Below are 71,623 nucleotides of genomic sequence, written 5' to 3'. Positions count from 1 at the left end.
ACTTTAATAACATCACTAGAGTAGCACACAGATAAATTGTGATACAAAACACATTGCAATCATAAAGAGATATAAATAAGCACTTCACTATGCCATTCATAACAGTGAATAATTATTCTGTGAAATATAGCCTAAGAGACCCACACGGTGCACACACTGTCACCTTTACACACGTGGGACAAGGAGTCTCCGGAGATCACATAAGTAAAATTCACTTGACTAGCATAATGACATCTAGATTACAAGCATCATCATATGAATCTCAATCATGTAAGGCAGCTCATGAGATTATTGTATTGAAGTACATAGGAGAGAGATGAACCACATAGCTACCGGTACAGCCCCGAGCCTCGATGGAGAACTACTCCCTCCTCATGGGAGACAGCAGCGTTGATGAAGATGGCGGTGGTGTCGATGCAGAAGCCTTCCGGGGGCACTTCCCCGTCCCGGCGGCGTGCCGGAACAGAGACTCCTGTCCCCCAGATCTTGGCTTCGCGATGGCGGTGGCTCTGGATGGTTTCTCGTACCGTGGCTTTTCCGTATCGAGGTTTTAGGTCCAGGGGCTTTATATAGGCGAAGAGGCGGCGTCAGGAGGTCGAAGGGGCGCCGACACTATAGGGGGGCGCGGGCCCCCCCTTGGCCGCGCCGGCCTAGGGTTTGGTGGGCCTGTGCCCCCTCTCTGGCGGTTCTCGGGTGTTCTGGATGCTTCCGGGCAAAATAGGAACCTGGGCGTTGATTTCGTCCGATTCCGATAATATTTCTTTAATAGGATTTCTGAAACCAAAAACAGAAAACAAAGAATCGGCACTTCGGCATCTTGTTAATAGGCTAGTTCCAGAAAATGCACGAATATGACATAAAGTGTGCATAAAACATGTAGATATCATCAATAATGTGGCATGGAACATAAGAAATTATCGATACGTCGGAGACGTATCAGAGCCACCCTAGGACGAGCCGCTGGTACCTGGAGCTTCGCCGTCGTCCACCACTTCGTCGAGCATACTGCCCACCGCCGCTGGAGCCACGGTGAGCTCTCCGACCCCCTAGGCTCGCCGCCAGACCCTCGGCCTCTCGCCGGCGACGATGATGAACGAGCGCCGTTGGATTAGATTCTAATCCAACGCCTCTGTTTAAAACGTACCGCTTCGGTGACGCTAAGTCACTGACGCGCGGACCCCACCCTGTCAGCGCGCCGCGCGTCTGTGGAACTTGGCTGGGCTGGACTGGGCTGGACTGGGCCGTTTTATTTGAATCTGGCCCAGTTTCATTTCCCGCCGGCCCTCTTAATTCAAATGACTTTTAAACATTTCCAAATAATTCCAATACTGCCCAAACTTTGAAAATCAATAGATTCAAATTGGCTTAACCAAATTCAATGAACCTTATATGGTTGGAAAGCTATGGAAAAGATCTACAGAATGCCACTGGTCCCATGCCAAGATTTGCTGTAGAATTAATCTGAGAAAAAGAAGAAGGCAGGGACTTTTCCATATTCATATAATTATTAAAAATCAACCAAAATAGATACTAAGTTAATTCCAACTCTAATAGCTCACATTTGACTTACACTAATTGTTTATGCAATAAAATGGTGTGGTCACTTTGCATGATCATTCCCTAGTTGAATTGATGGACAATATGGCTAGTTTACAAAGTTGATTTTGTCCAAAACTATTAAGTAAATCATATGAAGTATTATACTTCATTTAAATCTTGTCTCAAATAAATTCATGTGATGTTTGGACCCCTGGCCCAAACTCTCCTATATGAATTACTTGGAGATTTAAATCATGTGTTGTGTTATTAAATGATATGAGGTGATCTACCTCATTTAAATCATTTTCTCAAATGATGATCATGAAGGTTTGTAACATCCCAAATTTCAATAAAAGAAAGTTAGAAGAATTCCAGAGAGCAAAAATTTCAAACCAACAAAAACTTTTCAAATTGCATATAGTGCCATGCATAGGACTTGTGCATTTGAGTGATATGCCATGATGATTGTTATTATGTGTATAAGCTAAACCCTAAAACCCTAAAGTGATCATGAGAAGATCACAAACCAAATAAATCCAAAAGAGGAAGAAAATCAAATAAATGCAAAACCCTAAAAACCCTCACATATGCTCTATGGCATTTTTATAAATTTTGACCCTAGACCAATTTGGTCTTCACCATTAGTTGGATAATGTTACTAAACACTTATTACAACTTTTGGAATCAAAGAATCACAATTCAAATGAATTTCAAATACAAAACTTGCTCACATATGATAATGGTCAAAACTGCCAATTCTAGTCTGATCACTACTTTGAGCCATTGCAATTCAATTTTCTCAAACCAAACCTTGCTAACTCTTTGCACCACATCAAAGTCAACATCAAGGTGAACACTTTTTGTAAAGATCACCATGCCAAATTCTTTCTTGATCATGAGCTATGCTCAACCAAAGTTGCAACTTTTTAACATATGTAACAATCTCACACTTAGCCAATTTTGCAAAAACTTGAATTCAACAATGCCACCACCACACCTCATCACCTCTGGTCATTTCTAACTAAATGAAATTCTCACAATTCAAAACTTGCAACCATTTGAATTGGATCAAATTTGGATAAAATTCACACATAATCAATATGGCACTATTTGACACTATTGCAAATAGTGATCTACCTCATCAACTCTACCTAAACCCTAGCTCAAATGGTCCCCTGGTTCCCTCTAACCAATCAATGATCAATAGAAACCCTAGGGAGAGAGAGAGAGCAAGGCTAGGACATGGCCATGTCGGCCATGTCGCCAACCCGACGCCCTCCCCCTCTCTTCCTTCCTTCCCCAACCTGTCCAGCTCGCTAGCGCTCGCCACCACACTCTACTGGACATGCTAGAGCAAGCCCTGGTCGAGGAGGAGCTCGACAGCAGCCGGAGCACGCGCGCCCAACGGTGTCCACGCCATACCGAGGACGTCGCGCGTGGACACTCGCAGACGCGCCCTGGACACGCGCCGTCTGGCCACCTCGAGCACGCCCTAGACCACCTCGCCACGAGTTGAGCACCGCCGCACACGTGCGCATCTGCCAGACATGCCCTCGACCACGACCCGTGCCCGCCGTCGTCGGAGAAGGAAACCCCGATCCGCCGCAGACGCGACAGACATGGAAGCAATGCGACCAATTTAGCCACCGCCCGACCGTGTTGTCACCGCCAAACGACTCGCCAGGAACCGCAGAACAGCGCCATGCCCTCGCCTAGCTCGCTAGCTCGCCGGAGACGCCGCGCGCATGTCGACCACCTCACTGCCCCGCAGCACCCTCTCGCGCCTATAAATAGAGACCTCCCTGGACCGAACCAAGCACACCATCACGATCACCACTCACCACCACTTCGCCCAGCACCAGTAGCTACCTCAATCGCCGCCGGAGCAAGGCCAATCGGAAGATCACCGCCGCGGAAGCTCTGCAGCAATCGCCGACGATCCCGACCACCCCAGGCGACGCCACTGCTACCAGGAGACTCGCCGTCGTCCACAACCTCGTCACGCATACTGCCAACCCTTGCTGGAGCCGCCGTAAGCTCTCCCACCCCCTACCTGAGCCGCCGGCGAACTCCCTCTCTCGCCGGCGAGACGATGAACCTGAGCCGTTAGATCCTGATCTAATCCTACGCTCCACGTTGAAACATACCGCTTCGGCGTTTAAACGTCGCTGACGGGTGGAGCCCCCTTGTCAGGCAGCCCACGCGGGCACAGACGCGTGGTGGGCTGGCCTTGGGCCGTTTTAACTCGTTTAGGCCCAGTTAGCTTTCCCGCCGGCCCTTTTAATTCAAATTCGATTTAAACAATTCCAAATAATTTCAATACTGCCCAAACTTTGAAATTTAATAGATTTAAATTGGCTTAACCAAATTCAATGAATTTTATATTGTTGGAAAGCTAATGAAAATATCTACACAATGCCACTGGTCCCATGACCACATTCGTTGTAGAATGAATTTGATAAAAAGAATAAGGCAGGGACTTTTCCATATTCAAACAATTATTAAAAATCAACCAAAATAGATATTAAGTTAATTCCAACTCTAATAGCTCACATTTGACTTACACTAATTGATTATGCAATAAAATGGTGTGGTCACTTTGCATGATCATGCCCTAGTTTAATTAATGGACAATATGGCTAGTTTATGTAGTTGATATTGTCCAAAACTATTAAGTAAATTATATGAAGTCTTATACTTCCTTTAAACTTTGTCTCAAATGAATTCATGTGATGTTTGGACCCCTGGCCAAACTCACTTATATGAATTATTTGGAGATTTAAATCATAGGTAGCACTATTAAATAGTATGAGGTGGTCTACCTCATTTAAATCATTTTCTCAAATGATAATGATGAATGTTTGACTTGGGTCAATATAAGTTCATATAGGATTGTTTGAGAAATTAAATATTAAGAAGATTTCAATGAGAGGAAATTATTTCTCAAGAACCCTATGGAAACTATCATTTACATATGAAATAAAAAGAAGTAAATTCTCCTCAAGCAACACAACCCATGCACTCTAATCAGATTATTTGTGTGCATAGAATAGTTCGTGTGTTTATATGTGATACATGGAATAGCCATTGAATTAGTGCGTAATTATACTCGTATTCAAATTTAGACGCTAGCACCGGAGAGTACACCGAAGAAGAAGGTTGCTACCAAGAGGAGGAGGAGGAGAATTTTGAGAACTACCAAGGCAAGCTAATATTCTTGCAAAAGTGCAAAGCCCCTTGGGGCAAGGCACCATGAATCTTACCTTTTCTTACATAAGCCTATCCCAAGTTTATACATTACAAGTTTTTACTTGTTTTCTCAATAGGTTGCTTTTATAGTTAACTTTGGTCAAAGTAAAGAAGTTTACTAGAGTTGTAAAGTTAGATTTCATCAAGCAAAGCAAGATAGCACCCCTCATGATTTAGAGCTAGTGCTAATGAATAAAATTTGACTACTCTAGATGGGAACAATGTGAATTGAAATGAATTTGAAACCTTGGAATGATGAAGCATTCCACTGAATGATTTTTGAAGGTGAATATGACCAAGAGAAGATAGTGATTTTTGATAAACATGATGTTGGTTTGAATGTGATACCTTTTCAATTATTAAGTACCCCCACAATACCTGATTATGGGTAGGGCTTAACTGGAAGTTTATGCATCTTAGTATGGGTTCCCTCTGAACACACGTCATAGGGGTTATGCTTGAGGCTGCCTCCGTTGTTGAGAAATGATGTGAAATTGAGGTGAATTGTACGGCCAAGCCCTGTGGAGTTCCCAGGTTGACAGTTGGTCTTCACTGGGAGGCCAAGCTCATGGGGAGAGGTGCTCATACTAGGATTTGTAAGTGAAAGGTTATGGTTGATGATCCGCGTACTGTGTTACGATGACTCGGGGTAATCCCGACGGATGAAATCAAATGTTGTGGCACAAGTGTGCAACCTCTGCAGAGTGTAAACCTATTCGAATAGCCGCGTCCACGGTTACGGACGGTTGGAAAGGCCATACAGTTTCCGATGTCATATCTTTGAAAAAATGATGTTGAAAGAAGATGGTAAAATGACTTGTGGTGAATTGAATTGAAATCACCACTTGAATGGTGGGAATGACACTAATGTTCCCACTTGAGTTAGTTAGCAATTTAATAAGCTTTTCTCAAAAACTTAAAATTGGCTTTATGCAAATAAACTAGAGCTTAGCAAACCTTACTAGAATGTCTAGAACTTACATTAGTATTAGTTTGCGAGTACTTAAAGTACTCACGGCTTTGTCCCTAGCTATTCAAATGGCCAGAGTATGAAGATGAACAAGGAGATGACCCGCAGGACGCCTACGACAACTAGGAGTCTTCCGACGTCAAGCGTTGGCCTGTGGACTAGAGAGTCCTTGTATCTTACGCTTCCGCTATGAACTTGTGTTTGTTCGTTGATCAATAGATCAACTATTCGTGTAATATGGATCATGTGATTCCAGTGTGTAAGACCTTATGGTTTGTAATGAATGATGACTGTGATACTTAACTATTATGCCTCGCAACAACAATATTCCTGGGATTGCGATGTATGACATAATAGGCATTCGGGCTTAAAAATCCGGGTGTTGACATGTTGGTATCAGAGCCATTGTTTGACCTTAGAAGACCTTAGTTAGAATGGGCGTTCTGAAAAACTTAACTTTGAAAATCAAATGAAGAGAATATTTGTGAAAACTTACTTACACTCTTGTCTTTGAGACTTTGCCAAAATTTGATGAATCATGTCCTATCTTATTTGAATCTACTTAAAATTTTGCCACACTTTACACTCTCTAACTTACTCATCCAATTCTCTTTCAGATGGAGCCGAATGAACCCATCAACACCAAGTTTTACCAGCTTGGGAACGGAGGGAGCTTGATCTTTGAGCACGACCTCAACGCCGTCTCTGACTTCCTTGGGCGCCCACACCCCGAGTTTCACGGGGTTCAGTTGGACGACACGCCCGGAGGAGAGTTGCAGTGGGTGATCACTGCCGACTTGAGGGGCAAGATGGAGCCTCCCACCTCGGAGAGGATCCTCTTCTCCTTCCGCGAGAGCAACTGGCTCGACAGACTCGCACGTGGTCTTCAGGAGGCACTTGCGCGCCTCTGTGGACAGAACGTGGTGCGCATCCTCGCTTCACGCTACGCGCATCTCGTGAGGCGTGATGCCATGGGAGTGCCCATGGAGCTGCAGCCGCACCTGGAGTTGAGGCACCATGCTGAGCACCTGGACTTCATGCTCTATCAGACTCAGAAGGACCTCGACGCCACTCGCGCTTACGCGAACCAGACCCATGCTCACATCATCGAGCAGGGTGAGGCGATCAAGCTACTCAACAACGACCGCAAGAGCCTTCGCCAGCAGCGTGCCAAGAAGGACGCTACGATTGTGCGCCTTCGCGCCAAGATCGCGTCACTCGAGGCCACTGTCAAGGCCCAGGAGGATCAGATCAGAGAGCTGGAGGATGACGACGGAGGCATCGACCTTCAGGGAGGAGGAGCCTTCCTGAGCGACGACGACGACTTTGAGGGGGACGAGTTCACCGAGGAGGAGGACTACGGGTTCTTGGAGGCAGGACCTGACGACTACGTCCCGATCGACGTCGAGGATGAGGAGTAGTTGCACTAGTTTCACTTATGTAGGTGTGAGTTGTATCCCGTCCTTTGTATCGTAGCATGAGAATGGTTCTTAAAATCATTGGAGTATGTGTGTGCTAGTTTGTACTATGTGTTGAATGAATGAATGATAGGTTTGTCATGAAAAATTTACAAGTTTTCAAATGTTTTCAAACTTACCCAAAATCAACCATAGAAATGTTCCCTCTTATCTCATGATCTTCTATATCTTCAGATGGCCCCTCCCAATCGCACCAACGACGCGATGATGCAACTGCTGCAAACCCCGCTTTGGCTGTGGAGACAGAAAGAGCTGAACGCCAAGCCAACCTCAACGCTTTGCAGAACATCGCCAATCAAGGCCATGGAAATCATGACCACCCTGGATCCAAGCTCAAGAACTTCCAGAACACCAATCCCTCGGTGTTTAGCAAGACCGAGGAACCCCTCGACGCCGACGACTGGCTCCAGACTGTGGAGAACAACCTGGAAGTAGCCGGAGTGGAAGCCAACGAGAAAGTCTTGTTTGCCACTCACTATCTCGCTGGACCAGCCCGTGTTTGGTGGACAAGCACCCGTGCCATGAACGGAGGACAGTTCATGACTTGGGAGGATTTCAAGCTCAAGTTCAGCAAGTACCATGTACCCCCGGGTCTTATCAAAAAGATGAGGGATGAGTTCCGTGAACTGAAACAAGGTCGCATGACGGTGGTTGAATATCGCGACAAGTTTCTTACCCTGTCGAGGTACGCCCCTGATGAGACCGACACCGTTGAGAAGAGGAAGGAGAGATTCCTGAACGGACTGCATGATGAGATGCAGACTGTCCTCGTCAACATCCCCTTCGCCGACCTTGAAGCCCTTGTTGACTCCGCCATCCAGATGGAGGGCAAGCTGAATCAAGCCAATGAGAACCGCAAGCGCCGCATGGCGAATCAAAGTGGGTCTAGCCATACCTAGAAGTTTCGCCCCAGCTCAAGCGGAGGTTTCACTCCGAGAAACAACAAGCCACCGATGCAGAACTCGCGCCCCGGTTATCAGAACCGGAGTGGAGGAAACTCCAAGCCAGGAGGCTACAACAATAACTACAACAACAACAACTACTACAACCGCGCTCCGCCCAGAGCCCCCAACAACAACAACAACAACAACACCAACACCGCTCCCAGAACCGGAAGCAACACCGTCCCCGTTGCGAACAAGCAGGACAAGACCACCATCACTTGTTATGAGTGTGGTGTAGTGGGGCACTACTCCAACGAGTGTCCCAAGCGTCTCGCCAAGCTCACTGGCAACACCGCTGCACCTGCTCAGCAGCAACGCCGTGTCTCCACCGGCAAGAAGTTCGCCCCCAACAACCCCAATAACCGTAACGGCCGCCTCTACCACATGAACGCCGAAGAAGCCCAGGAAGCACCAGACGTTGTACTGGGTATGTTCTCTGTCAACCACATCCCTGCCAGAGTGTTGTTTGATTCCGGAGCATCTTATTCTTTTGTCACCGAAGACTTTGCATCAACAAGTAAAATTCAACCCCTTAGTTTGAAGCATGTTATGATAGTTCAAATCCTCGGATCAACCACCAAAGCCAGAAAATTTTGCAAAAATGTACCAATCAAAATCCATGATGTAGATTTCTATGCCAATCTAATCATTCTGGGAACCAAAGGTTTGGAAGTCGTACTAGGAATGGTCTGGATGTCCAAGCACAATGGATTGATAGACTGTGCCAAGAAAGCCATAACCATGACTAGCAGCACCGGTATCGTAGTAGAGCACGTCTCTGAAAAACTACCCAGAAAATTTACCTGCAACCAAAGTGTATCCAAGCCAACTCTGGATCAAATCAGGGTCGTTTGTCGCTACCCTGATGTGTTTCCGGATGATCTACCCGGTATGCCCCCGGATCGGGATATCGAGTTCATCATCGAGTTAATCCCCGGAACTGGACCCCTAGCCCAGAGAGCCTACAGCATGAACGCAACAGAGCTTGTGGAGTTGAAGAAACAAATAGATGATATGTTGGCCAAGGGTCTGACTAGACCTAGTGCATCCCCCTGGAGATCACCAGTTTTGTTTGTGGACAAGAAGGATGGTGCAAATCGTTTATGTACGGACTATCGTAAGCTTAACGATGTCACCATCAAAAACAAATACCCCTTACCCAAGATAGAGGACTTGTTTGATCAACTCACCGGAGCCAGAGTTTTCTCCAAGATAGATCTTAGAACTGGATATCATCAGCTGAAAATCCGAGCCACCGACATTCCAAAAACCGCCTTCACCACCAGATATGGGTTGTATGAGTACAACGTCATGTCGTTTGGACTGACCAATGCCCCCGCTTATTTCATGAATCTCATGAATAAGATCTTCATGAACTTTTTGGACAAGTTTGTCGTTGTCTTCATCGACGACATTCTCGTCTACTCCAAGTCCGAAGAGGAACATGAACAGCACTTGGAGACTGTCCTAGAAACCCTTAGACATCACAAGTTGTATGCCAAGTTTAGCAAGTGTGAGTTTTGGTTGGAAGAAGTTGGATTCCTGGGACACATCTTGTCTGCAGGAGGAATTGCCGTAGATCCCGCCAAAATCAAAACTGTTATGGAATGGCAAGCCCCAACCACCCAAACCGAGGTCCGCGCTTTTCTTGGATTAGCCGGATATTACCGCAGATTTGTAGAAGGCTTTTCGAGCATCGCTCGACCAATGACCCAATTGTTGAAGAAGGACAGAAAGTTCGAGTGGACCGATAAATGTGAAGAGAGCTTTCAACAGCTCAAGAGTAGATTGACCACCGCCCCAATCCTGATAATGACAGATATCGCAAAGCCCTTTGACGTATATTGCGACGCCTCCAAGACTGGTCTTGGATGTGTGCTTATGCAAGAAGGCAAGGTTGTATCCTACCTTTCAAGACAGTTAAAGCAACATGAACAGAATTACCCAACCCATGACCTCGAGCTTGCAGCCGTGGTCTTAGCCTTGAAAGTTTGGCGTCATTACCTCATGGGTAATCGATGCGAGATCTACTCCGACCACAAGAGCCTCAAATATATCTTCACCCAGAAGGAGCTGAACATGAGACAACGCCGATGGATCGAATTGATCAAGGATTACGACATGGAGATTCACTACCACCCCGGCAAGGCCAATGTGGTAGCGGATGCTTTGAGTCGACTGCCGTGTCAGTTGAATTCCATGCTCGCAACTGAACAGCCCAGCTTGCATCAAGAGTTTGAACAGTTCAGACTTGAACTTGTTAGCGAAGGATTCCTAGCCAGCATAGAACTGCAACCCACCTTGGTTAGCCAAATCAAGGAAGCCCAGAAGGACAACGCTAGCATCGACGGAATCAAGAAACAGATAGCCGCAGGAAAAGCCCCCGGATTCACCGTAGACGAAGCCGGAGTTCTTTGGTACAAAGAACGTCTCTGCGTACCATCGGACTCAGACTTGAAGCAAGTCATCCTGCAAGAAGCCCATGACACCCTTTATTCAATCCACCCCGGAGGTACCAAGATGTACCAAGACCTGAAGGAGCAATTTTGGTGGCACGGAATGAAGAGAGAAATCGGCAGCTACATCGCCAAGTGTGACATCTGTCAGAGAGTCAAGGCAGAACACCAACGACCCGCCGGACTGTTACAACCCCTCCAGATTCCAGAATGGAAATGGGACTCCGTAGGAATGGACTTTATCACCGGACTGCCCAAATCCAGCAAAGGCAATGATTCAATATGGGTAGTTGTCGATAGATTGACCAAAGTCGCCCATTTCATAGCTGTCAAGACCACTTACCAAGGCCCAAAGTTAGCTGAACTATACATTTCCAGAATAGTCGCCCTGCACGGAACCCTGAAATCGATAGTGTCAGATAGAGGATCACAGTTCACCTCAAGGTTCTGGCAGAAAGTGCATGAAGGGCTAGGCACCCGTCTGAATTTCAGCACCGCCTATCACCCTCAGACCGACGGACAGACTGAGAGAGTCAACCAGATACTGGAGGACATGCTGAGAGCATGTGTACTGGAATACGGATCCAAGTGGGAAGACTGCCTACCTTACGCAGAATTCTCTTACAACAACAGCTACCAAGCCAGCCTGCAGATGGCCCCCTTTGAAGCCTTGTACGGAAGGAAATGCCGTACCACCCTGAACTGGTCGAAAGTCGGAGAAAGCCAAGTTTTTGGCCCAGATGTTCTTCGTGAAGCCAAAGAGAAAGTACACAAGATCCGAGAGTACCTCAAGACGGCGCAATCAAGACAGAAGAGCTACGCCGACAAGAGACGTCGGGAGATGACCTTCGAGATCGGAGACTTCGTCTATCTCAAGGTATCCCCCTTGAAAGGAATGCAGAGATTCCAGCTGAAAGGAAAGCTCGCACCCCGATATGTCGGACCTTTCAAAGTCCTCAGCCACCGAGGTGAAGTATCTTATCAATTGGAGTTGCCCGAAGAAATGTCGGCTGTGCACGACGTGTTTCATATCTCACTCCTCCGGAAGTGCCTTGAAGTCCCCGAGAAGACCGAAGTGTTCAAGAACATCGATCACCGATCGGTGGATATCAACCAGGACTTGACTTACCACGAAGTGCCGATTCGCATCCTGGAAGAAGCTTACCGAACCACCCGCACCCGAAGCATCAAGTTTCTGAAGATACAGTGGAGCAATCATACCGAGGATGAAGCCACATGGGAACGCGAAGACTTCATGAAGAAGGAGTACCCAGATCTCTTTAGTACCTAACTTTCTTTTCGATCTCGGGACGAGATATTTTGTAAGGGGGAAGGGTTTGTAACATCCCAAATTTCAATAAAAGAAAGTTAGAAGAATTCCAGAGAGCAAAAATTTCAAACCAACAAAAACTTTTCAAATTGCATATAGTGCCATGCATAGGACTTGTGCATTTGAGTGATATGCCATGATGATTGTTATTATGTGTATAAGCTAAACCCTAAAACCCTAAAGTGATCATGAGAAGATCACAAACCAAATAAATCCAAAAGAGGAAGAAAATCAAATAAATGCAAAACCCTAAAAACCCTCACATATGCTCTATGGCATTTTTATAAATTTTGACCCTAGACCAATTTGGTCTTCACCATTAGTTGGATAATGTTACTAAACACTTATTACAACTTTTGGAATCAAAGAATCACAATTCAAATGAATTTCAAATACAAAACTTGCTCACATATGATAATGGTCAAAACTGCCAATTCTAGTCTGATCACTACTTTGAGCCATTGCAATTCAATTTTCTCAAACCAAACCTTGCTAACTCTTTGCACCACATCAAAGTCAACATCAAGGTGAACACTTTTTGTAAAGATCACCATGCAAAATTCTTTCTTGATCATGAGCTATGCTCAACCAAAGTTGCAACTTTTTAACATATGTAACAATCTCACACTTAGCCAATTTTGCAAAAACTTGAATTCAACAATGCCACCACCACACCTCATCACCTCTGGTCATTTCTAACTAAATGAAATGCTCACAATTCAAAACTTGCAACCATTTGAATAGGATCAAATTTGGATAAAATTCACACATAATCAATATGGCACTATTTGACACTATTGCAAATAGTGATCTACCTCATCAACTCTACCTAAACCCTAGCTCAAATGGTCCCCTGGTTCCCTCTAACCAATCAATGATCAATAGAAACCCTAGGGAGAGAGAGAGCAAGGCTAGGACATGGCCATGCCGGCCATGTCGCCAACCCGACGCCCTCCCCCTCTCTTCCTTCCTTCCCCAACTGTCCGCCTCGCGCCGCCGCCACCACACTCTACTGGACATGCTAGAGCAAGCCCTGGTCGAGGAGGAGCACGACAGCAGCCAGAGCACGCGCGCCCAACGGTGGCCACGCCATGCCGAGGACGTCGCGCGTGGACACTCGCAGACGCGCCCTGGACACGCGCCGTCTGGCCACCTCGAGCACGCCCTGGACCACCTCGCCACGAGTTGAGCACCGCCGCACACGTGCGCATCCGCCAGACATGCCCTCGACCGCGACCCGTGCCCGCCGTTGCCGGAGAAGGAAACCCCGATCCGCCGCAGACGCGACAGACATGGAAGCAATGCGACCAATTTAGCCACCGCCCGACCGTGCTGTCACCGCCAAACGACTCGCCAGGAACCGCAGAACAGCGCCACGCCCTCGCCTAGCTCTCTAGCTCGCCGGAGACGCCGTGCGCATGTCGACCACCTCACTGCCCCGCAGCACCGTCTCGCGCCTATAAATAGAGACCTCCTTGGACCGAACCAAGCACACCATCACGATCACCACTCACCACCGCTTCGCCCAGCACCAGTAGCTACCTCAATCGCCGCCGGAGCAAGGCCAATCGGAAGATCACCGCCGCGGAAGCTCTGGAGCAATCGCCAACGATCCCGACCACCCCAGGCGACGCCACTGCTACCAGGAGACTCGCCGTCGTCCACAACCTCGTCACGCATACTGCCAACCCTTGCTGGAGCCGCCGTAAGCTCTCCCACCCCCTACCTGAGCCGCCGGCGAACTCCCTCTCTCACCGGCGACACGATGAACCTGAGCCGTTAGATCCTGATCTAATCCTACGCTCCACGTTGAAACATACCGCTTCGGCGTTTAAACGTCGCTGACGGGTGGAGCCCCCTTGTCAGGCAGCCCACGCGGGCACAGACGCGTGGTGGGCTGGCCTTGGGCCGTTTTAACTCGTTTAGGCCCAGTTAGCTTTCCCGCCGGCCCTTTTAATTCAAATTCGATTTAAACAATTCCAAATAATTTCAATACTGCCCAAACTTTGAAATTTAATAGATTTAAATTGGCTTAACCAAATTCAATGAATTTTATATTGTTGGAAAGCTAATGAAAATATCTACACAATGCCACTGGTCCCATGACCAGATTCATTGTAGAATTAATTTGATAAAAAGAATAAGGCAGGGACTTTTCCATATTCAAACAATTATTAAAAATAAACCAAAATAGATATTAAGTTAACTCCAACTCTAATAGCTCACATTTGACTTACACTAATTGATTATGCAATAAAATGGTGTGGTCACTTTGCATGATCATGCCCTAGTTTAATTAATGGACAATGTGGCTAGTTTATGTAGTTGATATTGTCCAAAACTATTAAGTAAATTATATGAAGTCTTATACTTCCTTTAAACTTTGTCTCAAATGAATTCATGTGATGTTTGGACCCCTGGCCAAACTCACTTATATGAATTATTTGGAGATTTAAATCATAGGTAGCACTATTAAATAGTATGAGGTGGTCTACCTCATTTAAATCATTTTCTCAAATGATAATGATGAATGTTTGACTTGGGTCAATATAAGTTCATATAGGATTGTTTGAGAAATTAAATATTAAGAAGATTTCAATGAGAGGAAATTATTTCTCAAGAACCCTATGGAAACTATCATTTACATATGAAATAAAAAGAAGTAAATTCTCCTCAAGCAACACAACCCATGCACTCTAATCAGATTATTTGTATGCATAGAATAGTTTGTGTGTTTATATGTGATACATGGAATAGCCATTTAATTAGTGAGTAATTATACTCGTATTCAAATTTAGACGCTAGCACCGGAGAGTACACCGAAGAAGAAGGTTGCTACCAAGAGGAGGAGGAGGAGAATTTTGAGAACTACCAACGCAAGCTAATATTCTTGCAAAAGTGCAAAGCCCCTTGGGGCAAGGCACCATGAATCTTACCTTTTCTTACATAAGCCTATCCCAAGTTTATACATTACAAGTTTTTACTTGTTTTCTCAATAAGTTGCTTTTATAGTTAACTTTGGTCAAAGTAAGAAGTTTACTAGAGTAGTAAAGTTAGCTTTCATCAAGCAAAGCAAGATAGCACCCCTCATGATTTAGAGCTAGTGCTAATGAATAAAATTTGACTACTCTAGATGGGAACAATGTGAATTGAAATGAATTTGAAACCTTGGAATGATGAAGCATTCCACTGAATGATTTTTGAAGGTGAATATGACCAAGAGAAGATAGTGATTTTTGATAAACATGATGTTGGTTTGAATGCGATACCTTTCCAATTATTAAGTACCCCCACAATACCTGACTATGGGTAGGGCTTAACTGGAAGTTTATGCATCTTAGTATGGGTTCCCTCTGAACACACGTCATAGGGGTTATGCTTGAGGCTGCCTCCGTTGTTGAGAAATGATGTGAAATTGAGGCGAATTGTACGGCCAAGCCCTGTGCAGTTCCCAGGTTGACAGTTGGTCTTCACTGGGAGGCCAAACTCATGGGGAGAGGTGCTCATACTAGGATTTGTAAGTGAAAGGTTATGGTTGATGATCCGCGTACTGTGTTACGATGACTCGGGGTAATCCCGACGGATGAAATCAAATGTTGTGGCACAAGTGTGCAACCTCTGCAGAGTGTAAACCTATTCGAATAGCCGCGTCCACGGTTACGGACGGTTGGAAAGGCCATACAGTTTCCGATGTCATATCTTTGAAAAAATGATGTTGAAAGAAGATGGTAAAATGACTTGTGGTGAATTGAATTGAAATCACCACTTGAATGGTGGGAATGACACTAATGTTCCCACTTGAGTTAGTTAGCAATTGAATAAGCTTTTCTCAAAAACTTATGAACTAAAACTGGCTTTATGCAAATAAACTAGAGCTTAGCAAACCTTACTAGAATGTCTAGCACTTACATTAGTATTAGTTTGTGAGTACTTAAAGTACTCACGGCTTTGTCCCTGGCTATTCAAATGGCCAGAGTATGAAGATGAACAAGGAGATGACCAGCAGGACGCCTACGACAACTAGGAGTCTTCCAACGTCAAGCGTTGGCCTGTGGACTAGAGAGTCCTTGTATCTTACGCTTTCGCTATGAACTTGTGTTTGTTCGTTGATCAATAGATCAACTATTCGTGTAATATGGATCATGTGATTCCAATGTGTAAGACTTTATGGTTTGTAATGAATGATGACTGTGATACTTAACTATTATGCCTCGCAACAACAATATTCCTGGGATTGCGATGTATGACATAATAGGCATTCGGGCTTAAAAATCCAGGTGTTGACAAGGTTTGACTTAGGTCAATATAGGTTCATGTATGATTGTTGAGAAATTAAATCTTAGGAAGATTTCAATAAGAGGAAATTATTTCTCAAGAGCCCTATGGAAACTATCATTTACATATTAAATAAAAAGAAGTAAAATCTCCTCAAGCAACACAACCCATGCTCCCTAATTAGATTATTTGTGTGCATAGAATAGTTTGTGTGATTATATGTGATGTATGGAATATCCATTGAATTAGTGAGTAATTATACTCGTATTCAAATTTAGACGCTAGCACCGGAGAGTACACGGAAGAAGAAGGTTGCTACCAAGAGGAGGAGGAGGAGAATTTTGAGAACTACCAAGGCAAGCTAATATTCTTGCAAAGTGCAAAGCCCCTTGGGGCAAGGCATCATGAATCTTACCTTTTCTTACATAAGCCTACCCCAAGTTTATACCTTACAAGTTTTCTACTTGTTTTCTCAAGAAGTTGCTTTTATAGTTAACTTTGGTCAAGGTAAATAAGTTTACTAGAGTAGTAAAGTTAGTCTCCATCAAGCAAAGCAAGATAGCACCCCCTCATGATTTAGAGCTAGTGCTAATGAATAAAACTTGACTACTCTAGATGGGAACAATGTGACTTGAATTGAACTTGAAACCTTGGAATGATGAAGCATTCCATTGAATGATTTTTGAAGGTGAATATAACCAAGAGAAGATGGTGATTTTTGATAAACATGATATTGGTTCGAATGCGATACCTTTCCAATATTAAGTACCCCCACAATACCTGATTATGGGTAGGGCTTAACTGGAAGTTTATGCATCTTAGTATGGGTTCCCTCTGAACACACGTCATAGGGGTTACGCTTGAGGCTGCCTCCGTTGTTGAGAAATGATGTGAAATTGAGGTGAATTGTACGGCCAAGCCTGTGCGCTCCCAAAGCTGACAGTTGGTCTTCACTGGGAGGCCAAGCTCATGGGGAGAGGTGCTCATACTAGGATTTGTAAGTGAAAGGTTATGGTTGATGATCCGCGTACTGTGTTACGATGATTCGGGGTAATCCCGACGGATGAAATCAAATGTTGTGGCACAAGTGTGCAACCTCTGCAGAGTGTCAATCTATTCGAATAGCCGCGTCCACGGTTACGGACGGTTGGGAAGGCCATACAGTTTCCGATGTCATATCTTTGAAAATGATGTTGAAAGAAGATGGTGAAATGGCTTGTGGTGAATTGAATTGAAATCACCACTTGAATGGTGGGAATGACACTAATGTTCCCACTTGAGTTAGTTAGCACTTGAATAAGCTTTTCTCAAATACTTGTGAACTAAAATTGGCTTTATGCAAATAAACTAGAGCTTAGCAAACCTTACTAGAATGTCTAGCACTTACATTAGTATTAGTTTGCGAGTACTTGAAGTACTCACGGCTTTGTTCCTGGCTATTCAAATGGCCAGAGTATGAAGATGAACAAGGAGATGACCAGCAGGACGCCTACGAAAACTAGGAGTCTTCTGACGTCAAGCGTTGGCCTATGGACTAGAGAGTCCTTGTATCTTACGCTTCCGCTATGAACTTGTGTTTGTTCGTTGATCGATAGATCAACTATTCGTGTAATATGGATCATGTGATTCCGATTTGTAAGACATTATGGTTTCTAATGAATGATGACTATGATACTTAACTATTATGCCTCGCAACAACAATATTCCTGGGATTGTGATGTATGACATAATAGGCATCCGGACTTAAAAATCCGGGTGTTGACACTTGTGTCCGTCCATCCGTGTTTCGCCTTCATCTACAGCACATCGAGCGCTACTCTCAAGCGGGACTCCCCCAACCCGCGACCTGAGTCGTACAACGGAGTATTCGAGCCTATCTCCAGTTGCTCAAGCTTTGATTTCCGCTTGGCGCCTTTTGTATTTTCGAGAAGCAGATCTTGAAGATGAGGGTCCCGCACGACTGAAGCTAGCGGCACCTCTTCGTCGTCAAGGTTATTGTCGTCGTCAAGGTTATTATCGTCGTCAAGGTTATCGTCTTGTGCGACAAACTCTTCATCGTCATCAATATCATGATGCCCTCCTTCTTGCTGGCCATTATTACCACCTGTTGCCGTCGTCCCATTGACCTCCGTGCCATCATCGCTCATCCATTGATTGTGTCCATGCATGAAACCATTAGTGAGCAGGTGCCCCTGCAATTTGCCTGAATACGGGATGTGGGAGATGCATGTAGGAAGGGAAGTTTTGCTCAAAAAATATGATTTTGTTTGGTCAAATTGGTTAAATTGGGGATAGAAATGGGCAAAAATGAGCTGGGTTGGGAGAAGGCTCGGGTTTGTGTGGAGGAGTGGAGTAATGGTAGTGGGGGGGAGTGGTTGTTGAGCAGAAATAACTGATCAGGTTACTGCCGGCGCACCATGGCACGGGTGCGCCGGCAGCACATAGCCCATTCGGCTATATCACCCCCGGGACAGGCCCAAGAATCATTGCCGGCGCACTAGCCTAGGGGCGCGCCGGCGGAAATGTGCTATTGCCGGCAGTAGACGTTCATGCCAAAACATGTCCCCGGCGCATCAAATCCTGTGGTGCGCCGGTAGTAGACGTTCATCGTCGGCGCGGCGGCAAGGCGGTGCGCCGGAAACTCTTTCCATCAGCGCACGTCCTGGGTGGTGCGCCGGCACCTATTGCCTCCACCTATGGGCTTTTTCCTAGTAGTGGCAGGACGGCAGGGCAGGTCGGGCGGGGCGGGGCAATCTAAGAGACACAATCACATAGATACAAGAGACAAAAGATGAGGCAGCAAGACAGTCGAGCTAGGCGATTGGCGAGACGAGAGACGAACAAACGAGCGGTCAGGCAAGACGATCGGCGAGACTAGAGACAAATAGACGGAACACACTCAATCGCCGTCTATGTTTTTCAAGAGAAACGATTGAGGGAAGCAGCCAAGCAGTGATCGTAGAAGACTGCCAATCGAAGTAGGATTTAACTGATCGGGACATGAGCTACTTTTACTTCTTGCATCTTTTCTAGCTGGCCATGTTCTCTTATAGTCTTGTTTTACCTTTTCTTTTTCTTTTCAGTCCATAGTAAACAAAAGCCCCACTTGGGCCCTAGGCAGCCGCCCATGGCTGCCATGGGTCAGGGCCGGCCCTGTGTGTTGGCTAGCTTCTCGTCTTCGGCTAGGCAGCATCCTGGGCTGGCGTGGATGTCGAAGCGGTGGCTCCACGTTATCGCCTCCGTCGTGTTGTGTCGAGGTGGCAGACTGGCAGGTCGTCGGCTTTGGTTGCTTGGGTGACTCGTGTGAGGCGCGACCTCGGGGTTGGCGTTGTGTTGGGTGTTGTATCTGGTTTTCAGACTGTTCCATTATAAATGTTCAACTCCTTTTTCGAATTTATCAATGAAAAAGCCACTGGCTAGGTTCAAACAAAATCAGCGATATGTCCGGACGTCCATTAGGGGACCGTTTCTTGGAGCGATAATTACCCAGCAATCAACGAGAGCAGTTTTTGGGAGCAGTTATTACGAGCGTGGATCCTAGGATCAGATCTAACGACTCCTTTGCTTCCAATCCTACGGTCCGACTGAAAGCCAAGCATCGGGTGCCGATTATTCCTAATAGCATTGCGTCGCAGTAACGACCCCGACGGGGCAGTTTTCATTCGACAAGGCAGTTATCATTCGTACCACAACAATATCTCTCTTGTCTCTCGTCTGCCTGTCCCTCTCGTCTCCACCACGCACCACGCACCACGCATGCACATCGCCGTCGGCCGCGCGCCTCCATCTGCCCCAGCGGCCAGCCCCACACGCCGCCCACCACCTACGGAGTACGTGTGATCGCTTCACCAATCTTCTCTTCACGCGCCGCCGTCCATGGAGGGAGAATCAAGCTTGCGAAGACGGTTCCTGCACGTGTACGTGCGACGTTCCCGCAGGTATGTTGCAGAACAGCTTCAATCTCTGCCGGAGCAATCTACTCCCATGCCTACACCGCTTAGGCGGTCGAGTAGGGTCAAGGAGTTGGAGCAAAACAAGATGATGATGAAGCGGAAGGCCTCAGTGACACTGGCTAAAGGTCTGAAGAAACGGATACAAGCCAAGATCGTTGGCAGTAAACAATCTGGCACTAGCATGTTACTGGCGAGGAGGCGGTTGGATTTCGAGCCAGCAACTTTGCACGACGATCCGGTTTCAGCCAGTGCAAGTGCTCCTTCTTCCCCCCATACATTTCAGCGGGGGTCTTGTATCCATACATATCACAGGCGGGGCTTCAAGCTGATGCCACATAAGGCAACCCCAAAGTCTGATGACCGGATAACAAAGCAGGGTGCTGCTGCAAAGAAGATGAGCACCACAGTGACGAAACTGAATACGAGGAGGATGATGGACAATCAAGATTCAGCGAGTGCAAGTGCTCCTTCTACCCACACTACTCCACAGAAAGCGGAGCGCACCCCTAGGAGGCTACAGAAGATTTCACTTCGACTAAAGGTGGAGAAAGATAAGGCGGCAACACCAGCTAGAGTGCAAAACAAGCCGCGGGGAGGGATGGAAAGGAAAACTAGGCAAGGAACCGAGTTGGCTACTGTTCCCTACCAGAAGTCTCCAACTGGCCGGTCGCCCTCGGCAAGGCTTAGGGTAGACCTTGATGATGACTCGCTGCGAGTATATCATGCCTTGCTGCAGTGGGAAAAGGGCTACAGCGAGAGTTTCGAGGGGCTGAATATTGGCAGCGGGCCTGAATGGCATAAAACACGGCAAGATTTTCAAGTACTAATATATGAATTTATTTCTGCCGTGAGATGTTTATTTGGTAATTATTCTTAGCACTGTCCTATATCTGTTTTCTCCCTTTATAATTAAATAAGTGAATACTTTGTGCGCACTAGCGAGTTATTTACTTATTATGTTTTGACTTGGCATACTAGCGAGTGAAAACTAAACCGGACGTTCGTTCATGATATAAAACCAGCAATACTACCTTACATCCACATATACATACCAAAAATGTGTTCAAGTGTTTAGTATCCTCTGCTTTTAGGGGGACACACAATTACAAATTTTATTCAATAACATGAACTTCTACTACTTTTCTGTCAGGGCCTGGACCATTTTCTCCGTGTGAAGCATCAGTAGTTGACTCTGTGGTAGGTACTTTCCTTACACAAAATGCTGCTGATCATTTGTCAAGGTAAGTAAAGAGAATCTGATATTCGCTTGCATGCTCGTGATGGCGCTAATTATTCATCTTTACACTTTCTATGTTTTTCTGTAACTAATTTTTATTTGTATATAAACATGCAGCGATGCTTTTATGAACTTAGCCGCAAAATATCCTGCAAGGCAGAGCAGTAGTTCTGAAAACTGCTCAAATGAAGCATCAGATGCCACTGATTTTGACAGTTCGGCCTTTGCCGAGTCTGTCTATTCTGATGAAGAAACCAACTACGGTGACGAGGTAAAAGGCCATCATGATAAAGACTACGAAATCTTTATGGAGAATTTCGTAAATAGCATGAAAGGGGAACACCCATCTAGCTGGACCGACGAATACCTTGAGAATCTGATAAAGGATAAGCCTCGAAATAAAAAATATTCTCTACAGACCTTGAAACGTCTCATAGCCACGCTGCGGGTGAAAGATACTTCGCACTGGGATGAGTTAAGAAAGCAAGCATATATACAGGGATATCGGAGTGGTACAGGAGTAAGCGACTTGGTAGATTGGGAAGCTGTACTTCATGCATCACCTGCTGAGGTTGCAAGATACATTGCGGTCAGGGGGATGAACTATGTCATAGCATGTCGGATACAGGTATGTGATTGCAAAATACACTGTCATTTGCTTATTTATAATACACTTATTCCTAAAAGATGCCAATCTCGTAAAGAAAGAGATGCAGATTGCACATTTTCGATCAATAATATATTTAATGAGAATCTAATTCCAATTAAATGTTTTCTTTAGAACTCAAAGCATTTACATATTCGAAGTTGATTTTAATTTATCATACTATCGAAGTATCACTGGTAGACTATAACTAGTCAGTGATTACCAGATTAATTTCTCATAGCAAGAATAATACAATGCTCCACTCGGTGGAACAACTTAAAAGTAATCATTTCCCTTTTTGGATAGAACGTAAGTCTAAAGATTTCTATAGGAAAATCAGCTAGCTAGTTCAAATAAAAAACACAAAAAATATTTGAAAAACTCACACAATTTTGAAAATTGCATGAATTATTTTTCAAAAATATATTTCAAAATTTGAAATCTATGTTTTCTCTAGATTACTTAATATTTGTGATATACTAAAATCCATAGATCCTTCATTTTTTGGTATTTTCATTTGTTCTGTTTTGATCCTTTCCTCTTATTTCTTGAAAATCTATGCACTTAAATCATCATTAGTATTTTTTTATTGTACAAGGGACCAAAGTTTAGACGGTTTTTGGCATTTGAGTGATAAAAATATCCGATATATAGTCTACGGACTACCAAACTTAGATTTCAGCAATAGTTATTGACTGCAAATGTAGTTTTGTTCAAATGTTACATAAACTTAGATTTATATTCACTTTAATGAGCTTTGCTTATAGTATGTGTACTTTGTTACTGATGGCTGACTGTTATCATCTAACCTAGAAGAGACAATACTCGGTTGTTTTATTCATTTGCAACAATATATTTATTATATTTAATGACACATGGCATGGGCGGCTGGTTGCCAAAAAAATGACTTTTTTGTGATAACTAATGTACCATATGCAGGCTTTTCTTTTGCGCATAAAGACAGATCATGGCAACTTTGATCTAGACTGGCTTCGGCATGTACCACGTGAAAGCGCAAAGTATGACCTATTTTAAAACTACACTATATTGCTTTCACCATTGTATTTGTACAATTCTTTGTTGTGTTGAATTGTTGCACCATCAGGAAATAGCTAGATGATTATGCTTTCATATGTTTAATTTCTTCACAATACTCTCTAAAATCATTTAGCAGTTTGTTCTTAAAATGCCTGAAAGTATGACTTAAGAAATATTATGGCACTTATGATGCATTGTGAGCTTCTAGCACACTATTTCCTCTTCCCGAAATGTGAGATATGCTATTTTTGATACTTTATATAAAAGTTTGGCTTAAGACAATACAAATATGCCTTATATTGTGTGAAGGAGTGATTTGATAAAATACAAAAGTTAAGTTTATGTACATGGCACAACCATATAATCTGCATGCATATTGGAATTTCGTCATATTATTCAAACTGTCCTTTTACTGGCCCCAGAAACTACCTTATCAGTATTGATGGAATTGGATATAAAAGTGCCGACTGCATTCGGCTTTTGTCACTGGAGCATAAAGCATTCCCAGTAAGTTCTATTTTATTTATCCCAAAAGAAAAATCAAATCCTGTTGTGAATGCATTTTAAATTAAGCTTCCAATCACAATCCTTGCTCCTTTTAGGTTGACGTGAACATATGTCGCATATGCATAAGGCTAGGGTGGGTGAAACTTCAGGGCTTACCCGACTCCGTGGCCTTTCATTTGATCGAGCTGTAAGTTTTGAGAATTGTTTGACCTGAATATGTAGTACACACGATAATAACAATTATTTGCACGTATTTTCTTTTTTTTGTCGAAGATATCCAATCCTGAGAGACGTGCAAAAATATTTATGGCCAAGGTTGTGCACTGTTAGCAAGAAAATATTGTAAGTTCAGTTTTCTATTCAAATGTATTGGCCTTTTTCTGTAACTCTTAGCATATTCATCTGATGAACCTGTAATGAAATAGGTACGAAATGCACTGCAAAATGATAACATTTGGAAAGGTATGATTATATAAAAAAAAGTGGTCTATGAATTTATCATTTATCTATAAATGTTTTGTACTTTCAATATTAATGGTGGATTGCTTAAATTGTACAGGTAGTCTGCACAAAAGTAGATCCGAATTGTAGTGCCTGCCCTTTTAGCACAAGATGCAAGTACTACAATAGTTCGACTAACAGGTATGCTTCACATTTTGTGTAGATATTACTTCAATATATTTAGTTACTTTAACACAAATATTCTTATTATATCTATTTTTACTGATTTCTTGTGTCTTATCTGAAATAAATAAATAAACATGGTTCACCATTTTGGCATGTAATGGAAGTACACCATGACTCAAGCCCATTACTTGCATTTGGTTTGGTGTTATAGTGTACAAAACTACTAAGTCTATGACTTTTTTTTTTTTTTTGAAATACTAAGTCTATGACTTGGTTCTATCTACTCTGCGCAAATGTTCAAGTGCTATAACTTTTAACCAAATGTTCATATACCAAGGATAAAAAAGTAACAACCGATGTAGGAATATATGCAGTATAGAAACATGAGTGGTCCTCATTATCATAATAACTATGAATATAGTTCAAAAAATAGAGCTATGAATTTATTTTATGGAACATATTTTCTTGGCTACTTTGTTATTACCATGGACAAGTTTTAGCTTAAAATACTGAACGATGGCATTTGGTTGTTACCAGGGCACTACTTCCCCCTACAAAGAAGCATGCTGATGAACCTGGTGAAGATAAAACAAGCATGTCCAATTCGTCAAATTGTAGCACTTCGAATTCGCTGCAAGTGTATCAACTTCAGATGGACTTGGGCAGAACGACTGAAAATCAACCCTTCCGCGACTGTGTGCCCATTATTGAGGAGCCACTAAGTCCTGATTATGAACACGTAGAAGAACTTGATGAGCAAGAACAAGCACTTCAAGATGATCTTCCTGACATTGAAGATTATTATAGACCACAAGAATCGCAGTACGATGCTGAAATCGATCTGCGTTCACACAATCATATGATGAATGATGACTCCTGGATAGGAAACCATGGAAAAGACATAGTACAGAGCAATCCACAATACATTTTGGGTCAACAGAAAGAAGTGAAAAACATAGGCCATCTGAGGACAGAGCACTATGCGTAAGCAATGATAATGTTTTGTTTGATAATATTGAGATTTTGTCCTAAGAAATCACCAGTACCCTGCTAAGCTTTGCACACTTGTTATTGCAGGTATGTGCTCCCAGATGACCATATAATCTTGAAAGAGGTGTGTTGATGCCATGACTCTATAATTTCTTTACAACAATTACTATGTATATATTTTAATTTAATAGTGGCAATGATTATATCGACTAATTTGCTATATCTGCCAGTTTGAAAAGAAACATAAGGAAGACCCCCATCATTATCTCCTAGTTACTTCCAGTACTGACGAGCACACGGTGAAAGGCACAATTCTGGTGAGCAACCACTTACTTTTTTTTTTTGACGAAAAGGCAGTTGGAGCTGCTTTTCATTGCAATGTAGAAGGAGCAGTAGAGAGTACACAAGACAAAAAAAAAAGCGAACTGAAAGAAAACAGCTAGGTAGACAACTTTTCTTTACAGGGATAAAGATACAAGTTTCCAGCCTAGTCGGGTTCCCTTGGTCTTGGCAGAAGGCTGGCCACGCTGGAACTGCCGGCAGAACGCCACATATGTGCCTCTTGAAAAATTGACAACCTAGTTTGTCCCAAGTAAGTGAGCAACCACTTACTTGGGACATACTAATATTAATAAAAGTAATGTGATGCAAAAGAGCACGTGTGTTATGGAGATACAAAGTGTTACTACCTGGAACAAAATTTTGAAATTATAAATGTATGAGTTATGCAGTTCTGTAGCTAAACACATATTTTTACGCAAGTAGCTAAACCCAATTGGTAGTTATTATATAAATTATAGGTAATATTACACATTCAGCTGTTTTAATAATCTTACAGTTTCATATCAGTTTATTGTTGTCAATTTGTACAAATTGATCCACAATCATCCCCATCGTTCTGATTTCTTGTAATTTAGCATTGAATCATAATCGTTTTCTAGTGATTATATTATGGAATAAATTGGGAATGTGTGCGCATGTGAGTATTAGATTAAGTTTATTTTGTCCTTATTTAATTGTTGAATACATGAATGATCAGATACCCTTTCGGACAGCGATGCGAGGAAAGTTTCCTTTAAAAGGTACCTACTTTCAGGATCACGAGGTACGTATCCTACCATTATATTTTCTCGGTTTATGACGACGAACGTACCTGTCAAGAGCTAAATTCTTGTGTGTAGTGCTGGGTCGTAGGGGCCAAGGGTAACGTTTTTTCTGTTAAGTCGCTGTGGCAAGATCGATATAGGGTGTTCATTTTTTTATGATGAATAAATACTATTGCCAAGCTTCACAAAACTTTTCCAGTTTGTAGGGAAATCAGGCAAAAACCCTTACAAAAGGAAAACCTAGCAATGGGAAGGCCACATAGACAAACTAGTTCTATATAAGTACCAAACGGGTAGACACAGGAATAAAGCAGAACCAACACATATCACAAGAAATGTGCACCACTCATGTTATCCATGGTCCACGACTTGACAAGTCTTACTACATACCACATCAGCGCCAACAAAGGACATTCCACACACAGTCAATCCGTAAAAAAAAGGACCAGTGACTCAATAGGACCATAGACACACCTATCCAGCCCCATCCACACATTGACATGGGTTGCGCCAGTGCAACCCAAAGGCACAACCACTAGGTCTGGAGCCATCCATTAATTGCCTCCAGAACTATCCCATGCATCACCCATGGTGTCCACCATCGTCCCACCAACAAGACGGTCTTTACGCTTTTACCAAAAGAGCACAAGGCCTCATCCTGTTGTAGCCTTGTAGGGTAGATGGGGGTGATTTTCTGGCATGGATAAAAACTAAGAAAGTGATGAGAGAGAAAAAAATGTAGGGGGAGGGTATAGTGAGTGAGATTTAGGGAGCGAGGCGTAACATGGGAAATAGTGAGAATCGTTTAGGGAAACATGGGAAGTACTGATATATAGGGATTTGTTGGAGATGTTCTAACAGAATTGATCAAAATCAATCTAAGAACCCGTACAATGGAGAGATGATAGGCTTCTCCCAACTAAGATATGATCTCTTAGCACATAAGCTAACATAGTTTTGTCCACGTATTGGATGCATTTCTTAGTCAGATCCATCTAGTTTTCATCACCGTTCGAGTTTTAGGAGCATGCAAATATTGTTTTCTAAATATGATATTAAGAGGTAATAATTGTATGGCATGTTTTTATATTAATATTAAGATGACATGGAGGCTTATGAAAAGATTGTCAACCACCGTATATACCCTCATGATTTTTGTCCAAAGCAACTAACTTGTCATGAGGCAAACACATCATCTGAAGACATAACACATATCGCCAGCCTCGGGTAATTAAGTGCTGCCATGCATACTATGGAAGTCGTGTCTCTAGTGGGAGCGATTACAAGGGCATGTACGATGATTAATAAGATGGTCTTCTCTTATGTATTCTATATTATCTATATATACTACCTCCATCCCAAAGCTTAAAGCTTATATTATTTTTAGAAAATCAAACTACGTCAAGTTTGACCAAGTTTTTACCAAAAATCATTAACATTCAAAATACATTATCAATATCATTAGATAGATAATGAAATATATTTTCATATGGTATCTAGAAAATATCATATTTGTCGATAGATTCTTGTAAAATTTTGGTCAAACTTTACTTGGTTTGACTTTTCAAAAAAAATGTAAGCCTTAAGATTTGGGATGGAGGTAGTATAAGACAAATAAAATGTTGTGGTGATCTTGTAATGTTTAATGCTCTTTATCAATATTAATATACAATGATTAATATTAACTAAAAAGAAGGTGGGATGAAAAGATAGTATGTGGTGCAATGGAGAGGTTTTCTTGTCTGTTACTCAAAATGATCATGTTTTAGTTAAGAGGGGAAAAAACATGCTTTTATTCTTTTACCTTCTCCAAGTGAGCAATTATCCTAGTACATGACACTCATGGAAAAAGGCTGCTGTCATCACATCATATATACGCGTCGCCATGCTCGCGCATGGCATGCAACTTATTAGCTAAGTTATGCTCGTAGACCATATGATGTGGGCTCGTACTAACCCGTCTAATATAATCATGGCAGGTATTTGCAGATTACTCGTCTAGCCATTATCCAATAAGTATAGATACAAAATATTTACAGGGCCTGAACAGATGCGTTGTATACTTTGGTGCAACAATACAGTCGATCACAAAAGGTATCATCTTAATTATAATTCAAATGTATATTTGAATGCTGCGGAATATTTACTGTCGAGTGATATAAGCTAACTGGAATACCGGTCCATTGTTATTAGGTCTAACGAGACAAGGCATCCAGGACTGCTTCAAGCGAGGTAAATATGAAGTTGCTGTGGCCCTTTTTGTTGTCTTTTTGTTCTCTTGTGTTCATTTATGGGTGAAGATACATAGACCATAATAATAATTTAAAAGGTGACATGATAAGCTGGGACAATCCATTGACATAATGAAGTATGCGACAATCATTTGCTAGCTGAATTTTGTCGACATAAACATTATACTTATGATGATGCTGTCTTACCAGGAATTGCATCATAATCATGCCGCAATGCTTGCAGGATATGTTTGCCTAAGAGCCATTGACCGGGGATCAAGATACCCAAGAAGATTATGCCCCTCGCTGCATGCCACTAACAGAAAGAAAGATAGCGTTGGAAGCTACAGAAAGAAAACCACGAAACCGTCGCAAGGAAAGGGCAAGAAGAAGGAGGAGGCAGGGCGCAGTGAGAAAAAAGGACGGGGCAAAAGGGCGCGCCAGGTCGCTACTGTACCCGTCCCTGACACCCTTGGGTCAGATGACTGGCCTTCGGCCGGTACAAGAGAGCACAAGAGGAATAGGAAGTACCTGAGACACGACTGGGTGTGAATCACACCCATCGTGCGGCCGGACCCAAAGCATAGTGACTGGACCGTTTAAGATCATTTGCTACCTGTTTCCCTTCTCGGCCGCCGTCGCCCTTATTGTCTATTTCCCATTCCATTGTACTACGTCTCATTGTTATTCGAATCTAGATCTTGTATCATAGCAGCTACCTGGCTTGCAAGCGGAGAATGGGCCAAGGAATGCGACATGTAATCATTGGGTGGTAGACTAAATAGAATCCACGTAAAGATTGAAGCTGTTTCTTATGTCTCGCAGCTTTTCAGCTGCCAAAGCTGCCATATGGCGGTATCTGATTTCAGTTCATCGGCCGGTATGGCGGTATCTGTGATTATCCTACGGAGTATTTTTCTTACTCATGCCCTCCTTGGGCAGCAAAGGTGAGGTGGGGTTGTCTCTCCAAAAAGGTGGAGGTAGGGTTATGGGAGTAGAAACCGAAAGAGACCAGAGTGACCACTGAAGCTTCGAGCGAAGATCCCGCTCTACCTACCCCAGGCCCAAGCATATAGCTAGCAGATGTACGAGGGGGCAGGGGTTGAAGGGTAGAGTAATCAATATAATTTTTTTTTGTATGTACGCATAGCAGAGTTTCAGATGACGCGGATTAGGGGAACGTATAAACTATTGGAACATCCAGACAGGCCACCGAATGAACATATATTTGATATACAACGACTAAAGTAGAGAGCCAAACTGCTAAGAGTTCCAAATGACCAGTCCCAGAAGCACGATATGCAACCAAATCACCCAGATGTCTTGACACAGAATAGACCCCATCTTCTTGCAATGCGGTTCTAAATCAGTGCATACGACAAACTAGAGTAAACAGATATATTAATACTGAAACCTCACACTGTAAAATGACTGCAGAAGAACTTACAGTATCATGTGTCGCATAGGAAGATCACCATCTCAATACATCAGAACCCGTGAAGCACTGAACGATGACCACAGCACAGGACAGGATAAGAAACAGAGCAATTAGTGTGCTCGCCTGGAGACCTGGCCAGCAAAGGCAAGCAGATTATTATAAAAATGACTACAGCATCGAGGTTCTCCTTTCAAATCTCTCAAGCATCGATTTTGCCTGAAGTAGTGTGTATTGGCTCGAGATAGGATGATTAAATTACCTCTGCCTCCTCCTGCGCCAAGCTCGAAGAGACAAGCCCAATCACATGAACTGAATGTATTGCCACAGTTTAGTTGCCCAATGAAACTACCATTACTGCTGAAATTAGATCAAATGCTACAACCAATTACTAAATTATGTGTCATCCTGTACTTGATATTGGCGAAAATAAGAAAACTACAAATAGAAATGTGGAAGCAACCTTGCAGGGTGAAACTGAAGCAGTGAGGCATGTGCCGCGTCGCCTGCGGAGTGGGCGTTGCAGCTGTCGCCACTGAACGAGGGCAACGCCAGCGGCGAGCCCCAGCCCTCAGCTCCATTGCGGGAACAGCCAGCGGCGTGGTCCGCCGCATTGGGGTCTTTAGATCGAGCTGTCGGGGACCAGGCGCCTGCCGGCAGCGCGGATGCTCCCGGCATCCGAGCTACGGGCCACCATGCGCCTCCCCGGCGGCGGCCAAAACTGCGAGGACCTCTCCTACCATTCCACGGCTGAAGCGCACGTCCGAGCCTTGGCCCGGCAAGGTCTGGAGAAAAAATGGGTCGGGGAAATTTGGGTAACGCAGAGACCAGAAAGGGGATTTTTGCGGAAGCAGATTCGGTGCAGTGCTTCTAGTTTTTTTTTTTTTAAAAATATACATCTACCTTTCAAAAAAAAAAATCACATTTATTCTATGAATACGTACACATGTCATGAATACTCATGCGAAGTTTTCGTAGAAATTGCATTGTATTTTGAGCTACGTGAAAGAAAAACAAATTCGTGGCTACGTACAGTGCAGATATTTGTCATTTTCGTATAGATCAAAATACAATATATTTGTCTCCAAAAAATTTAACATATCTTCGAAATGTTTATATGTACGTGGATATTTAATTTCAATTCTTTCAGGTGATCAAGTGCAAAAGGAATTTTTCAGATTTACAAGTGTGGCTTGTGTGGTCAGTGAATTACTCTTTCTTGATACTTCTTCCGTTCTAAGAAGAACATCCTAGACTTAACTGAATGAAAATTTTGAGACGGATGAAGCATCTTTTGAGATGCTTGATTTACTCGTGGTTGTCCGATTATTGCTCGCTCTGTTTTGAATTAATTGCCTCTATTTTATCTAAATACACATATATCTAAACACGTTTTTTTGTGTGGGATGCATGTTTATTTTAACTTTATGGATCACAAGTTAATAAAACACAATTACAAAAACAAAGCAGGTCTCGACGACATTATGTTGGGACGTCCTCTATAACTACTCTTGGAAGGTTTAAATATAAGATCTATAAAATCTGTGCAACACAGGAAAATATAGTTAGGCGGGTCAATCGACTTCGAGCGAAAATTTAAGAAATGACAAAGGTTTTTTTTAACAAAAATATATTTTTTAAGATTTTGGTCCATCTTTTTCTAATCAACAACCTTTGTTCGGCCACACCAAGTGTAGAGCAGATATAAGTGTTGCAAACTATCATAACAAGATCATAAAATTATTATGTAGGATTAGAGCGTGCAAAAAGAAATTCAAATACATAGAGGTGGCGATAGCTATCGTTACAAATCTGCGGTATTACAAGTAGGTGGAGTGAGATGCTCGCAGGATTTTTCGTGGTGAATATGAAAAATGTGGCCAACTCCATCGATGATGACACATGATAGTTCACTAGAGCGTTTCAGTTTTTCTATTTCTCACGTGCACTTTTTCTAGTCAATGTAAAAAAGGACCGTATGTACTTCTTTCTATGCAAGGACTTAACCATCTTTATAGAAATAAATTGACAATACAAAACCAACCCCGTTAATGTTTAGGTGGCTGTAATGAGACAGAGATTTGGTGTACATGGACACCAGTGATCCTTTTTTTTTAAATAGTAATTAAAAATCATATTTCTAAGTGTTAGAAAAATCAGAAAGTAACTTATGATGTTGCCAGTATTACATCCCATAAGCATGCAAACTTTCAAATGGAAATAATCTGTATTTTGGGCTACACAAAAATAACAAAGATGTAGATCTATGTATAGTTATTCAAATCTCCAAAAAGAAATCAGACTTTGTCATTTTTGTGTAGCTCAGCAAACAAAATATTTGTAATTGGGATTTCGTACGTTAGTGGGATATATCATCAGATCCTTTTAGAATTTTGTTACGTAATTTTTTTAAACACATAATGTTTTTTACTTTTTAATACAATGAGAACCCTGGTGGTCAGGATCCAAAATGACTTTTCGGCTGTAATGATGTAACTTTTAAAAATGGTTCTCCTCCATTCCAAATTATAATTCTTTTTAGATTTTTAAATATTGGCTAGATATGTACTAAAATGAGTGAATATACATACCCTAATGTATTTCGATATCCCTCCGTTTTGTAATAATCTATATTCTACCCTCCAAATTATTCTAAAATAATCTACATTCTAGCTATTGGTCAACAACAACATAGAAAACAAAGTGGTTTTGCTATGTTCATTAGACGTTATTATTTTCAATGTTGCTTGGATTGGTTATTCACATAGTAGTACTAATAAATGCAACACTAGTTTATCTCATTTTTTCCTAAAATATAGACTATCCCTTTCGTTTCAATGGAACAAGGGTTTATATATTTTTTTCTCAAAAGCAAACTAAGTAAACTTTGACTAGAAAAATATTTCATCTGTTCCATAAAAAGCTTCTCAACCTTTTCTAAATATGGATGAATCTATATCTAAAACATGTCTATATACATCATCCAGAGAAACTTGAAAACTTTTTTAAAAACGGAGAGAGTATAAAACTTTTCATTCAAATGAAGGTCAGTCTCACGAAACTTGACTGATTTGATAAAATAGTATATAGTGTTGGAGATATGCCCAAGAGGCAATAATAAAATGGTTATTATAATATATCTTTGTGTTTATGATAATATTTACATACCATGCTATAATTGTATTAACCGAAACATTGATACATGTGTGTTATGTGAACAACAAGGAGTCCCTAGTAAGCCTCTTGTATAACTAGCTTGTTGATTAATAGATGATCATAGTTTCATGATCATGAACATTGGATGTTATTAATAACATGGTTATATCATTATGTGAATGATGTAATGGACACACCCAATTAAGCGTAGCATAAGATCACGTCATTAAGTTCATTTGCTATAAGCTTTCGATACATAGTTACCTAGTCCTTTCGACCATGAGATCATGTAAATCACTTATGTCGGAAGGGTACTTTGATTACATCAAACGCCACTGCGTAAATGAGTGGTTATAAAGGTGGGATTATGTATTCGGAAAGTATGAGTTGAGGCATATGGATCAACAGTGGGATTTGTCCATCCCGATGACGGATAGATATACTCTGGGCCCTCTCGGTGGAATATCGTCTAATTAGCTTGCAAGCATATGAATGGTTCATAAGAGACCACATACCACGGTACGAGTAAAGAGTACTTGTCAGGAGACGAGGTTGAACAAGGTATAGAGACACCGATGATCAAACCTCGGACAAGTAAAATATCGCGTGACAAAGGGAATCGGTATCGTATGTAAATGGTTCATTCGATCACTAAGTCATCGTTGAGTATGTGGGAGCCATTATGGATCTCCAGATCCCGCTATTGGTTATTGGTCGGAGAGAAGTCTCAACCATGTCTGCATAGTTCACGAACCGTGACACACTTAAGGTTTGATGTCGTTTAAGTAGATATGAAATATGGAATGGAGTTCGAAGTTTTGTTCGGAGTCTCGGATGGGATCCAGGACATCACGAGGAGGTCCGGAATGGTCCGGAGAATAAGATTCATATATAGGAAGTCACTTTCCAAGTTTGGAAATGATCCGGTGAAATTATGGAATGTTCTAGAAGGTTCTACAAAAGTCCGGAAGGAATCACCATGGAAGGTGGAGTCCCGGAGCCAGCCAAAGGGGGAGGAGTCCCAGGTGGACTCCACCAGGTGGGCCGGCCACCACACCAAAGGGAAAGGGAGAGTCCCACCCCAAGTAGGTTTCATCTATTTGGCAGTTTTTGAATTGGGGTCTTATTCGAAGACTTGGGCAACCCTAGATGTGTTCCACCTATATATACATGAGGAGAGGGAGGGGGCCGGACACTCCAAGCCATGAGTTGGCCGCACCACCCTTGCCCCCTTGAGGCCGGCGCCCATAGCCCCCTCTCCCCAAACCCTAGCCTCCCCTCATCCACACACAACTCCCGCAGCGCATATGCGAAGCCCTGCCGGAGTTCTCCACCACCACCGCCACCACGCCGTCGTGCTGCCGGGATTCCGAGAAGGATCTACTACTTCCGCTGCCCGCTGGAACGGGGAGGAGGACGTCGTCTTCATCAACACCGTACGTGTGACCGAGTACGGAGGTGCTGCCCGATTGTGGCACCGTCAAGATCTTCTACGCGCTTTTGAAAGCGGCAAGTGATCATCTTCTGCAACAACGAGATCTAATCTCGTAGGCTTTGGAAATCTTCAAGGGTTAGTCTCGTGATCCCCTCGTTGCTACCGTCTTCTAGATTAGATCTTGGCTTGTGTTTCGTTCTTGCGGTAGAATTTTTTTTGTTTTCTATGCTACGAATCCCATCATATAGTTATATCCAAATTTTGATAAATTTTACATATCTTTCATGGGTTGAAGGGGGCAGTAGTACAATCAGAAAAAGCAAAAAATCTTATAATTCAAAAATACTAACAAGAACCCCCTGAAAGGATCTCGTTATACATGTGGAGTTGCACAAGATCCGGAAAGAAGGAAAAGACTGGATCCTTGCAGGAGCCAAGAGCCTAGCAGAGCTCGTTAGCTATCAGTCGTTATAATTCTCATCACTTGGGAGATTTGGAAGGAGAGGAACGAACGCGTCTTCAACAACAAGTCCTCACTGCCATCAGTCGTTATGCACAAGATCCGGGAAGAAGGAAAAGACTGGATCCTTGCAGGAGCCAAGAGTCTAGCAGAGCTCGTTAACTAAGTTGTTTCTGGGGCGGAGTTTGTTCCGCCCCCTCCCCTTTTTTTTCCGTTTGTGTGGCTCTTGTCATGTACCTGTTTGCTTCTCCTATATCAATATAAGACAAAAGCTTTTTTGCCCGTTTCAAAAAAAAAAAAAAAAACATGTGGAGTTGCTGTCGGGTCCTGCCAAACCCCATTATTCTTTGCTAACCCAAAAAGGCGCAGCCTTATTTGCTTGCCTCTCCTTCTTCTGCCATCCTCCCAATGCCCAAGACAGCCATGGCTCACCCCACGCCGTCTAGCTCTCTCGGTACCCTCTCCCTTCTCCTGCTCTTCGCGTCTTCCCAAGCTGCCCAAGGTGCGTCGCCGTCGCATCCGTCGGTGGCGGGGCACGTGCCGGTGCGCGCCGTGCTGTACCGCTACCGCTCCGTCGAGCGGGCCACGACGACCGCTGCCGCCGGTGACGAGGCGCCTGGCGTCGGCGGAGGAAGGTACGAGCCGTTCCAGCTGTGCATAGGGTGCCGGTGCTGCCTAGCCGCGGCTGCATGGCCGGAGAACAACGGGAGCAGCTCATGCGTGGACACGCGGTGCTGCTACGCCATCGACTGCAACGTCCCCGGCAAGCCTTTCGGCGTCTGCGCCTTCTCCCCTCGCACCTGCGGCTGCGGAGGCGACGACGCTGGAGCCGGCGGCGGCGACAACTGCACCAGCAACCATTGACACCGGTCCTCCTCGTCACTGGCCGGTCGGCTGAGCCTTTAGAGTTGCCGATCGACCTCATGATCATCCTCATGCTTGTCATTGCCGCTAGCTACTAAATCACTTTACTTTTTGTTTAGATGTACATGTACTTCAAGCCACTTTACTTAACTTTGGAGAAAAGGTTATATATGTCTAAGAAATGGCACCATATCATTTTTGACGAAAATGGCACTATATAGCTCAGCTCATGATTTGTTTTTCACCTGCTTCTTGTTGATAAAAGATGTGCAATTATTTGACGTACTCTTGGGAAATATTTGGCAGAGATTGTGTTTGACCCAAATTTTCTTTTTGTTGAGGTAAAGAAAAAACATCACAAGATAGAAACCTGCACCCAACATTGATGTTGTATTGAGTGCTCACTTCTCAAAGCTCTGACTCTGACTGCACTTAGGTGGCAAGAGATGCATGAATGAACCATCCATCAATAATTGTGCATACGTGGCCATTCAATGCCAAGAGGCAGGACATGCTGATGTCTCCATCATTCAAATTCAAATAAGCTTGGCCATCAAGCCTCTTTGTGATTAGGTTCCATGTATCCAATCTTTCCTTTTTCAGGCGATGATCATTGCAGAAAAGGAAAATAAATTCGATCAACATGGAACGACGAATAATCACTGCAATATATATTCTTACAATAAGCCATTGCTCTCCCACTACCATTACATCAGTTTGGCTGGACACCACCCACGTCAAGTTGACAATAAGAATTCCGTTGTGCAGTGAATGACAATCAGTCACCAGGCTTATTTTAGAGAAAGCAGCAGATGATTAGAGCATTCATCAGAAATACACCTATGATCTGTCTAGGAGAAAAGAGCACGGTACTCCGTAGCCTCATGAGCCATTTCTTCCATGGTTCTATCTTTTCTTTCGACGTCTAGGTCAAGCTTCTCCTTCATTTCCTTCTCTTTCACGTCGATCTGTTACACAGCAAAATGATAAACTTTATGTGAGCAGCAAGAACAAAAAAGTTAGGTGATATAATATGGATGAAAAGCAGGGTCATGTACCGCATCGTATATTTCATCGTTGTTCTCAAAATCTCCTTTCTTCCTAGGGATGACGTGGATGTGGACATGGGCAACTGTTTGGCCAGCTTGAGGACCATCCTGATAAGTACAAATAGTTAGGAGCTGATCATTCTTCCTCCATAGTTTATCGTAAGGTAAAACTGTGGCAACCGAAGGAAAAAAAACAGAGTAAATGATCCAAGAACAGCTAGAAAACTTCACGTCTCATCATATGGCTGTATAGGGTGTAACTGCAGCAGTGAACCCATTCTATTTTGTTTTGTATCACAATAGGTAAATCCACAATATATACCCATTTAAATTGTATGAATCAATTATATACAATTTGGATGCTGAGCTATTCACTAGGTAGATATACAGACTTTACCTGAATCGCGAATGTGAGGGAAGAAGCTTTGTGGTACTGCTCAAGCTTTGCACCAACTTCCTTTGCAGTTACCCACAGATCACTGGTCTCATCAGAACTTAGATCAGCAAATCGCTTCACTTCACGTTTGGGGCACACAAGGACATGTGTGTATTGTCAAGGAAAATGGTATGTATGATAAAACATGTGTTCCCAAACATAGGAAATTTTAAACCGTAATAGATGCAAACTCCAAACAATGGAAACTGTGAACATCTGAATGGCAGGGAAAAAAGACAACGGATCACAACCTCAAGTAATAGTTATATGCCATAAGTAAATATCAGTATGAATAGGCTGCCCACTAAAACTAGCTGTAGGGGTGGGCATATAAACCGAAAACCAATCTACAGAAGAGGTTTAATCTGGACCTAAGCCGAACTAACCGACGCTGAAATCATTGATACTAATCTCGGTCAGCGTTTCTGAAAAAACGAATTACGTTCGGTGATTTCGGTCGTGGCCCTCGGTCAACAGAACTGACCAATCGCACAAGCACACCCCTATTTCCATCCCAGCAAGAACCAACCGCGAACATACGGTCTATATCCCAATATGCCAGCCTAGCAAAACGAATGACTCCCTGCAGAGCCCAGCAAACGATGTTTTTTATTTTGAGATTACCCAGCAACGAAGTACAGTAGATGTAGCTCCCAGCCCAACACAGGCAAATGAAAACGAGCTGATTCCATCGCTCCAATAAATAAATAAACGAAAACGAGCAGCTCGCTTTCCCAGCCAGCCAGGCCAGCCCATGGGCTTTTGGTCTGTTCGACCGAACGCTAATTTCTTCTAACCGATCGATGTATGATTTACCAGAACCAAAAATTCCTAGAGACCGATGCACCGAACCGAACGGTTCGGGGGAACCAAACGCCCACCCCTAACTAGATGGTGCATACAACTCGACGCTATCTTCATAAAAAGATGAAGATTAACTGATTGTGATGACATGTCATTAGATAATATTTAAAAATATATAATGAAGGATGTTTCAACTATTTTCTATGTCATTCATATATATGAATACTAAATTGTGGCACTATATCATGACATCCTTGATATATGGATTTGATTTGAATAATAGCAAAAGGCTGGGAAAACAATGTGCAATCCATTTGTTTGAAATTGTCAGTTTTCATCTTCTGCTAGAAGTGTTTGGACTGTCATCTTAAGTTTTAGCAAACTATAAACAAGCAAATGAAAAAAAGTTATCCATAGCATGAGTGTACGACAACACCAGGAGACCCGGTACAGGCATATCATTAGCATTCTCATTGACTTAAAATCTCAGAAATGCCTTTGCCAAATCAAAGGATATGACCTGCAGAGTAAGATTGACATGGGTAAATATAAAAGAGCAGCTACAAATACAGAAGATACAAATCTAGAATCACAAATAGCTTCAATACAAGAGTGTGGCTCTCAATATACTAGTACATATGACTATACGAGATATAAATCAAACTGAACATGTTTTTGAGTAGGACCCCTAAGGTCTGAGTTCTTAAATAGCAAGCTAGTAAGCCACAAAATGGCAACATAAACAAAACCCACCATTCATCAACATGCTGATTTCTACATAAGAGTAAAATAAGATTGAATGGAATGTATCTGCAGTTGGCCAAACAGATAATTAAGTGGCTTCTAAGCGCAAGAACTAAGAAGTAACAACTACATAGGAAGTCATACATGGGCAACTAAGAACTACATGCAATTGCAGATCAAGGTTTGGGAAGCATGTACGGATTAAACAACAAGCTTCATTTCTGGCACATTTGACATGCAATTTCTCGAAGTAAACTGTGCCACCAATAAGCTCGCCTAAAATGAATACCGTGATTCTAAGCAGACTGGCATCGAACAGTTGCAGAAAACTGAACCCTAGAAACCTGGCAAAAGCGAGATTAGCGAAGCATGGATAGATTATTACCAGGCAGGAGCGGGCGGAGGTTGACCATGGCGTAGGAGAGGGCCGTGGAGTGGAAGACCTCCCGCGCGTCGATCTTATACGGGCCGAACTTGTACTGCGCCGCCTGCTCCGACATCCCCGAGGTCTTGGGAGGCGAGGGGAACGGGGAAGACGAGGAGGAGGATACGGCGCGCAGAAGAGGAAGGGCAAGCAGACGGCAGCGAGGAGGCGGCGGCGGCGGGGCGAGGGAGGGGAGGAGGAAGGCACGGGAGCGCAGGACGGAGGAGAGCGCAAGCATCAGCAGTAGCAGCAGCAGGACGGACGGGCACACGAGTCGGAGAGGAGGAAGAGAGAGGAACGGGCTTGGTTGTGGGCCTGGACTTGGTGGTATAGCGTCGAAATGTAGTGGGCCGACCCAGAGGGCCCACTGGAAGGAAGTCCAACGTTACCACGACATGTTTTTTCTACCCTTAGCTTTTTTTATTTAGATAAAGGAATATATTATAATATCAAAAGATATAAATTACACCCAGCCTCTGCAAGAACGCTCCACCCTAATGGCAGTACGGATGCACACAGCTAAAAAAGAGTAAAGAAAACTAAGAAATAAAAGTCCCGATACAGCATTCTAGATCTAACAACAGCAATACAATCACCACAACCACCACCGTGACAAAACATGAAGTAAAGACTCTCCAAAAGCGACGTCTCCAAGAAGGGAACAGTGCACCAGCGCCGTCGTCATCCGACCAAAGGTCTTAGATTTTCACCCTAAATATTCTACGTTTAGCTGACTTGATGGCTTGATTTCCCCTAAAAAAACCTAACTTGATGACTTGATGCATAGAACAAGTTTGGTTCATAGTTGAAATTAAATCCATGCGCGTACTTAACTAAAATCATCAACTAAATATCGGCTCAATTGTGTGATGGTTAAGGCTAGTAATAGTGGGTAGTATGATATAATGCCTCCATTTCAATAAATAAAGGCTTATTTTTAAAATGTCAAGCTAAGTAAAATTTGACCAAAATTTTAGAAAAAACAATGAATAATTATAAATGCATATAGATATCAAATTAATATATATTTCAAGATGTATCTAACATTATTGATTTTGCATTGTACATCTTATTGATTTTTTGTAAAACTTGGTCAAACATTACACAGTTTGACTTTTAGAAAAAAATATAAGTCTTATACATTTGAAAGGAATTAGTAATAACATCATGTATATGATACTACTGTATGATAATATACCTATATTATATGGCATCGTGTACTAGTGTTGTAATCACATTATATTTATTGATTTATAAAATCTCTATGAAAAGCAATATCTGTTTGACATTATTTTTTTCTTATTGTACATGCTATGATATCACTATGATCTTATTTTCAAATGCAAAATAAGAACTTAAAAAATATCTGTTCTTCTGACACTATGTTCGATCGAGAATAAGCTATTGTGGCTATGTCGATGCACTCACATACATCCAACGATCCACAGTTTACGGATCGTTCCCCAAAATTAATGGACCAAGTTCCCAAGGGTATATACTAAGCTGCGTATATATATTTGTCCAAGTTATTGAACTTGTCGCTCTTTGTAATTCCCCCGCCGGTCTTCAGGAGCAGTGCACATGTACGATAAGATAATCACGATCAAACCGGCCATGCCGGCAGGATGGACTAATACTGCTCCTACCAAGTCTAGCACGCAGTTATGCGTGTGTGTGCGCTGATGACAGCGAAGAAGGGTACATAGCCTAGGTGCATGCCTGCGCTGTCCCAAGACAAGACCGTCCACCCAACAATGGCGGAAAGTTGATGTCATCCAATGAAGATTACAGAACGAGATAAGTAAGGAAGAAATCGACCTCTTATGGACGGTCAATGCAATGAATAACATCACGCACACGGGCACGTGTAATCTCACATAAGCGTATTGATACGAAAAACGGCTTGGTAAAGCCTAAACAGTTGGATTGCATCGCGATTCGTGATGTCTCTCAGTTGCAATTTGCAGCTGAGGTTTGATAACATCATATGACCAGGAATTATATTACACCCAAAATCAATGGTCTCGGTATTATGTGCTAGAGACCTTGTCAAAATCTAGGTATAATTCTGTAGCCTCACAAAAGCATGCATGGGTAACTGTCCTAGAATGCATATTTTTCGATAAAGGGTGATTTATTACTCAAATTTAAGCAATACACTCGGCCTCTGCATATCGAGGATGCACACAGCCGCTTTTGATTCTCAAAACACACCGACAAAGAAAATTACATGAGTACTTAATCTGATAAGACCAATTCACAAGACTGCAGGAGGTAAGATCCTTCGACTATGCAGCCACCCATGTTGGTGTTGTCGTCAGAAACCCACCGGCGGGCAGCGACGGGCAACACCGTAGAGCCGGGAACAACCTAGAGCTGCGGCTGGCTGAGGTCCCTCCGAGCGACGGCCCGCAAAGCCTTCTGGTCACACGTCCGATGCTGATTGCAAGGGCGTGCCACCTGACCTATACCTGGTCAGGAAGGTGATGGAGATGCCTCGCTTAGTTTCCTGCATGGCATACACGTAAACATTAAATACGAGCCTCGATCGGCTCTCAGGTTATCCTGTGAATCGGCTCAGGGAGCCGATCCACCCATGATTCGTACGAGGTGCACGAATATATGGTGGTCCTGCTTGATCAAGATAAAGCTAATGAGATCTACGACGATTTAGGGTTTTCACCGCATAATCGGATCATCCTACTCCAGATTGGGCCTCGCGGCCACGCACGGTGATCGTAAGCCGATCCTAGACAAGGCCTAAAAACCAACACGAGGTTGATTCCCGGAACATCCTGTCTAGGACTAGCAAACGACACCCTACGTGCCGCTGGATCCTCCCCTCCTTTGTAAGGCCTAACTATTGCAGATATTAAACTAATCCTTGTAGAACAAGGAGCAACCGTAACGGATCAGATCTACTAAATAATGATCAAGCGGGGTGCCGCCCCCACACCTAAGATAGGTGTGAGGGCGGCTAGACATGCAAGGGTTGCACTACGATAGCATGTTACGCGAAGAACTATGCTAACCCTAACACATCTGATAACTACGTTGCTCGCCATCAACAAGGCTTCAGTACGAGCAACGCATGAACAACGTGGAGCTTGTGCTGCCTAGATCGCAAGATGCGATCTAGGCAGCATGTCGCTTACCGGTAGAAACCCTCGAGATGAAGGAGTTGGCGATGCGCCGAGATTGATTTGTTTGGTTGAACGTTGGTTGTTGTTTATTCCATAAACCCTAGATACATATTTATAGTCCAGGGGACTTTCTAACGTGGGAATAATTCCCACCGTACACGATACAAACTCTAACTTTTAATCTAAGATACAATCTACCATAATTAAAGATACACGGGCAATCCAGCCCAAACTCCTCGTGCAAGGCCGCTTCAGAGATCTTCCACGTGTAATCTTCCAAGCCCATCTCTCTTACGGCCCACCTCCTGATTTGACCAAAATCTGGTGATAACACATGCCCCCCTGGTTTTGGCAATGATAATTTCAAAACCACTCTTATTTTCCTTCGAAGGGTCATGTCGTGGCAGAGCAGACCTGTCGCAGTATTCTCATCATGATGCCTTGTCTTTCTAGTTTCTCTGCGAAATTCGATAGCTTTGGCATCACCTCCTCGGAAACTGCAATGGCATTAATTCCCACCAGGCTTCTCATTATTTAACCGTGCCGACTGATTAACCCTCTTCATCCCCTTTCTCTGTTCGGCCATCGGCACCAAAAAACCCTCTTCTCCCTCAGCCATGTCGTCTTCTTCCTCGTCTTCCGTCTCTCTCCAATCCTCTTCCTCAAGCGAGTTGGTCCTAGAGCACGACAAGATGGAGGCGTACAACCGCCGGGCTCCCAAACATTGGGACAAGCAGGAGTGGGACTTCGACTTCGTGCCGGAGGGTGAGGACCTCGTCTGGTCAGATGGGGCCATGCCCCTAACCGACGGGGAAGATGACCTCCGGTACCTGGTTGACGGAGCACTGGAGGCGGAGAGCGGCGACGACGACCCTCCCTTCCGGGGTAAATTCACATCCGTCACCAAAAGAGAAGAAGAGGATGTCGAAGACGAAGACATCTCCTCCGACATGAAGAAGGAACAGGAGGACGACACCTCCTCCGACGAACCGCCGGCGAAACGCATCCGGGGCTGGGCTTGGTCAGACGAGGACGATGATGATGACGAGGAAGAAGCCTCCGCTGAAGGTCACAGTAGCAGCACCGAGGGATTTGTCGACAGCAGCAATGAGGGCAGCTACCTCAGCGACGGCGAAGACGGCAACAGTCCTTAGAATAGGGACCTACTAGCATAAGATTAGCAGTAGCAATCTGTCCCCTTTGCTGAACAATCGGCTCCTCTTTGTAAGAAATCTTATTATCAATGAAAAATTTCTTTTGATTTTGCCGATGTTCTTTATGCCGACTCAGCCGATTTTCCTCATCTGACCTTGACGGTTGCTAACCAATGCTTAATGACCAGCGAGACAAGCTAATTCAGTCATCCTTCCAAGTTAACTTCCAAGTTAACTAGCCCTGCCGATGACGATAGCACTGGGTGCAGCCGATCGCAGCAGACCGGCTTCCTTTGATTTTGAGCGGACGTTCCCAAGAGAGTCCCGGAACTGTTGCTGAATCAGCTTGGATGCTGGAACTGATGACTCTGTAACCAAGCATCATTCTGCAGAACAGTTGCAACGTAGAACCAGCTGATTCCAACAAAATCGGCTCCCAAAGCCAAGAACCTCTCGGGCGAGTCGCCCTCCGAGCCCCATCCAAAGCGAGCCAACTGCGTCGCCATTGGTTTCCACGTTGTAATGCAGAAACAGCCGATTCCAACAAAATCGGCTCTCTAAAGATATTTTAGGGCGAGCTGCCCCCCGAGCCTTAATCAAGGCGAGAATACCGGCGAGGATGCACAGGTCGCTGATCAGCTTTCTTCTACTGAACGTCGATGTTGATGTAAACTTTGAGCACATAGCCAGTAGGCCTTGGTCTTGTGTAACTGTACTAGAGTCGATGGCCGCGCATCGGCTTCGCTTTTTTGTGCAAAAATTATTTTTTTTATTTGGCCGATTTTTCTTAATCTGCCCCCAATGTTTCACTGCACGCATGTTTACACACGTTTATCTGCACATGTTCATCTGACTGTATGCCCCCCGAGCCGAATCTGCCAGATGACTGCAGATATCGGCTTCTATGGTTAGCCAGGGCACTGCACTTGCACGTCGGCTCCGTAAGGATTCGTGCTGACTTTCATCTGCCGACGTGGCCGCTGTCCCGTGGATCGATGCTGAACACAAGCAGAACACGTGGTGAAGATAATTTTGGCCGATTGCTGGAATCGGCCTCCATATCCATTTGAGCGCTGACTGAAGGTTCTGTAATGTTCCTTCATAATTTTTGGGGCCGATCACAAGGATCAGCCCCGCCCCGTTTGCTCATTGGTTTAATCTTGCTACTCGGTCAGGCTGGTGGATAAAACCAGCCCAACCTCTGACTTGATGCGCCTGCTGTCGTCCACCTTGAGTGCATCGTAGAATCGTGGGGCACTAAGTTCCGTCGGAAGGACGAGCACCATGTTCGTACCAGCCGATGTTTCATCATCGACTTTTCTTTGCTTGGGGCGCCACTCCATTTTCCGTGGACGACCCTCTTCATCCAGGGTCCGCTGAACTTTCACAGCCAGATCAGGTCGTGCCTTCCTTAAAATATGCAGGTATAACCTTTCGGCTTCCTCCAGGCCGCGCAATCGCTGAACCCTGCGCTTTTGTGAACGGCTGAGTCCATCAGGGCACCACCTTGGCTGGTGGTACCTGTCTTCTTCTTCTTCTTGTCCCTCGTCTCCGGAATCCTCGAGATCTGCCCACCGAGGGGACTCAGCACGTTTGCTTTGTGGCGGGAGAGGCCCTAAGTGCCTGAACACAGACACGTTGGCTGCCTCCTTCTTCTTCTGGTTGCATTCTGGGCAATTGCCGATTGTGGGCAATCGGCTCATTCCTGAATCCCAGCAGTGTCTGAAGAAGGGGCAGTCCCAGTGCCTGGCGTTGTCATCTTGCTCCCTTGATTTTTCCGTGGCACGGCGCTCGTGTTCCTCCTCATCGCGATCGTGCCGACGATGTCTTCTGGCTTCTCTAGCCAGACGATCTCTCTCATCATCATCGGTGGATCGTCGGCGTTGGTCATACTGACTCACATACTTGTTGAGGAGGTGATCAGAGAGGGGTCGCTGACATCTCATGTTCTTCACTTCTCCCTCTGTGACGTAGCGCTTGCCATCATGACGGAGCCGATCGCGTGGAGCGGCCTCCTCTGTGTCTTTGCTACGAGAGCAGCTGCCCTCGTCTCCATCTTTGCCAGAGTGGTGCCCAGGTCCTACCATGTTGATGCTGAACGAGGATCCTGGCTGGCAACCTTCAGGGTAAGTGCAGTCTACCATGTTAACGGCGGGAAAGGGCTGGGTGTCGACCTTCATGGCGTACTGGTTGAAAATTAGACGCCCTTTTTCTATCGCCGCTTGGATGTGCTGACGCCATACCCTGCAGTCGTTGGTGGCATGGGAGAGCGAGTTGTGCCATTTGCAGTATGGCTTTCCGTTCAGCTCTTGCACCGTGGGGAATTTGAGACCTTCAGGAATCGTCAACTGTTTCTCCTTGAGCAGGAGGTCGAAGATTTGCTCAGTCTTGGTCACGTCAAAATCAAATCCCCTGGGTGGGCCTGGTGGCTTTACCCATTTGCAGGACACGGGGTTCCTCCCCGAGTCCATTCAGCCACTGCTACCTCTTGGTCTCCCGCAGGAACTTCGTCTTCCTCTCGCATCGACCAGGACTACGCACGCTTGAACTTGTCTTGGTACAGTCCGGGTGGCGCTGTTCATATGCCGATAGTTTCTGAACCATGTGCGCCGGTGAGGGGTAGTCCGCTTGGGAGGCCATGTCCTTGAGCGGTGTTGCGAGGCCCGCTACCGCCAACTCGATTGCTTCCTTTTCGGCTTATACGAACCGAATAACATCGGTTCCTAAGATTCTGAAGCGCTGGATGTATTCTGTCACAGTTTCTCCGCGCTTCTGACGTAGTTGTGCTAGATCGGCAATGCCGGACTCGGAAGCCTCTGAATGGTACTGCATATGGAACTGCTCTTCCAACTGCTTCCAAGTCCGGATGGAGTCCGGTGGCAACGAGGTGTACCACCCGAAAGCCGATCCCGTGAGGGACTGTGAGAAGAGCCTCACGCGTAGTTGATCCGACACTGAAGCCGGTCCTAGTTGTGCCAAATATCGGCCCACGTGCTCGATGGAGCTGGAACCATCTGATCCACTGAATTTGGAGAAATCAGGGAGCCGATATTTAGGTGGCAGCGGGATCATCTCGTAGTCGTCGGGGTACGGCTTGGAATAGCCGATTGCCCTCCTTTTCGGCACCATGCCGAACTGGTCTCTCAGTATGGTACTGATCTGATCCGCTGTGCTGGCTGCAGGAGTTGAACTCTGAAGATTCGCCGGGGTGGCGTACTTAGCCAGCCATGTTTGCTTTTCCAGCTCTGAGCCAACTGCAGGAGCTGAGCTACGGAGGTTCGTCGGGGTGGCGTACTTAGTTAGCCACGTCTGCTTCTCAAGCTCGTCGCCGACGTCCCTCCTGTTTTCCCAGAAGTCCCTGATGTTGTGGCCTGGTTTGTGAGTGCCCAGTTGCCACAATCTGGCACATACGTGCACGTGTACCCGTGAGGGATCTCCTTAGGCGCCTCGGGCAAGAACTGGTAGTCACTAGGGTCACAACCGATCTTGTAGACGACGAATGCCGGTGTAGCCGGCACTTCTGGTGCTGCCAACGCAAATGGCAGCGGTGGACGGGACTGGAGTGGCAACTCTCCTTGATGCGTCCTGAGAGCTGGTCCTGACGGCGAGTACTGGTGCCTCATGATCTCCTGGATCACGCGAAGAGCGACACGCTCCAACGTGTTGACCAGGTTCTCAGAGTGACGGTGTAGCGAGTGAGCCACCAAGTAGTTGATCTCCTGCCGCAGGGACCTGGTGCGTTCCTCCGACGGGGCAGAGAGGTCTATCCCATCGAGTGCACCTTGCGGTGAGAACCCCTTCCATCTGATGCCATGTGAATGGGTTCTCTGAAAAGAGCCGATGAGGTCGGCTTCGAGGGTGACTTTGATCTCGTCATACCTCTTCTTGAGCTCGTCGGGCAGCTCCTCGTAGGTGACTGGCGTGCCGTCCGCCATCCCAGATGTAGATGGCGATGTGGTTGATGTAGAAGCTCGTCCCACCGGGCGTGCCAGAATGTGTTGTCGTCAGAAACCCACCGGCGGGCAGCGACGGGCAACACCGTAGAGCCGGGAACAACCTAGAGCTGCGGCTGGCTGAGGTCCCTCCGAGCGACGGCCCGCAAAGCCTTCTGGTCACACGTCCGATGCTGATTGCAAGGGCGTGCCACCTGACCTATACCTGGTCAGGAAGGTGATGGAGATGCCTCGCTTAGTTTCCTGCATGGCATACATGTAAACATTAAATACGAGCCTCGATCGGCTCTCAGGTTATCCTGTGAATCGGCTCAGGGAGCCGATCCACCCATGATTCGTACGAGGTGCACGAATATATGGTGGTCCTGCTTGATCAAGATAAAGCTAATGAGATCTATGACGATTTAGGGTTTTCACCGCATAATCGGATCATCCTACTCCAGATTGGGCCTCGCGGCCACGCACGGTGATCGTAAGCCGATCCTAGACAAGGCCTAAAAACCAACACGAGGTTGATTCCCGGAACATCCTGTCTAGGACTAGCAAACGACACCCTACGTGCCGCTGGATCCTCCCCTCCTTTGTAAGGCCTAACTATTGCAGATATTAAACTAATCCTTGTAGAACAAGGAGCAACCGTAATGGATCAGATCTACTAAATAATGATCAAGCGGGGTGCCGCCCCCACACCTAAGATAGGTGTGAGGGCAGCTAGACATGCAAGGGTTGCACTACGATAGCATGTTACGCGAAGAACTATGCTAACCCTAACACATCTATGATAACTATGTTGCTCACCATCAACAAGGCTTCAGTACGAGCAACGCATGAACAACGTGGAGCTTGTGCTGCCTAGATCGCAAGATGCGATCTAGGCAGCATGTCGCTTACCGGTAGAAACCCTCGAGACGAAGGAGTTGGCGATGCGCCGAGATTGATTTGTTTGGTTGAACGTTGGTTGTTGTTTATTCCATAAACCCTAGATACATATTTATAGTCCAGGGGACTTTCTAACGTGGGAATAATCCCCAGCGTACATGATACAAACTCTAACTTTTAATCTAAGATACAATCTACCATAATTAAAGATACACGGGCAATCCAGCCCAAACTCCTCGTGCAAGACCGCTTCAGAGATCTTCCACGTGTAATCTTCCAAGCCCATCTCTCTTACGGCCCACCTCCTGATTTGACCAAAATCTGGTGATAACAGTTGGGTAATAAAATCCTTCGCCGTTTCCTTCAATCGTGAAGACACCTCCGTAAAGAGTTGCGGTCCTCCAAGCGTTGAAGCGATGACCATAAATGGAGCAACGTCGTACATCGGTAGATGACCTGCATAAGAAAATAATTTTTATTATCAAAAACCTTGTCATTTCTATATAGCCAAAACGACCATATAACGGCAATCGCTCTCACTCTGATAAGAACTCTAAACCTAGCTCCCACTCTATTTAGCCAATTGCCAAAAATATTTGCAATGCTTTTCGGAGGGTATAAGGTAGAACCTATCTGAATGATTAACCATATAGATCTCGTGAACTGGCATTGGAAAAACAAGTGTTCTATTGTCTCCTCTTCGTGACAGAAAACACACTTCGTACAACCATACCAATTCCTCTTTGCAAGGTTATCTTTAGTAAGAATAACTCCCCAACAAAGGTACCAAGCAAAAACCTTAGATTTCAGTGGTATCTTCATCGTCCAAATGGATTTATAATTTACTGCCGGTTGACTGGGTTCAATTAAGGCTGTGTACATGGACCAACAGAGAATACCCCTTTTTTGTGAGATTCCAACGGAACTCGTCTGATCCTTGTAGCAGCTGGACAGAGGCTAATGTTTGTATTAGCTCATTCCAAGAAGCCAAACGAGTTCCAACAAGATCACGTCTGAACGTCATAGATGTTTCCATCACCTTCTGTGAAGTATCATGTTTATGTCAGCACAATATTGTATAAGGCCGGATATTGTTCACGAAGGGTGGTTGTTCCCAACCATATATCCTCCCAGAACCTTATCTAAGACCCATCTCTAATGGAGAAGGAGCCATGTGGAAAGAAGTATTTCTTATTGTCATAATACCAGCCCAAAAATGTGATCTCTTGGTTTTCATATAACCTGAGAAATTTCTTTTGAGCCAATATACTTCCTCCGTAGTAAACTCTGCCATACACCATCCTCAGTTAATAACCGAACTAGTCATTACCTAGCAAAGCTCTATTCTTAGTCTCGAGATCATGAACACTAAGTCCACCTTGATCTTTTGAACGACAAACGATACTCCATTTCGTCAATCGGTATTTTTTCTTTTCACTATCTTCTTGCCAAAAGAATCTTGATCGGAAGTAATCCAATCTATGCATATATTAGCAGCCTGGTAAATACAAATTATGCAAAGATGAATTACTCAAGATCGAATCGAACTCAAGGAGGGAGGAGCCGCATTAATTAATTGGTGAAAGGTGTATATTGTCCACATAAACCTACATAGGCAAACATGAAGCCAGATCGAGTGATCTTTGATTTAAAGGGTATATATAGAACTTTTAGAGGATTGGAGTTTTTACGATTTTTCTTACATTGGTTGATTGATTTGTAGGATTAAATTCTACATATAAATTTTGCATCCACTCAAACTTCTCATAGGAATTGTTTTGCATCCATTAAACCTCGCGATGATAATAATCTTTTTTCAATCAAACGAATCAAAATCATGTAGAATTTGAACGATCGTGATAATGAAGCGATGTTTTGTTTTCACCTTTTATAGTCCTGCAAATCGTAGACGTCTGAGATAAATGAAGGGCTACTAGAAAGTTTCTTTGATTAGAAGTAGTACTCCCTCCGTATCATGAAGGTTGTTTGAGATTTTATCAAAATTTATGTGCATCTAGATGTTATGTAGTGTCTAGATACATCTAAATTTTAACAAATGTTGGGGGATGACCCCCGGTATGCCAAAGGCATGCCAAACCGGATGGTTTGAGCCATCAAGATACCGGTTTAATGTTTATACTGGATCACAAAGTTAAGCGTTTGGCTAAGTAAAGCTAAGCCGGTATCCCCAAGGAGGGTATACCGGAACCAGGTAAAGAAGACACCGGGCTACCGGTAAGAAGTGCCCGGTAGCACATCGGCGAGACTAGTCAAAGATTCTCTTCAGAGCTAGAGGACAAAGATGAGCTAAGCAAAGTAGCTTTAAACGAAGCCCTGGCACCAAAGAAGAAGATGACGCTGAAAGAAGCCGGAGGACGTCAGCCTCCCTGATTAAAGAAGACCCCGACGTCACTTATGATTAAAGTAACTTTGTAAAGTAGTTTGTCTAGTCAAAGATGCCATTAGGGTTTTCTAGGTTTTCTTCCTCTGTAAGCCACCCTCTCCCCTATATAAGGAGAGGGGGCACACCCATATACGGGACGATCAATCACGAGAGAAACCATGTATGCACAAACTTGTATCCTGTTGAGATCAATGAAGAGAAAGATCTAGAGCAGAGTTCTTCCTTGTGTGTTTCTTCTTCTACCTTTGCCTTTGGCTGAGTTCTTGAGGAAATCATCCGGAAGTTCATCCAATCTAATCCAAAAACCCTCCCCCGAATCCTCTAGCGCCCATTCGGCCCCAACTTAAGCCATCCCATGGCATCTGCTCGTTCACCACGACGACAGTTGGCGCCCACCGTGGGGCATGAAGTGGCGCTTGCTGGAGTTCACATTCGGGCGGGCATCCTTGAAGTCGCCGGCGAGCGGACGGTGTCTACGCTCGTCCAGCACCTCTACTCCATGGACTTCATCAACGACAACGCGGGCTGCTTCGCCAACGGCGGCATCTTCCCCAAGAACGGCCGCGTCATCGAGTTCGGCAGCCACCGTGTCTACTTCGGCACCGTCCCTGTGCGCCAGCGCCTTTCGCCGGTGCTGGTGGCGCCGGATCCGCCAAGGTGGCTCTGTGCTGGCCGCGCAGCCGGTAGCGTGGAGGTGATGATGGCTGGTGCGGTCGGCCCAGGCAAGGAAGCAGTGGACGAAGCTGCAGGGCGTGCGGCATCAACCCGCGCGGCCAAGCCACCGCTGGAGCGCGACGTAGGCGCTGTGGGAGCATCGTCCGCACCATCGGAGACACCACTCCAAGCGGCGATGAACGTGCTGGCGACGCCCATCGCGCAGAACATCGACCCGGCAGCGGCTCAGGCGGAGCTGGAGGCGCAACGCCGGAAGCTGCTCGCGAACGGCGCCGACATCGTCAGGGCGCAGCGCGAGCTAAACCTAACCGTACGTGAGTATAACGCTGCCCATGGCTTTGCTTCAGTTAGCGCTCATGCTGCTAGGATACCAGAAAACCGGCTTAAGGCTCGCAATCTAGATCAGGATTTGCGTAAGGAAGTTCTTGCCGGCAAAAGTACCTCTGCATCTGTGAGCATCGTAGAAAAACCTAAGTATAGTAGCCCGGATAAAACCATAAAAGCTGCTAAGGGTGCAGTAGAGCTGTGTGAATCGCTTTCCGGAGACGCTCTGGCAAAACAACAAGAGCGTGTCAGAGAGCTGCTTGAAACCATTGAGCAGCAGAATGCTGAGCAGCTTGCTAAGTTGAACAAGGTTGTGGCCTCAAAATCCGCGCGTTGAACAAAGAATGCCGGAAGCAAGTCCCATGGGCAGGCATCGTCCCCCCATCAGGACAGAAGAAGATAAAAAGAGATGAATGCGCAGCAGATGACTGTGTATGCCGGGCAACACGATGCCGGTAGAAAAAGCCAAGGGGCAGACCGAGGCTACGCCAAAGGAGGCTATGCCGGAAACAATCATGCCGGTAGATATGAAACCGGGCAAAATTATCGAGCTGCAAGGGTGGCGTATGAGGAGGAGGAAATGCTTCCCCCGAGGTACCGGCAGGCAAGGGCCGCGGTACCGGAACATTATGATGAGGCAGATTCAACAAGACTCACAGCACACCGGAACTCATTGGGAGAATGCTTGGGAGAAAGATACCTGCCAGAACGGGATGCGAGGCACCGTCTGGATAGAGTATATTTGTCAGAAATGATCGAGGCAGAAGGTCCTCCGGGCCCAAAATGTTTTGGTCCAAGGATCATGAAAGAGGAACCACCAGTTCGCAACTTCCAGTTGCCCCGTGACACGAAAACATATGATGGCACCACTAAGCCGGAAGATTGGCTCGCGGATTACGTGACCGCGGTATACGTCGCTGGTGGCTGAGGAACCGTAGCTGGAGGAGGAAACCGGCGTTGGACCGTAAGAATTGTACCATCATTCCTGGTGGGACCGGCATGACTCTGGCTGAACAACTTGCCGGCAGGAAGCATAAACGGTTGGTTGGACTTTGAGGAAGCTTTTGTGAGTAATTTCAGCAGCACATACCGGAGGCCCAACAAGCCTCAGCAGCTCGCTTTGTGCGTGCAGCGTCCGCAGGAAACAGACCGGGACTACTTGGCCCGGTGGAACTCCACGAGAAACTCCTGTGAAGGGGTGATAGAGGCACAAGCCATTGCTTGGTTTTGCAATGGATGCCGCAGAGGTTCGCCGTTGTGGCAAAAGCTGCAGCGGAACATGCCGGTAACTCTGGCGGAAATGATACGTGTGGCAGATAACTATGCATTGGGAGACCCATTGCAACCGGCAGTACAAGCTGAGCCGGAACAATCAAACCCACCTCAGCAGCGCCAAGAGCAACACCGGGATAACCGGAACAACAAAAGAAGGGAAGATTTCCTGGATCGAAGATACGGTCCGCAGCAAGTTGTTGCTGTACAAGAGAACTCTGAGGCCAGCGGCAGTCAGAGGCAAAGAACCGGATCGCAGCCATGGGCGGGTCCTAAGAAACAGTGGGTCGAAAAGAAACCCTGGGGCCAAAAAAAGAATTGGCAGGAACCTGTGAAATATACCATGGAAGCCGCGATGGATCAACCTTGCCGGTGGCACACTCCGAATCCGGCTCACCCGTCAAATCATCTGACGAAGGATTGTTCTTGGACCAAGTACTTGATGCTCAAGGGAGCAGTAAAAGATGCGCAAGCACAAGGGTGCTCCACAATGCTACCACCATCTCAAGATATGCTACATCAGCATCAACTACCACCACCACCGCCGCTTACCGGAGCAAATGCTTTACCGGTACAGCCGCAGCCAAACCGGCAACAACACCAGCAAGTTAACCAGGTGGGAGAAGGCAATGGCCAACCACCTCCACCGGCACCTTTGGGCCGGAATGTTTACCATGATCCAGATATGTGCTGCGTTGTGTTCGTCACTGAGCCAACCGACAGACAAAGCCTGCATCGCCGTTCCATGGAAGTGAACGCTGTGATGCCGGCAGTGCCAAAATATATGTTGTGATCAGATCAAGAGTTCTCCTGGTCGTTCAAGGATCACCCCAAGATAATGCCTAATCCGGGTGGTTACGCTCTTGTGGTAGACCCAATCATGCATGGGCCAAACGCTCGAGTCAGGTTCAGCAAAGTGCTGATAGACAATGGAAGCAGCATAAACATCATGTACCGGAACACCATGCATACGCTGGGCATAACAGAAAACATGCTTCAGCCAACTCGTACAATTTTCCACGGAATCGTTCCGGGCTTGTCCTGCGCTCCAGTTGGAAAAGTCCGGGTGGATGTGTCATTTGGAGGACGTGACAATTGCTGGGTTGAAAACATTGAGTTCGAGGTGATGGACTTAGATAGACCTTACCATGCGTTGCTGGGGAGACCGGCATTGGCTGCTTTCATGGCCTCAACTCACACGGCCTATCTCAAGATGAAGATGCCGGCACCTCGTGGACCCTTGACTGTGGTGGGAAACTACAAAGTCTCACTAGAAACCGCTTCAGCCGGATCAAACCTGGCAGAATCGCTGGTGATTGCAGAGGAAAAGAGGAGGATGCAAACTGCTGTTGCGCTGGCTCAGTCCTCACAGCTGAGTTTACCGGCAATGAGTGCCAACTTGGGCACACCGGCATTCAAGCCGACAAAAGAAACAAAGGACATTGTGCTGGACCCGGCTTACCTTGAGCGCACCATTCGTATCGGTGCCGGCATGAATGAGGCATAGGAAAGCGCGCTCGTCAGCTTCCTCCGTGAGAATCGGAATATTTTTGCCTGGTCCACTGATGACTTGGTAGGTGTTTCGAGGGAGCTGGCTGAGCACTCTTTAAATGTCCGGAAGGATGCTAAGCCGGTAAGGCAGCCGCTGCGCCGGTGTGCTGAAGACAGGAGAAAGATCATTGGAGAAGAGGTGACAAAGTTGTTGGTTGCCGGTTTCATCGTGGAAGTGTTGCATACTGAGTGGCTGGCCAATCCGGTGCTAGTCGAAAAGAAGAAAGATGAGAACCTCGAAGCAAAAGCTCCAAAGGTGTGGCGCATGTGCATCGACTACACCAACCTGAACAAAGCTTGCCCGAAAGACCCTTTCCCTTTACCTCGGATCGATCAAGTGATTGATTCCACTGCTGGGTGTGAGTTGTTGTCTTTCCTGGATGCCTATTCCGGTTTCCACCAAATCCCCCTGAAAAAGGAAGATCAAATAAAAAATGCGTTCATTACCCCGCACGGGGCTTATTGCTATGTCACTATGCCTTTTGGTTTGCGCAATGCTGGTGCAACGTACCAGCGTTGTATGCAAAAATGCTTGTTTGATAAAATTGGAAAAAATGTGCAAGTTTATGTGGATGATGTAGTAGTAAAAACTAAGGTAAAAGAAACCTTAATCGATGACCTCCGGCTAACATTTGATAACTTAAGAAGATTCCGGATGAAACTCAATCCGGCAAAATGCACCTTCGGTGTTCCTGCCGGCAAGCTGCTAGGCTTTCTTGTATCAAGCCGGGGCATCGAAGTTAATCCGGTAAAAATCCGGGCAATCAAAAGAATGACTATACCGCGCGATCTCAAAGACGTGCAAAAGTTTACCGGAAGCTTGGCATCGCTAAGCCGGTTCATAAGCAGGTTGGGAGAAAAGGCTCTGCCGCTCTATGCTCTCATGAAAAAATCCGACAAGTTCGTCTGGACCCCTCAGGCAGACGCAGCGTTTAAAGAGCTAAAAACAATGCTGGCCACAGCGCCTATACTGGCTTCGCCTCTAGAAAGAGAGCCTATGCTATTATATATAGCAGCAACAAACCGGGTTGTGAGTGTAGTGGTTGTAGTTGAAAGAGAAGAGGAAGGAAAAACCGTGCAGAGGCCGGTATACTACCTGAGCGAGGTGCTCTCCCTCTCAAAACAAAACTACCCGCACTTCCAGAAAATGACTTATGGCGTATTTATGGCCGCCACAAAGCTTAAGCATTACTTTGAGGAGCACCCCATGAAAGTGGTGAGTGAGGCACCCATTTCCGATATCATGTGCAACAAAGATGCTAGCGGTAGGATTGCAAAGTGGGCAATCCAGATATCACCATGCGTACCGGTGTATGAAAGAAGAGATGCCATAAAATCGCAAGCTTTGGCTGATTTCCTTGTTGATTGGGCGGAAATGCAATACAAACCACCAGACCAAAGGATAGAATACTGGAAAATGCACTTTGACGGATCCAAACTCAAAGAGGGTCTAGGTGCCGGTGTGGTGCTTACCTCACCTAAGGGAGATCATCTCTGGTATGTTTTGCAAGTACATTTCAGGGCATCAAACAATGTCGCTGAGTACGAAGCTCTGATTCACGGACTTAAGGTCGCAAAAGAAATCGGTGCGCACCGGATCATTTGCTACGGAGATTCAGATCTTGTGGTGCAACAATATTCCGGAGATTGGGACGCAAAAGATGCCAACATGGCTTCATACCGGTTTCACGTGCAAAAGATTGCTAGCTTCTTTGCAGGCTGTGAATTTCACCATGTGCCACGAGCGGAAAATGAAGCCGCGGATGCTTTGTCCAAGCTGGGCTCATCTAGGCAAGAAATTCCTCCCGGAATAGCCTTGGCACACTTAAGAGTACCATCGATCAAGCCGAGCCCGGAATCGGAATCAATTTTTGTACCGGAATCACATGTTGTACCAATGGATATCGATGAAGGAAACCCAGGGACTGTTCCGGCAAACTCGGTGACTGTTCCGGCAAACTCGGGGACTGTACCGGTAAACTCGGGGACTGCTGCGTCCATACCGGAAGAAGCTGGTGGATAACATGGAGATAGACATACCGGTGTTTCTGGTTCGAGAGGCACCATCTTGGGTTAAACCTATCAAGGAATTCCTGATCAACGGCACCTTGCCGGTTGACGAAAATGAGTCCAGAAGGATCCAGAGGAGATCCAAAGCATACACCATCATCAATGGTAAGGTGTATAAGAGAAGTGTCACAGGTGTCCTTCAGAGATGTGTGGAACCGGAAGAGGGAAAAGAGATGCTTGAGGAGATTCACCAAGGAGAGTGTGGGCACCACGCCTCCTCAAGGGCGTTGGTAGCAAAAGTATTCCGACATGGGTTCTATTGGCCCACTGCTTTGGAGAATGCTGAGGATTTGGTAAGAAAGTGCAACGGGTGCCAGAGGTACGCCAAGCAAAATCACACCCCAGCATCCGGTTTAAAAACCATACCGCTAACTTGGCCGTTTGCTGTTTGGTGCCTTGACATGGTTGGCCCATTCAAAACTGCAAGGGGAAATATGACCCACATCTTGGTTATGGTGGACAAATTCACCAAGTGGCTAGAAGTGAAACCTATTGCAAAATGTGATGGGAGCACAGCGGTGAAGTTCTTAAAAGATGTTATCTTGCAGTATGGCTACCCGCATAGCATTATCACTGACAATGGAACTAACTTTGCTCAAGGTGAGTTCAAAAGATTTTGTGAGGATAACAATATCCGGTTGGATTTGTGCTCAGTGGCACACCCACAAGGCAATGGCCAGGTGGAAAGAACAAATGCTTTGGTGCTTTCCGGTATCAAACCAAGACTCATCGAGGCGGTGGAAAAGTCACCGGGGTGTTGGCTCGATGAGCTACCATCAGTGCTGTGGAGCATAAGAACGACTCCAAACCGGTCCACCGGATACACTCCATTCTTTATGGTTTACGGAGCAGAAGCGGTCATACCAACCGACATTCTCCATGACTCACCAAGAGTACAGCTCTATACCGAGCAAGAGGTAAAAGAGGCCAGAGAAAACGATGTGGACTTGCTAGAAGAAGCAAGAGAGTTGGCACTGGCAAGAACAGCCATTTACCAGCAAAACCTCAGACGCTATCATAGCCGGAAGGTTAACCCGAGAGTATTCCGGGAAGGAGATCTGGTGTTGCGCCTAGTGCAGCGCACTGAAGGCCGGCATAAACTTTCACCCCCATGGGAGGGACCCTTCATTGTGAGCAAAGCTCTCCACAATGATGCCTATTACCTGATCGATGCATAGGAATGGAAAAAAGGAAAGGCGGGAAGGTCTGGAGAGGAAACCAAGCGTCCGTGGAACGTAGCTTTGTTGCGTCCTTTCTACTCTTGAAGTTGTGGTGTAAGAAGTTCCTTTTTGTACCTTATTTGCTATGAATAAAAGATGTCGGGACCTCGAATGAATCTCGGGGACTACCCCTACGGAAATTTCATGCAATATGTCTATTTTTTCAGTTTACCGGTTGCTTGTTGAACATTTTTTCTTTCCGGTTTAGTAACGTGCTATACCTACCGGAGTCTTCGACTCTGCTGCTGTCCGCAACCCGGCTTCATGGCAAGCAAGATAAACCGGTAGGAATTAAGCACGTGAACTGCGAAAAGAGAGAGTGGGAACGAATAATCCGAAGAAATTTAACTAACCCCGGTTGTACCGGTTTTTTGTGAAAATTTTGAGTTATTTCTAAGTTCAAGAAAGTGCTTGCTTGGTAAAAGAACTTTGTGCTCATACGCCAAAACGCCCAGAGAAGGTAGGTAGAGCCAAAGCAAAAGAGCCAAGTGTGCATCGGATTGGATGCGGAAACAATTCCGAAATCTTTGCAGTGCAAGATAAAAGCAACACAACGAGCAAAATGCTAAGACAATAGACAAACATAAGTTAATAGGCTACCGGTATGACATACCGGCATAGATTGTTGTAGCACAACCAAAAGAACGGTTAAGTTTTATATTACACCATAACCCCCGGCATACCGGGGTCGAATTTAATGAACATTGTTTTGAGTCAAACAGGACACAACCAAGCAAGGTAAACATGTTCAGGCAGCAGGAGCATCAGGAGGAGCATCACCAGCGTTAGGACCTTCCGGAGGCGCGTCTTCCCCGACATCTTCATCCTCATCTTCTTCTTCATAGTCGCTGAGATAATCAGTGACACCGGGAGGAGGGGGGATGAAGGTGCGGACCGAGGCGTACTCTGCGATCCGGTAGGCTCGATCCTACCGCTTCGCGGTGAGGACCGGATCCATATCGGTTGGAGCATTTTCGCGCACGCCAAGGAGGGCGTCCAGGTCCAACTCCGGGTACCAGGAGCAGGCGACGCGTAGCGCCGCATCTGCTCCGGCACGAACCGCTGAGCATTGCCATTCGCGGATTCGTCGGCTGGCACCCTTCAGGCACTCAGAGGTAAGCGTTAGGTTGGCCGGCACCTCCTGCTCAGGCCACAGCACCTTGAAGAGGTGGATCGCCACCTCGGGGATGTCGGCAAGGTTCCGGTCCACCGCGCGCATGTGGGAGACCCGGGCAGACAGCGCGACCAGGTGGTCATAAGGATCCCAGGGCGCATCCAGATTCTTGTACGCTTGCGCGATTCGGCGCTCAGCTACCTTCTTCTGCGCGTATGCCTGGGAATCCGGAAAGAGCCCTACAAGACAAAGGAAAAAGATAAGCACATGCTACCGGATAAGATAAGCTTATAAGCAGAAGCCGGAACAGAAAAAAGAAAAACTTACGGAGGGCGAGCCCGTCGGTCTGCATAACCAAAAGGTCATACTCCTTCTGCTCCGCCTCCAAGCGCGCGGCCTGATCCTCGGCTGCTTTCCGCGCCTTGGCTCCCTCCTCTAGCTCCGCCCGCAGCACCACGGTGGAGTTGTTGGCATCCTCCAGAGCTTCGTTCAACTTAACCTCAGCGGCGGCTTGGGCGGCCTTCATCGCCTCATTATGCTTAAGCCCGAGCTGGATCAGCTGGTCCTTCAGCCCCTTGGAGTAAGTCTCCTGGGCGTCCAGAGCCTCGCGGTGCTCCCGAATGAGCTGCTCTTTTTCACCTAGAGCCCGGAAAGAAAGCGTTAACAAAATTGCAGCTGGTAAAATGAAGAAGAAACAAGTTAACCGGAAAAGAAGGAGCGGTACCTTGGAGTGCGGCGAGCTGAGTCTTGAGGGCTTCGATGGAAGCTTCCGGGATAGCTGTTAAGCAGAAAGTTATAAGTACTAAGAAAGAAAACCTTCCGGTAAGAAGATGCCGGAGGCACAGAAGCTCACCTTGGCACTTGCTGTGCACTTCAGCAAGGTCCCGGTGTTCCCACAGAAGCTCCTCAAAGAGGTGCTTCCGGGCGTCGGCCGTGCTCTGTTCAAGAAAGAATATTAACTAAGCTTCGCGCTAAGACCTGCGCTCTTAACCCGAAGCTCGGGGACTGGCTATGCCGGTTTTTCGAATCTTTACTTAAGTTTCGCGCTAAGAGCTATGCTCTCAACACGAAACTTGGGGACTGGGAAAATAGCCAAGATCCAGAAAAAATGAGACCAACATGAATTAAAAAGTTGAAAAGAATTTGGTGAAGCTTACCACCATGTTGTTGGTGGCATCATGCCACGCGTTGTACAGCTCCTTCACCGCGCGCCGCAGTCGCATGAAGTGCTCCTCCGAGCACCGAGGGCCAGCGGGGTCAGGCGCCGGAAGCCGGTCCTTTCCTAGGCCGCGTGTAGCCGCGGACACATCCGCTTGGTTCCACTTTTCGGCATATGATAGCAGGTGGCCCAGCTCGCGACCTTCGCGCTTAAACTCAGTTATCCGGCCAAGCAAGCCGGTGGCCATCTCACCAGCTGCGACAGCGGCGAGGCCGGCGTGCAGCGTCAATTGCTGTGGGCCAGGCGAAGCAGTGCCGGAAGCCGTGGCCTTCCCCTTGAAAGCCTCCGGCTTGAGGAACTTGGTGATCTTGAGGGTCTCTGGCGGCGGTGTTGGAGTGGCCCCACTTGGCTCGACGTTCGGAGCTTCTGGCGGAGGCACAGGCGAGGTCTTGGGAGGCGATGGTACGCCCGCCCCAAAGTAGAGCTTGCTGGCGCGGAAGAGTCCGGCGCGGCCTTGGAGGGGGAAGAGTGCGAGCTCTTCTTCTTCTTTCTTTTCGGGACGGGAGGAACCAGAGGTTCCGCCCGCCCGGCAGCTTCTTCATCGGCGCCGATGTCGCTGGCGCCGGTATCTTGTTTTTCTGGAGGGGAGATGAGGTCCTCCTCCGCGCGGTGTTCAGGAGGCGTAGGGGCCGCGCGCCCCGCACTTGAAGTGCCTCCCAGAGAGGAGGCAGAAGGGTTACCGGTACCAGATGGTACCGGGCTAGACTGAGGAGGAGGAGTTGAGGCCCTTGCGGTTCCCTCAGAGCCTTCCGGTTTCGCACCGCTGTCGCTCTTGGAGAGTTTAAGCGCAGGGCTGAACAAGAGAAAGAGAAAAGATCGGAAAAAGCAACCAAAAGGAAGAGTTCAAAAAACAAAGCAAACAGAGGAACAAAAGCTTACCCAGAAGAGACCGGCATCATTTTCCCCTTGTAGCGCCTCCTGCCTGCTTTTTTCCCCCCAAAGACTTCCGTCCGGAAGCATTTGGCGGGAGGAGCTTGGCTTGAGCCGGCATCAGGTGCCGGGGCCTTGTTCTTCCTGTCCTGGCCAACGAGCTTATCCAGGAACTCGGGGCCGGCCTCGGCCTGCAAAGGAGCCGCATGCTCATGAACCTGCGGTTGGGTGCTAGCTGAGGGAGCATCTACAGAGGAGGAATAACAGTAAAGCATGAGAGACCAGAAAAGAAAGCTACCTCAAGCACGGTGAGATCGTCGCTGGAACCGGGAGCTTCAGACGAGAAGTTACCGGGACGCGAGGTGTGGGTCCGGCCCATCTTGAGGTCAGTCCAGTGGATGTAAGGATCTGGGTCCACCTGGTCCAGAGGGCGCTTCCGGGAAGGGCCTCGCTGACAACGGATTAACTTGTCAATGCCTACGGATTGTAGACTAGGGTTTAGTTGGGAGTAGAGGGCAAGTAGATCTCGAAGGTTTCAGCCGAAAAGTACTCGACGATTATGAAAACTAGGGTTTGAGAGACAATGATTCGATGCTTTCTTTGTCCCTCGACTCCCCCTTATATTGGAGGTGGAGCCGAGGGATTCGTATTATACAAGTTACAGAGTTCAGGAAGGTTTACAACTCATCCCGCAAGATTACAAACATCATCTCTATTACAATTCTAACTTTCCTTAATATCAACTTGGGCTTCCGAATCTTCATATTCTTCGGGTCGTGGGCCTTCAGTAAACCCAGGGTACTATCTTCGGCAGGCCCATTGGGGATGCCTATGTCAGTAGCCCCCGAGATTTTGCTTGAATCGTAGAGTCAGGGAAAATCTCCACTGTTTATTTTTACTCGACAACTTAAAGCTTCTCTATATTTCTTCTTATGAATTTCTATATTGTACAGGGATAATGGTAATTGGGGCTAGTTCATCTGACGGATCAGGTACTAGTTAACTGCTCTAGTGGCAATCCGCAAAAACCTACTTCAAGATCACATCCCCGGACATGATCTCGGGATACTGGTGTAAACTTCGACAGGTGCCGCTTAAGGTCTTACCATTCTGTCGAGTCCCAGTTATATTTATCGGATACCTAACGCGTCCGTTAGGATTTTTCTTCGTATCTGTTGATACGGATAAAAGTAGCAAACCGACGTTAGAGACGGCGCCACGCCACACAGAATGGATCTGGGGTCTTACCTTCGCAAATTTGCGGCATTCAGAAATTGATCGCAACTTTGGCGTTCTGAGAATATATTGTCGAGTGCTTATTCGGCTGTTGGAATAGCACATTTTATTGAGTCAACGGATGACTTATATTGCTCTCCCGATGGGAGTATATGTAGAGTTATGTATATAACTCGAAATATGCTCACTTTTTCTTCTTTTTCTCCATCTCTTTTTTCATTCCTTCTTTTTTTTTATATTTTCATCGGGCACGCGAACAGCGTTCCCGATGGGAGTAGCCCCCGAGGCTACAGCCAAGGACTTGTGCTTGGGTGTAGGCTCCATGCCTTATGCTGCTATATTTTCTTTCTCTCCCGAAGTTTCCAAATTTCTCGGGTGCGCGAACAGATGTACAACCATTTCTTTCCGTCCAACACGCGTCCATGCGAGGGAAGCGGTCTTTAGCCTGAAAACAAATGAAAAATCAGTTAGCTGCTGCGCGTAGTTGACGTATATCTTTCCGTCCAACACGCGTCTGTTGGGAACCCCAAGAGGAAGGTGTGATGCGTACAACAGTAAGTTTCCCTCAGTAAGAAACCAAGGTTTATCGAACCAGTAGGAGCCAAGAAGCACGTTGAAGGTTGATGGCGGCGGAGTGTAGTGCGGCGCAACACCAGGGATTCCGGCGCCAACGTGGAACCTGCACAACACAACCAAATTACTTTGCCCCAACGTGACAGTGAGGTTGTCAATCTCACCGGCTTGCTGTAACAAAGGATTAGATGTATAGTGTGGATGATGATGTTTGCAGAGAACAGTAGAACGAGTATTGCAGTAGATTGTATTCGATGTAAAAGAATGGACCGGGGTCCACAGTTCACTAGTGGTGTCTCTCCCATAAGATAAATAGCATGTTGGGTGAACAAATTACAGTTGGGCAATTGACAAATAAAGAGGGCATGACCATGCACATACATGTTATGATGAGTATTGTGAAATTCAATTGGGCATTACGACAAAGTACATAGACCGCTATCCAGCATGCATCTATGCCTAAAAAGTCCACCTTCAGGTTATCATCCGAACCCCCTCCAGTATTAAGTTGCAAACAACAGACAATTGCATTAAGTATGGTGCGTAATGTAATCAACAAATACATCCTTAGACATAGCATTGATGTTTTATCCCTAGTGGCAACAGCACATCCACAACCTTAGGGGTTGCTGTCACTCCCCCAGATTTAATGGAGACATGAACCCACTATCGAGCATAAATACTCCCTCTTGGAGTTACAAGTATCAACTTGGCCAGAGCCTCTACTAATAACGGAGAGCATGCAAGATCATAAACAACACATAGATAATAGATTGATAATCAACATAGCATAGTATTCACTATTCATCGGATCCCAACAAACGCAACATGTAGCATTACAAATAGATGATCTTGATCATGTTAGGCAGCTCACAAGATCGAACAATGATAGCACAATTAGGAGAAGACGACCATCTAGCTACTGCTATGGACCCATAGTCCAGGGGTGAACTACTCACACATCACTCCGGAGGCGACCATGGCGGTGAAGAGTCCTCCGGGAGATGATTCCCCTCTCCGGCAGGGTGCCGGAGGCGATCTCCTGAATCCCCCGAGATGGGATTGGCGGCGGCGGCGTCTCTGGAAGGTTTTCCGCATCGTGGCTCTCGGTACTGGAACTATTGTCGACGAAGGCTTATGTAGGCGGAAGGGTAGGTCAGGGGGCGCCACGAGGGCCTGATACGCGTACAACACGCGACCGTTGGGAACCCCAAGAGGAAGGTGTGATGCGTACAGCGGCAAGTTTTCCCTCAGTAAGAAACCAAGGTTTATCGAACCAGTAGGAGCCAAGAAGCACGTTGAAGGTTGATGGCGGCGGAGTGTAGTGCGGCGCAACACCAGGGATTCCGGCACCAACGTGGAACCTGCACAACACAGCCAAAGTACTTTGTCCCAACGTAACAGTGAGGTTGTCAATCTCACCGGCTTGCTGTAACAAAGGATTAGATGTATAGTGTGGATGATGATTGTTTGTAGAGAACAGTAGAACGAGTATTGCTGTTGATTGTATTCGATGTTAAGAATGGACCGTGGTCCACAGTTCACTAGAGGTGTCTCTCCCATAAGAATAAGCATGTTGGGTGAACAAATTACAGTTGGGCAATTGACAAATAAAGAGGGCATGACCATGCACATACATGTTATGATGAGTATTGTGAGATTTAATTGGGCATTACGACAAAGTACATAGACCGCTATCCAGCATGCATCTATGCCTAAAAAGTCCACCTTCAGGTTATCATCCAAACCCCCTCCAGTATTAAGTTGCAAACAACAGACAATTGCATTAAGTATGGTGCGTAATGTAATCAACAAATACATCCTTAGACATAGCGTTGATGTTTTATCCCTAGTGGCAACAGCACATCCACAACCTTAGAGGTTTCTGTCACTCCCCCAGATTTAATGGAAACATGAACCCACTATCGAGCATAAATACTCCCTCTTGGAGTTACAAGCAAAAACTTGGCCAGAGCCTCTACTAGTAACGGAGAGCATGCAAGATCATAAACAACACATAGATAATAGATTGATAATCAACATAGCATAGTATTCTCTATTCATCGGATCCCAACAAACGCAACATGTAGCATTACAGATAGATGATCTTGATCATGTTAGGCAGCTCACAAGATCCAACAATGATAGCACAACTAGGAGAAGACGACCATCTAGCTACTGCTATGGACCCATAGTCCAGGGGTGAACTACTCACTCATCACTCCGGAGGCGACCATGGCGGTGAAGAGTCCTCCGGGAGATGATTCCCCTCTCCGGCAGGGTGCCGGAGGCGATCTCCTGAATCCCCCGAGATGGGATTGGCGGCGGCGGTGTCTCTGGAAGGTTTTCCGTATCGTGGCTCTCGGTACTGGAGTTATTATCAACGAAGGCTTAAGTAGGCGGAGGAGGTAGGTTTAGGGGCGACGCGAGGGGCCCACACAGCAGGGCCGCGCGGCCAGGGGGTGGGCCGCGCCGCCTGGCGTGTCGCCGCCTCGTCGCCCCACTTCGTATCTCCCCCGGTGTTCTGGAAGCTTCGTGGAAAAATAAGATCCTGGGCGTTGATTTCGTCCAATTCCGAGAATATTTCCTTACTAGGATTTCTGAAACCAAAAACAGCAGAAAACAGCAACTGGCTCTTCGGCATCTCGTTAATAGGTTAGTGCCGGAAAATGCATAAATATGACATAAAGTATGCATAAAACATGTAGGTATCATCAATAAAGTGGCATGGAACATAAGAAATTATCGATACATTGGAGACGTATCAGCATCCCCAAGCTTAGTTCCTGCTCGTCCCGAGTAGGTAAACGATAACAAAGATAATTTCTGAAGTGACATGCCATCATAATCTTGATCATATTATTGTAAGCACATGTAATGAATGCAGCGATTCGAAGCAATGGTAAATGCAATGAGTAAACAATTGAATCATATGGCAAAGACTTTTCATGAATAGTACTTTCAAGACAAGCATCAATAAGTCTTGCATAAGAGTTAACTCATAAAGCAATAAATTCATAGTAGAGGTATTGAAGCAACACAAAGGAAGATTAAGTTTCAGCGGTTGCTTTCAACTTGTAACATGTATATCTCATGGATATTGTCAATGTAAAGTAATATAATAAGTGCAATATGCAAGTATGTAGGAATCAATGCACAGTTCACACAAGTGTTTGCTTCTTGAGATGGAGAGAAATAGGTGAACTGACTCAACATAAAAGTAAAAGAAATGCCCTTCGCAGAGGGAAGCATCGATTGCTATATTTGTGCTAGAGCTTTGGTTTTGAAAACAAGAAACAATTTTGTCAACGGTAGTAATAAAGCATATGTATCATGTAAATTATATCCTACAAGTTGCAAGCCTCATGCATAGTATACTAATAGTGCCCGCACCTTGTCCTAATTAGCTCGGATTACCTGGATTATCACAAAGGGGTACCTCTATGCCGCCTGTACAAAGGTCTAAGGAGAAAGCTCGCATTGGATTTCTCGCTTTTGATTATTCTCAACTTAGACATCCATACCGGGACAACATAGACAACAGATAATGGACTCCTCTTTAATGCTTCAGCATTCAACAACAATTAATTTTCTCATATGAGATTGAGGATATTTGTCCAAAACTGAAACTTCCACCATGGATCATGGCTTTAGCTAGCGGCCCAATGTTCTTCTCTAACAGTATGCATGCTCAAACCATTCAAATCATGGTAAATCACCCTTACTTCAGACAAGACGGACATGCATAGCAACTCACATGATATTCAACAAAGAGTAGTTGATGGCGTCCCCAGGAACATGGTTATCGCACAACAAGCAACTTATAAGAAATAAAATGCATAAGTACATATTTAATACCACAATAGTTTTTAGGCTATTAGTCCCATGAGCTATATTTTGCAAAGATAGAGGATAGAAATTTAAAGGTAGCACTCAAGCAATTTACTTTGGAATGGCGGAGAAATACCATGTAGTAGGTAGGTATGGTGGACACAAGTGGCATAGTGTTTGGCTCAAGGATTTTGGATGCATGAGAAGTATTCCCTCTCGATACAAGGTTTAGGCTAGCAAGGTTATTTGAAACAAACACAAGTATGAACCGGTACAGCAAAACTCACATAAAAGACATATTGTAAGCATTATAAGACTCTATACCGTCTTCCTTGTTGTTCGACCCTTACTAGAAATTATCTAGACCTTAGAGAGACCAATTATGCAAACCAAATTTTAGCAAGCTCTATGTATTTCTTCATTAATAGGTGCAAAGTATATGATGCAAGAGCTTAAACATGAGCACAACAATTGCCAAGTATCAAATTATTCAAGACATTCTACCAATTACTACATGTAGCATTTCCCGTTTCCAACCATATAACAATTTAACGAAGAAGATTCAACCTTCGCCATGAATATTATGAGTAAAGCCTAAGGACATATTTGTCCATATGCAACAGCGGAGCGTGTCTCTCTCCCACACAATGAATGCTAGGATCCATTTTATTCAAACAAAACAAAAACAAAAACAAAAACAAACAAACGCTCCAAGCAAAGTACATAAGATGTGATGAAATAAAAATATAGTTTCACTAGAGGAACCTGATAATGTTGTCGATGAAGAAGGGGATGCCTTGGGCATCCCCAAGCTTAGACGCTTGAGTCTTCTTGAAATATGCAGGGGTGAACCACCGGGGCATCCCCAAACTTAGAGCTTTCACTCTCCTTGATCATATTGTATCATCTCCCTCTCTTGATCCTTGAAAACTTCCTCCACACCAAACTCAAAACAACTCATTAGAGGGTTAGTGCACAATCAAAATTCACATGTTCAGAGGTGACATAATCATTCTTAACACTTCTGGACATTTCACAAATCTACTGAAAGTTAATGGAATAGAAAAATCCATCAAGCATAGCAAAACAGGCAATGCGAAATAAAAGGCAGAATCTGTCAAAAACAGAACAGTCCGTAAAGACGAATTTCTAAGAGGCACCAGACTTTCTAAAATGAAAATTCTCAAATTGAATGAAAGTTGCGTACATATCTGAGGATCATTCACGTAAATTGGCATAATTTTCCGAGTTACCTACAGAGAATTAGGCCCAGATTCGTGACAGCAAGAAATCTGTTTCTGCGCAGTAATTCAAATCTAGTATGAACCTTACTATCACAGACTTTACTTGGCACAACAATGCAACAAAATTAAGATAAGGAGAGGTTGCTACAGTAGTAACAACTTACAAGACTCAAATATAAAACAAAAGTGCAGTAGTAAAATCATGGGTTGTCTCCCATAAGCGCTTTTCTTTAACGCCTTTCAGCTAGGCGCAGAAAGTGTGTATCAAGTATTATCAAGAGACGAAGCATCAACATCATAATTTGTTCTAATGATAGAATCAAAAGGTAACTTCATTCTCTTTCTAGGGAAGTGTTCCATACCTTTCTTGAGAGGAAATTGATATTTAATATTACCTTCCTTCATATCAATAATAGCACCAACAGTTCGAAGAAAAGGTCTTCCCAATATAATGGGACAAGATGCATTGCATTCAATATCCAAGACAACAAAATAAACAGGGAAAAGGTTATTGCTAACGGTAATGTGAACATTATCAACTCTCCCCAAAGGTTTCTTTGTAGAATTATTAGCAAGATTAACATCCAAATAACAATTTTTTAATGGTGGCAAGTCAAGCATATTATAGATCTTCCTAGGCATAACGGAAATACTTGCACCAAGATCACATAAAGCATTACAATCAAAATCATTGACCTTCATATTAATGATGGGCTCCCAACCATCCTCTAGCTTCCTAGGAATAGAAGCTTCGCGATTTAATTTCTCTTCTCTAGCTTTTATGAGAGCATTTGTAATATGTTTCGTGAAAGCCAAATTTATAGCACTAGCATTAGTAATATGTTTCGTGAAAGCCAAATTTATAGCACTAGCATTAGGACTCTTAGCAAGTTTTTGTAAGAACTTTATAACTTCAGAGATGTGGCAATCATCAAAATCCAAACCATTATAATCTAAAGCAATGGGATCATTGTCCCCAATGTTGGAAAAAATTTCAGCAGTTTTATCACAGGCAGTTTCAGCAGTTTTAGCAGTTTCAGGCAGTTTTTCACGCTTTGCATTAGAAGTGGAAACATCGCCAACACCAATTCTTTTACCATTAATAGTAGGAGGTGCAGCAACATGTGGAGCATTAGCATTACTAGTGGTGGTAATAGTCCAAACTTTAGCTATATTATCTTCTTTAGCATTTTCTTCTTTTTCCCACCAAGCACGCAATTCGGCCATCAATCTTATATTCTCATTAATTCTAACTTGGATGGCATTTGCTGTAGCAAATAACTTAATATCATTATTTTCATTAGGCATAACTTTCGATTTCAAAAGATCAACATCAGCAGCAAGACTATCGACTTTAGAAGCAAGTATATCAATTTTCCCAAGCTTTTCTTCAACAGATTTGTTAAAAGCAGTTTGTGTACTAATAAATTCTTTAAGCATGGCTTCAAGTCCAGGGGGTGAATTCCTATTATTGTTGTAAGAAATCCCATAAGAATTACCATAGCCGTTGCCATTATTATAAGGATATGGCCTATAGTTGTTACTAGAATTGTTCTGGTAAGCATTGTTGTTGAAATTATTATTTTTAATGTAGTTCACATCAACATGTTCTTCTTGGGCAACCAATGAAGCGAACGGAACATTATTAGGATCAACATTTGTCCTACCATTCACAAGCATAGACATAATAGCATCAATCTTATCACTCAAGGAAGAGGTTTCTTCGACAGAATTTACCTTCTTACCTTGTGGAGCTCTTTCCGTGTGCCATTCAGAGTAATTAATCATCATATTATCAAGAAGCTTTGTTGCGTCGCCTAGAGTGATGGACATAAAAGTACCTCCAGCAGCTGAATCCAATAGGTTCCGCGAAGAAAAATTCAGTCCTGCATAAAAGGTTTGGATGATCATCCAGGTAGTCAGTCCATGGGTTGGGCAATTTTTAACCAAAGATTTCATTCTTTCCCATGCTTGGGCAACATTCTCATTATCCAATTGTTTAAAATTCATTATGCTACTTCTCAAAGATATAATTTTAGCAGGAGGATAATATCTACCAATAAAAGCATCCTTGCATTTAGTCCATGAATCAATACTATTCTTAGGCAGAGATAGCAACCAATCTTTAGCTCTTCCTCTTAATGAGAAAGGAAACAATTTTAATTTTATAATGTCACCATCTACATCCTTATACTTTTGCATTTCACATAGTTCAACAAAATTATTAAGATGGGCAGCAGCATCATCAGAACTAACACCAGAAAATTGCTCTCGCATAACCAGATTCAGTAAAGCAGGTTTAATTTCAAAGAATTCTGCTGTAGTAGCAGGTGGAGCAATAGGTGTGCATAAGAAATCATTATTATTTGTGGTTGTGAAGTCACACAACTTAGTATTTTCAGGAGTACCCATTTTAGCAACAGTAAATAAAGCAAACTAGATAAAGTAAATGCAAGTAACTAATTTTTTTTGTGTTTTTTAGTATAGCAAACAAGATAGCAAATAAAGTAAAACTAGCAACTAATTTTTTGTGTTTTGTTTTAGTGCAGCAAACAAAGTAGTAAATAAAAGTAAAGCAAGACAAAAACAAAGTAAAGAGATTGGAGGTGGAGACTCCCCTTGCAGCGCGTCTTGATCTCCCCGGCAACGACGCCAGAAAACAGTTGCTGGCGCAAAGTTGATGTGGGAGTTAGAGATCCCTGTGATGTAACTTTTCTTCAGGTCCCCAGCAACGGCGCCAGAAAACAGTCTTGATACGCGTACAGCACGCGACCGTTGGGAACCCCAAGAGGAAGGTGTGATGCGTACATCGGCAAGTTTTCCCTCAGTAAGAAACCAAGGTTTATCGAACCAGTAGGAGCCAAGAAGCACGTTGAAGGTTGATGGCGGTGGAGTGTAGTGCAGCGCAACACCAGGGATTACGGCACCAACGTGGAACCTGCACAACACAACCAAAGTACTTCGTCCCAACGTAACAGTGAGGTTGTCAATCTCGCCGGCTTGCTGTAACAAAGGATTAGATGTATAGTGTGGATGATGATTGTTTGCTGAGAACAGTAGAACGAGTATTGCTGTTGATTGTATTCGATGTTAAGAATGGACCGGGGTCCACAGTTCACTAGAGGTGTCTCTCCCATAAGAATAAGCATGTTGGGTGAACAAATTACAGTTGGGCAATTGACAAATAAAGAGGGCATGACCATGCACATACATGTTATGATGAGTATTGTGAGATTTAATTGGGCATTACGACAAAGTACATAGACCGCTATCCAGCATGCATCTATACCTAAAAAGTCCACCTTCAGGTTATCATCCGAACCCCCTCCAGTATTAAGTTGCAAACAACAGATAATTGCATTAAGTATGGTGCGTAATGTAATCAACAAATACATCCTTAGACATAGCGTTGATGTTTTATCCCTAGTGGCAATAGCACATCCACAACCTTAGAGGTTTCTGTCACTCCCCCAGATTTAATGGAAACATGAACCCACTATCGAGCATA

At 44.9% G+C, this 71,623-nt stretch overlaps 4 protein-coding genes across 11 annotated transcripts; 2 read left to right on the top strand and 2 right to left on the bottom strand.

The window, feature by feature from the left end:
* The first annotated feature begins 19,694 nt into the window (after positions 1 to 19,694).
* LOC127294420 (DNA glycosylase/AP lyase ROS1) lies at positions 19,695 to 29,380 on the top strand. Its single transcript, XM_051324224.2, has 16 exons — positions 19,695 to 21,057; positions 21,345 to 21,435; positions 21,549 to 22,059; positions 23,017 to 23,096; positions 23,538 to 23,622; positions 23,718 to 23,809; positions 23,896 to 23,964; positions 24,048 to 24,084; positions 24,182 to 24,264; positions 24,787 to 25,233; positions 25,327 to 25,363; positions 25,470 to 25,556; positions 26,279 to 26,344; positions 28,325 to 28,439; positions 28,539 to 28,577; positions 28,821 to 29,380. Exons 1-16 carry the CDS (start codon positions 20,118 to 20,120, stop codon positions 29,126 to 29,128), a joined length of 3,087 nt encoding a protein of 1,028 aa, XP_051180184.1. The 5' UTR covers positions 19,695 to 20,117; the 3' UTR covers positions 29,129 to 29,380.
* On the bottom strand, positions 21,800 to 30,843 carry LOC127294421 (uncharacterized). 8 transcript variants are annotated; one of them, XM_051324229.2, is made up of 4 exons: positions 30,475 to 30,843; positions 30,274 to 30,371; positions 30,024 to 30,145; positions 21,800 to 21,997 (listed from the first exon to the last, which is right to left on the bottom strand). In XM_051324229.2, the coding sequence occupies exons 1-3, from the start codon at positions 30,687 to 30,689 to the stop codon at positions 30,048 to 30,050; spliced, it is 411 nt and encodes a 136-aa protein (XP_051180189.1). In that variant the 5' UTR covers positions 30,690 to 30,843; the 3' UTR covers positions 21,800 to 21,997; positions 30,024 to 30,047. The 8 variants fall into 8 exon arrangements, with proteins under 8 accessions (XP_051180189.1, XP_051180186.1, XP_051180192.1 ...); XM_051324226.2 differs by lacking the exon at positions 21,800 to 21,997 and adding an exon at positions 24,847 to 24,974; XM_051324232.2 differs by lacking the exon at positions 21,800 to 21,997 and adding an exon at positions 25,046 to 28,892.
* Positions 30,844 to 35,394: 4,551 nt separating this feature from the next.
* On the top strand, positions 35,395 to 36,207 carry LOC127348724 (uncharacterized). Its single transcript, XM_051374652.1, has one exon. It carries the CDS (start codon positions 35,471 to 35,473, stop codon positions 35,924 to 35,926), a length of 456 nt encoding a protein of 151 aa, XP_051230612.1. The 5' UTR covers positions 35,395 to 35,470; the 3' UTR covers positions 35,927 to 36,207.
* A 348-nt stretch (positions 36,208 to 36,555) lies between these two features.
* Positions 36,556 to 39,698, bottom strand: LOC127294419 (bifunctional bis(5'-adenosyl)-triphosphatase/adenylylsulfatase FHIT). Its single transcript, XM_051324223.2, has 4 exons — positions 39,343 to 39,698; positions 37,373 to 37,519; positions 36,985 to 37,083; positions 36,556 to 36,894 (listed from the first exon to the last, which is right to left on the bottom strand). Exons 1-4 carry the CDS (start codon positions 39,619 to 39,621, stop codon positions 36,778 to 36,780), a joined length of 642 nt encoding a protein of 213 aa, XP_051180183.1. The 5' UTR covers positions 39,622 to 39,698; the 3' UTR covers positions 36,556 to 36,777.
* Between the last annotated feature and the right edge of the window lie 31,925 nt (positions 39,699 to 71,623).

Source organism: Lolium perenne, chromosome 4 (genome assembly GCF_019359855.2).
Source record: "Lolium perenne isolate Kyuss_39 chromosome 4, Kyuss_2.0, whole genome shotgun sequence".
Lineage (NCBI taxonomy): Eukaryota > Viridiplantae > Streptophyta > Magnoliopsida > Poales > Poaceae > Lolium > Lolium perenne.
This window is presented reverse-complemented; position numbering and strand designations above follow the sequence as displayed.

Coding starts and splice junctions, on each gene's coding strand:
- LOC127348724 (XM_051374652.1), top strand. CDS start 35,471: ATGCCCAAGACAGCCATGGCTCACCCCACGCCGTCTAGCTCTCTCGGT.
- LOC127294420 (XM_051324224.2), top strand. CDS start 20,118: ATGGAGGGAGAATCAAGCTTGCGAAGACGGTTCCTGCACGTGTACGTG. Junction 24,265..24,786: donor TACAATAGTTCGACTAACAG/GTATGCTTCACA, acceptor GGTTGTTACCAG/GGCACTACTTCCCCCTACAA. Junction 25,364..25,469: donor ACCATATAATCTTGAAAGAG/GTGTGTTGATGC, acceptor TATATCTGCCAG/TTTGAAAAGAAACATAAGGA.
- LOC127294421 (XM_051324229.2), bottom strand. CDS start 30,689: ATGCCGGGAGCATCCGCGCTGCCGGCAGGCGCCTGGTCCCCGACAGCT. Junction 30,372..30,474: donor CTTCAGTTTCACCCTGCAAG/GTTGCTTCCACA, acceptor ATCTAATTTCAG/CAGTAATGGTAGTTTCATTG. Junction 30,146..30,273: donor TGGCGCAGGAGGAGGCAGAG/GTAATTTAATCA, acceptor TTTGCTGGCCAG/GTCTCCAGGCGAGCACACTA.
- LOC127294419 (XM_051324223.2), bottom strand. CDS start 39,621: ATGCTTGCGCTCTCCTCCGTCCTGCGCTCCCGTGCCTTCCTCCTCCCC. Junction 37,520..39,342: donor TCCGCCCGCTCCTGCCTGGT/AATAATCTATCC, acceptor TGACAATACACA/CATGTCCTTGTGTGCCCCAA. Junction 36,895..36,984: donor ACGATGAAATATACGATGCG/GTACATGACCCT, acceptor GCTGTGTAACAG/ATCGACGTGAAAGAGAAGGA.